This window comes from Miscanthus floridulus, chromosome 4 (genome assembly GCF_019320115.1).
Source record: "Miscanthus floridulus cultivar M001 chromosome 4, ASM1932011v1, whole genome shotgun sequence".
In the NCBI taxonomy this organism is placed as follows: Eukaryota; Viridiplantae; Streptophyta; class Magnoliopsida; order Poales; family Poaceae; genus Miscanthus; species Miscanthus floridulus.
Genome location: NC_089583.1, coordinates 11,875,524 through 11,947,021, shown reverse-complemented (window position 1 = coordinate 11,947,021; position 71,498 = coordinate 11,875,524). Strand labels below are relative to the sequence as shown.

The 71,498-nt window shown below is 47.6% G+C and overlaps 2 protein-coding genes and 1 long non-coding RNA gene across 10 annotated transcripts; 1 reads left to right on the top strand and 2 right to left on the bottom strand.

Annotated features, from left to right (window-relative positions):
* Positions 1-15,778: 15,778 nt before the first annotated feature.
* On the top strand, positions 15,779-33,666 carry LOC136549428 (probable polyribonucleotide nucleotidyltransferase 1, chloroplastic). Of its 2 annotated transcripts, none has more exons than XM_066540707.1 (24): positions 15,779-16,383; positions 16,793-16,861; positions 17,546-17,652; positions 17,764-17,806; positions 17,887-17,970; positions 19,323-19,387; positions 19,487-19,643; positions 19,967-20,023; positions 20,510-20,623; positions 21,027-21,287; positions 21,557-21,631; positions 23,358-23,471; positions 23,881-23,973; positions 24,676-24,854; positions 25,215-25,398; positions 25,509-25,556; positions 25,659-25,731; positions 26,437-26,510; positions 26,600-26,707; positions 26,776-26,870; positions 27,021-27,084; positions 32,629-32,682; positions 32,766-32,807; positions 32,974-33,666. In XM_066540707.1, exons 1-24 carry the CDS (start codon positions 16,141-16,143, stop codon positions 33,214-33,216), a joined length of 2,646 nt encoding a protein of 881 aa, XP_066396804.1. In that variant the 5' UTR covers positions 15,779-16,140; the 3' UTR covers positions 33,217-33,666. The 2 variants fall into 2 exon arrangements, with proteins under 2 accessions (XP_066396804.1, XP_066396805.1); XM_066540708.1 differs by having other exon boundaries at positions 16,313-16,383; positions 17,764-17,786.
* Positions 33,667-33,819: 153 nt separating this feature from the next.
* LOC136549427 (probable transcriptional regulator SLK3) lies at positions 33,820-40,764 on the bottom strand. Of its 7 annotated transcripts, XM_066540705.1 has the most exons (12): positions 40,593-40,764; positions 39,690-39,759; positions 39,261-39,373; positions 38,701-39,135; positions 38,480-38,608; positions 38,025-38,073; positions 36,977-37,191; positions 36,773-36,841; positions 36,236-36,336; positions 36,001-36,094; positions 35,770-35,839; positions 33,820-35,035 (listed from the first exon to the last, which is right to left on the bottom strand). In XM_066540705.1, the coding sequence occupies exons 3-12, from the start codon at positions 39,282-39,284 to the stop codon at positions 34,143-34,145; spliced, it is 2,079 nt and encodes a 692-aa protein (XP_066396802.1). In that variant the 5' UTR covers positions 39,285-39,373; positions 39,690-39,759; positions 40,593-40,764; the 3' UTR covers positions 33,820-34,142. The 7 variants fall into 7 exon arrangements, with proteins under 7 accessions (XP_066396802.1, XP_066396798.1, XP_066396796.1 ...); XM_066540701.1 differs by having other exon boundaries at positions 38,701-39,373; XM_066540699.1 differs by having other exon boundaries at positions 38,701-39,295.
* A 17,815-nt stretch (positions 40,765-58,579) lies between these two features.
* Positions 58,580-59,890, bottom strand: LOC136550939 (uncharacterized). Its single transcript, XR_010782407.1, has 3 exons — positions 59,861-59,890; positions 58,958-59,027; positions 58,580-58,639 (listed from the first exon to the last, which is right to left on the bottom strand). It is a non-coding gene; the product is annotated as an uncharacterized lncRNA (long non-coding RNA).
* Positions 59,891-71,498: the final 11,608 nt, after the last annotated feature.

The following is a 71,498-nucleotide window of genomic DNA, read 5'->3' as shown; positions in this document are numbered from 1 at the left end:
ATGACTAGCTGGGAATTGCCCTAGACATCAAGCCATCGGATACCCAACTCGATGGCCATGCATAGGCCATTGATGAGTGCCTCATACTCAGCCACATTGTTGGAGGGGAACTGGATGCGAACCATGTACCTCATGCGTACCCTAAGGGGCAAAACAAAGACCAGCCCCGTGTTGGCGCCTTTTTTCATCAGTGATCCATCGAAGTACATCGTCTAGTACTCTTGGTTGACGACTGCTGGTAGCATTTGGATCTCGGTCCACTCTACAATGAAATTAGCCAGCACTTGGGACTTGATGACCGTCCGAGGAGCATATGAAATGCCTTGACCCATCAGCTCGAGTGCCCACTTCATGATTCTTCCTATGGCATCCTAGTTTTGGATGACCTCACCGAGAGGGAAGGACATCACAACCATCACCGGATGTGACTCAAAGTAGTGACGCAACTTCCTCTTGGCAATAAGGATGGCGTATAGGAGTTCCTAGATTTGGGGGTAGCGAGTCCTGGAATTGGACAAGATCTCGCTCTACCACTAGGGCGGCACTGACCACTTCCATGGTGGCCGCAATGTAGAGCAGAAGTGGTTCCCTATCGGTTGGGGGGACCAGGATTAGGGCCTTCGACAAAAGCTGCTTGACCTTGTCAAGTGACTCCTAGGCCTCGGGCGTCCATTCAAAGCGGATGGCCTTCTTTAGAAGCCGATAGAGAGGGAGGCCTCATTCGCTGAGGCATGAGATAAAGCAGCTGAGTGCCACGAGGGACCCTGTAACTTGCTATACCCCTTTATGTTCTGAATCAGGCCCATCCTTGTGATGGGCGAGATCTTCTCCGGGTTGGTTTCGATGCCGATCTTGGAGACTATAAAACCTAGCAGCATACCCTTGGGACCCTGAAAATGCACTTCTTGGGGTTGAGTTTGATACCGTTTGCTTAGAATTTCATGAAGGTCTGCTCTAGGTCAGCTATGACCTGGTAGTCGGTTTGGATTTCACCATGATGTCATCAATGTAGGCCTCGATGGTCTGCCCGATGAGATCCCTAAAACACTTGAGCATGAAACGTTGGTACGTAGCCCCTGTGTTCTTCAGGCCAAATGGCATTGTGACATAGCAAAAAGATCCGAATGGGGTGATGAAAGATGTCATGAGCTAGTCAAACTCTTTCATCGCAATTTGATGGTACCCAGAGTACGCATCAAGGAAGCAAAGGGTTTCGCACCCTGAGGTCGAGTCGACTACTTGGTCTATGCATGGCAAAGGAAATGGATCCTTTGGACACACTTTGTTGAGACCCTTGTAGTCAATACATATTCTTTATTTTCCACTCTTTTTTCATACAAGAATGGGATTGGCTAACCACTCAGGGTGGTATACTTGCTTGATGAACCCAACCACCAAAAGCTTCGCAATCTCCTCATCGATGGCCTAGCATTTCTCCTCATCGAAGCGACATAGTAGCTGCTTTACCAGCTTGGAGCCTAGCCTAATCTTCAAGGCATGCTCAGCGACTTCTCTTAGAATGCCTAGCATGTCCAAGGGTCTCCATGCAAAGATGTCTCTATTGGCATAGAGGAAGTCAGTGAGCGTGCTTTCTTATCTGGAGGAAAGCATGGTGCCGATGCACACCACTTTGCCCTCAGAGCCACTAGGGTCTATGAGGACCTCCTTGGTGCTGTCTATAGGCTTGAAAGACCTGGCCGATCGCTTGGGGTCGGGCGCTTCTTCAACAACCTCCTTTCTGATGGCTACAAGCTCTTTGGAGGCGACAATTGCCGAGGCATGTTCACAACACTCGACCTCACACTCATAGGCGCACTGGAAGGAGGTGCCGATGGTGATGACCGCATGGACTTGGCATCTTCAACTTCAGATAGGTGTAGTTGGGGACATCCATGAACTCATGGAACATGACCACCTCAAAGGTAAGGGTCTCCATCCTATAATTGGTTGGATTCCCAAAGCTAATGGGTAGATTGATCTGCCCAAGTGGCATGGCCTGCTTTCTAGGCACAATGCCATGGAAAGGCGACTCGATCAGCCAAATGCATGATCGATCGATGCCCATGGCATCGAGCATTTTAGCATACATGATGTTGAAGTTGCTTCCTCCATCCATCAGCACCTTGGCAAGCCACTTTGTGCCAATGATCGGGTCCACCACGAGCAGGTATCTTCCTAGCTATGGGATGCTTTCTGGGTGGTTGGTCCGATCAAAGGTTATGGTGGACTCTAACCATCGGAGGAAGGAAGATGTGCTTGGCTTAGCTATATAGACCTCACGGTGCGTAAGCTTCTAGTGATGCTTGGAGTCGTAGGCTGTTGACCCTCTGAAGATCATGAGGCAACCATCCAGCATTGGAAATCCACCGTCCTTCCCCTCGGCATCGTCTGCTGCTAGCTTGGGCTCCTTCCTATGCTCCCCCTTGTTGGAGCCTCCGGACAAGAACCGCTTCATGAGGACGTAGTCCTTGTATAGGTGCTTGATGGGGAAAGCATGGTTTGGGCATGACCCTTTGAGCAGCTTCTCAAAGTGGTCCAGGGTACCCTCAGTGGGCTTTTGACCCCCCCTTGCGATTAGTAGTGGCCACAAGCGAGCCCTCATGCTGCTGCTTGTTCTTCTTCTTGTTGGGGTGGTTGGAGGTGACTTTGCTGGTTTCCTTTTCCCCCTTTGCCTTGCCCTTGGGGTGGTCAAAAATCACCCTAACTGCCTCCTTGCCTGAGGCGTGGCTGGTGGTGATGTTAAGGAGCTCATTGGTTGTTCATAGGCCCTTATGTCCTAGCGTGTGAACCAAGGACTCGCAGGTGGTCTCAGACAAGAAAGCTCCTATGATGTCGGCGTCGATGACGTCGGGCAGCTCGTTGCACTACTGGGAGAAGCACTGGATGTACCCACAAAGAGTTTCCTAGGACTTCTATTTGTAGTTTTTGAGATCCCATGTGTTCTCAGGATGCGTGTATGTGCCCTAGAAGTTTTCCACAAAGATCTCTTTTAGGTCCGCCCAACTTTGGATTTGGTTGGATGGAAGGTGTTCCAACCACGTTTGCACATAATCGGCTAGGAACAATGGAAGGTTGCGGATAATGAAATTATCACTATCCGCTGCCCTAGCTTGGCAAGCAAGTCGATAATCCTTAAGTCATAATTCGGGGTTTGTTTCCCTGAAGTATTTTGGGATGTTGGTCGGCGGTCGGTACCACGGTGGGAAGACAGCGTTGAGGATGTGTCGGCCAAAGGCCTAAGGTCCTGGCAAGTCAGGGCTTGAGCTTCGGTCCTCACCATTGTCATAGCGTCCACCACGACGAGGGTGGTAGCCGTGGCTAACCTCCCCCCTCTCATCACTGTGGGCACGCCTATGGGCATCCAGGGTGTTGTGCGCATCACGATGGAGGCCAAGACACTCATGCACTAGGGCCATGGCATGTAGCCTGCCATCTCGCTGTTAGCTCGCTCTAAGGATGCACACTGGCTGGCGTTGAGCTCATGTCATTGGGATAGCGAGCTCTTGGCCTACTGTGCCACTACACATTCAAGTAGCATGCGAATCTCGCGATGGGTCAGACGATCCTCGGGTGTCACGGGCTCTGAAATCCAACGGAGCAAGGCCACCACAGCAGCAATGTTCTGGCTTGGCCAGGTGAAGTGGGGATGGCTTCATCATCCTCGATGATCCTCAAGTTCATGTCATGGGCCACGGCGCATGCACACCTACTATCTCCATGGTGCTCAATCTCTCGCTCAAGCTCTGCGCATTCCTGCTCGAGCTAGAGTCGTGCTTCTTCAAGCTCTTGGTGCTGCGCCCTCAGCTGCTCTACTCGTAGGCGAGGTGGGGCCCCTGCATCCCCCTTAACCGCATCATTGAGGTCATCTATTGGTGTAGCCCCTACATCATGGATGCTTTCAATGTATCTCTCTAGGGTACTTGCCATGAAACATTCTCGCGAGGGGTGATGGCTCCTCCTATAGGAGTCAGAGTTAGAGGGCGACTCTGATTCTCTCGTGAGAAGGTCATGGAAAGATTCCATGATGTATTTGGTTATCCCTGGGAACTTGTCATTCATAGGGGATGGGGGCATGCACTATGCCACAAGGTGGCTAATGGTCCCTATGGTGTTGTGCAGACTGAACAGAAGCGCTGTCGGGGCGCTCCAGATGAGGTATTCTAGGGAGAGTAGCTCTCCTCTAGAAAGCTCATCATGACATTAGTGAACGAGAAGGTGAGGCGGCACAGGTTCTCCTAGGATGGTTGGGGTCCTAGGAAGGCACCAAGCTAGCGCTCTAGTCTCCCATAATCAAAGCCTAGGAGCTGGTCGCTCCTAGATGCGTGAGCCTCTGGTGCATGCAGCTGCAGCTCCTCAAGCGTCTCGGCGATCATGTCGGGAACCTATGCCAACTCTGCCTCTGTCATAATGATAAAGTCTAGGTTCCCAAAGTGCATGTGCACACCTGGGACCCGGCTAACACTGTGACTAGCCATCTGAGGCCTGATGTGGACATCGAGATGCGCAAAGAGCCCCTACCTGGCGTGCCAACTGTTAGTGTTTTTGGACCACCAACAAGTAAATTTGTATTTGCGCGTCTGGCTCAGATGGTGTGCTCAGAGGATACAAGGGTTTATACTGGTTCAGGCAGAACGTCCCTATGTATAGTTCACTATTGGTCGTGTTATCAGCACTTGGTTTGCAGTAGGGGTTACAAACAGGCAAGAGAGAGAGGACCCCAAGTCTCTAGTGGAAGGAGTGAACAGGTGCTGAGAGCTCGTTTGCTGCTCAACCATGTGCTCATGTTGTGCTCTTGTGTCCAGATCCCTCCTTTCATGGGACGCCTTACTTCCCCTTTTATAGGCGAATAGAAAATGCGGGTTATAGAGGAGGAAAAGGAGAAGAATGAGAGAGAGAAGAAGGCTTCCAGGGTTGCCGGGTCCTTCTTCTCCTTCATGTAGGTCCCACCGATCTTGTAGATGTCAACAAGGATGGCTCCATGTCATGGCCCTATTCATCACTAGCGCCATGCACAAGTGTCATCTTCTGATCATGGCATTCCACTCTGTCCCATTGGATGTCGTGATGAACTAATGCGCCTATCAGCGTTCGTACGAGGATTAGGCAGAACAGCACCGGCACGCCTAACACTGTTCTTGATGTGAATCCCTAGGTATGGCTCGTCATGGCCATGGGTCACATCGAGGCATGTCAGCCTCTTCTCTAGTATTAGAGTTTTGACCTAGACCCATACACTTGGATCTGGAGTGGTTGGTGGCGGTATGGGTCCCCGTCGGACGAGATGGAACCCATGTCCTCGAGGTCGAGCGAGACAGAGCCCGCAACCTTGGGTGAGATGGAAACCGTGTCCTTGGGGTCAGGTGAGATAGAGCCTGCACCCAAGGAGTTGAGCAAGATAGAGCCCACGGCCTCGAGGTCGGGTGAGACAGAGCCCGTGGCCTCGAGGTTGAGCAAGACGAAGCCACGACCTTAGGGTTGGGTGAGACCTTTTAATACATCTCGAGCCATCTAGGGAAGTCAGTGTGTGCACAAACTTCCTTGCTTTGGGTATCCCTAATATCAATACCCGACACATACACATACTAAACATGATGTCGGGCCTAGATGCGATCAAGTATGACAAGCTACCAATCATAGAACGGAAGAGAGTTTGATCAACCGATTTACCTCCCTCATCTAGGCCGAGATGTCCATTAGATGGCATTGGTGTCTTGATTGGCTTACATTCATCCATTTTAAACCTCTTGAGAAGATCTTTGGTATATTTTCTTGAGAGATAAAGATCCCTTCTCCCATTTGCTTGACTTGAAAACCAAGAAAGAATGTAAGCTCTCTAATCATAGACATCTTGAACTCATTCAACATCAATTCACTAAACTCTTTGCAATAGTCTTCATTTGATGAGCCAAATATGATATCATCAACATATACTTGACAAATGAAGATCTCTCCATCAAACTTCTTGGTGAAGTGTGGTATTGACCTTCCCAATGGTGAAGCCCTTCTCAATAAAGAAATCCTAAAGGCGTTGATACCAAATTCTTAGGGCATGCTTTAGCCCATATAGCGCCTTGGACAACCTATAAACATGATTAGAATATCTAGGGTCTTCAAACTCGGGAGGTTGATCAACATAGATTAGTTCATTTATGAAGCCATTTAAAAATGCACTTTTAACACCCATTTGATATAATTTCATTTCCTGATAAGATGCATATGCAAGAAGGATATGAATGGCTTCAAGGCTTGCAACTGGTGCATCGGTCTCTCCAAAATCTAGCATTCAACTTGAGAGAACCCCTTTACAACTAGTCTTGCCTTATTCCTCACAATGATGCCTTGATCATCTTGCTTGTTGAGCATCTTGTGGTCGCTCTTCAAGTGTCCAAACTTCATTGCAGGTGAAGTTGTTTAATTCTTCATGCATGGCATTTATCCAATCTAGATCTTGAAGAACTTCTTCTACATTCTTAGGCTCAATACAAGAAATAAACGAGTGATGTTAAATAAATAAAGCAAGTTTTTTAGAGCAAGTCATTACACCTTTTGAAGGACTCCCTATGATGAAATATTTGTGGATGTGCTTGTAGTAGGGGTGAATTTCTTCTATCAACCACTTGAGGAGGAGGTTGTGGAGCATCAACATCTTGGGCTTATGCCACCATTTAGTCATGGGAGATGTAAGTATCTTCATTTTCTACTCTCCTATCTTTATCATCATCTTGTGGCATATTTGATGAAGAGGGCGGATCAATCACTTGTACATCATCTTCATCATCTTTGGGCTTGATGTCTCCAACCAAAATGTTCTTCATGGCCTCCCTCAATGGTTCATCACCTACATCATCAAGGTTCTCATGTGCTCCTTGGGAGCCGTTAGATTCATCAAATTCCATATCATATGTTTCTTTAACCAAGCCGGTGGCATGATTAAATACTCGATATGCTTTGGACTTTGATGAGTAACCAACAAGAAAACCAATATCACAACATCTTTGAAACTTCCCTAGGTGTTGTCGCTTCTTGCAGATGTAGCATTTGCAACAAAAAATCTAAAATAATGAGACATCCGGCTTCTTCCCATTGAGCAACTCATAAGAGATCTTGCCAAGAAACTTTTAGAGAAATAGATGGTTGGATGCATAGCAAGCGGTGTTGATAGCTTTCGCCCATAGATCTTGAGGTGTATTGTACTCATCAAGCATTGTTCTTACAAGGGTGATTAGTGTCCGATTCTTTCTCTCTACTACTCCATTTTGTTGAGGAGTGTAGGTTGCAGAGACCTCATGCTTGATCCCAACTTCATCACAATATGCTTCAATATTTGTGTTGTCAAATTCTTTCCCATTGCCGCTTCTTATCTTCTTGAGCTTCACTTCAAATTCATTTTGTGCTCTCTTGGCAAACTTCTTGAAACATGCGGCTAGTTTGGTCTTGTCATAAAGGAAGAACACACAAGTGTATCTAGTGTAGTCATCAACTATCACAAGACAATAGAGGTTACCTCCTAAACTCTTATAAGTTGTTGGTCCAAATAGATCCATGTGGAGAAACTTTAGTACTCTCGTTGTTGACATGTAAGCTTTGGTTGGATGAGTGATTGCAACTTGTTTGTTGGCTTGACATGCACTACAAAGCTTGTCCTTCTCAAATTTCATATCCTTCAAACCTCTCATCAATTTATTCTTCATTAGCTTCTTGAGTGAGCTCATCCCAACATATGTAAGTCTTCTATGCCAAAGCCAGCCAAGTGATGTTTTAGTGAATAAGTATGTCTTTAAGTTTGCATCTTTGGAGGTGAAATCCACTACATATAGGTTGTTGTATCTAAAGCCCTTGAATATAACTTGATTATCATCTCTCTTTGACACAACCACTTCCTTCTCGGTGAACAAATATTGAAAGCCAAGATCACAAAATTGACCTATGGATAGCAAGTTAAAGCTCAATGAAGCAATATATAGAACATTTGATATTGAGTGATTATTTGATATTGCAACTTTGCCCAATCCTTGTACTTTGTCCTTTGAATTATCACCAAATGTAATCCTTTCTTGACCATCTACTTCTTCATCTAGTGAGGTGAACATACGAGGATCACCGGTTATATGTTGAGTACAATCACTATCAATAACCCAATGACTTCCACCAGTCTTGTAGTTCACCTACACACACAAAAGATCAAGCTTGTTGTTTATGGACCCAAACTTAATGAGGGCCCTTGATTTTCTCAACTAGTGACTTAGCTACCCAAATTTGCTTAGGCCTATTCTTGTTGGGTGGACCTAAGAACATGACTTTCATCTTTTTACTAGAATCTTTTCTAAGCATGTAGTGAGCATTAAAGGCAAATGGTCTAGCATGCTTGAGCAAGGGTTGTGGTGGTGGAGTTTCACACTCATGAGCAAAGTGACCTTCTTGTCCACACTCAAAGCATCTCCTTAGCTTAGGCTTTGACTTGTATTGTTGTTGATGTTGAGCTTGAGCTTTCTTCTCTTAATTTGCCAAGAACCCAATACCACTTCTATCCATCTTCATCATGGTGTTCATAAGTAGCTCACTTTGGAGATATTGGTCTCTTATGAACTTGCTCAAACCGGTTTTGAGATGTTCTTTCTCCAACTTGAGTTTCTTATTTTCTTCTCTAAGTTCATCACAATTCTTCTCCATCTCGAGTCTCTTATTCTCTTCTCTAAGCATCTCATTCTCAAGAGCCATATTATGATCATTGTTAAGATTCTCTATCATAATTGTGTTTGTGGTTGATAGTTTTTCAAGATCCTTCTTGAGCTTTTCATTTTCATTTTTGAGCTTGACATAATCATCATAGTTGTCAGACTCAACCACTTTCTTGCCTTTACTACTAGAACCTTGCTCAATGCTCTCAACAATCAAGTCATCATATGAAGTGGCTATATCAATCTTAACAACATTGTTAGTAGCATCATGTGGCTCATTTGGTAATAACTCATGAGAAAGAACAAGATTATCATGATTAACCTTGAGATTAATGTACTCTTCTTTTAGTAAGTTGTAACTAGTGGTGAGCTCATTTTGTATCCCCTCAAGTTTATCATGTTTTTCTCTAAGCTCCCTTTTAGAGGTTTTGAGTTCCTTGAGTTTGGATGGCACACTTTTGTTCTCTTCTCTAAACTCATCATTAGCTTTTTCAGCTATGTCATACTTTACTAAGAGTGAGTCATTCACAAGTTCTAGCTTCTCATTTTTAGCTCTTGTCTTTCTAATGATTTTTAGTGTATTGGTTTAACAATTTGACAAGATTATCATAAGAAGGTGATTCAAATTCTTCATCACTATCACTACCATTCTTATCATTACTAGCATTATCATCACCACCACTGTCATCATCATTTTATACCTTTTGTTCACCCTTGGCCATGAGGCATAGGTGTGTAGAAGATGACGATGCGTGATGTCGGTGAAGGTAGTGAAGAACCAATCACAAGAGCGACCACCTTCTCCTTCTCATTTTCACTTTCATCATTAGATGAACCACTTGATGATTCAATATCCATGAGCCAATCACCAACAATATAGGCCTTGCCATTCTTCTTCTTACCATCCTTCTTCTTGTATGGCTTGTTTTTCTTTTTCTCATCATCATCATCACTTGAATCCTCTTTCTTGCCCTTGTACTTCTTATACTTGTCTTTCTTGGGTTTAGAGCATTGATGAGCCAGATGACCAAGATCTCCACAATTGTAGCAATCCATTTTGGAGATGGGCTTCCTTCTACTGCTAGTGAAAATTTCTTCTTCTTGTCATCAAACTTGACACCATTCTTGTTAAGCTTCTTGAGCATCTTGGCGGTTCTTCTCACCATGAGAGCAAGGCTTGCATCATCAATCTCCTCATCACTTGAGCTATCATGATCAATTTTTGCTTTGCCCCTCTTCACTTGACTAGCCTTGAAAGCCAAATCTTTCTTCTTGGTGGAAGAAGAGCCATCTTGAGGAGTGATATGCATGTACATCTCATGTGCATTGATCTTCCTCAATATTTAAGATGGCGTAGCAGTGGAAAGATCACCTTGATGAAGCACCATCATAATATGCCCATACTTGTCAATGAGGAGGACACTCAAGATCTTTCTCACAACATCGGATGGTTGCATTTGAGTGTGTCCAAGCCCATTGACATCCTCTACAAGAACATTCAAGCATTAATACATTTCATTAGCACTTCACTAGGAAGCATTTCAAATGAATTAAGCTTCTTCATCATGAGGTGATAGTGTTCCTCACGCTCACTCTTGGTTCCCTCATGGAGCGTACAAATGTCCGACCATAGTTGATGGGCGTCTTTGTGGTTCCGCACACGGTTAAAGACATCCTTGCAAAGGCCTCTAAAAAGAGTGTTTCTAGCCTTTGCATTCCACTTCTCATAGTGAATCTCATCACCACGAAGGTTAGCGGGATCCCTAGGTGTTGGGAAACCTTGTGAGGCGGCTCTAAGCACTTCAACATCTAAAGCCTTTAGGTACGCCTCCATGCAAATTTTCTAATAAGGAAAGTCATCTTTCTTAAAGATGGGAGGGGGTCCATCCCCGTGGGATATCTTGCTCTAGACGGTTAAGCCTAATTCAAGGAGCACGAGGCTCTGATACCAATTGAAAGGATTAAGATGCCAAAGAGGTGGGTGAATTGGGTTAATTCTAAATTTCTTTTAATAATTAAGCCCTACACTTAGCCCATTTCACCCCCTTACGCCTAGAAATGTTTCTATTGTTCTATCACACAAAAGGTTTTGCACCCTAGGTTCCAATCCTACTCTAGCATGGCAATTCTAAGAACGTAAAGACATAAATTGAATTATTCAAATGTAAATGCTCAAAGTAAAGAGAGGGAAAGGAGCGTGTCAATGTTTTTCCGAGGTATCGGAGAGTCGCCATTCCCTAATAGTCCTCGTTGGAGCACCCGCGCAAGGGCATAGCTCCCCCTTGATCCGCGCAAGGATCAAGTGCTCTCTACGGGCTGATTCTTTCACACTCCATCATGGTGAATCGCCCACAACCACTCACACCATGACTTGAGTCATCCACAAGCTCCGCCGGATGATCACCAAGTTTCCAATCACTACCAAGCCATCTAGGTGATGGCGATCACCAAGAGTAACAAGTACAAACTCTCACTTGACTAAGACAAGCCTAATGAGAAGGGTGGATGCACACGTGCTACTCCTTATGCACTAATGAGGTCCTTAATCTTAGGTTAACAAATCTCAATTACCCCACTAGGCTCTTACTCTCCCTTGCACTCCAAAGGTGTTTCTTAGCTGAACAAATGGGTAAGAGAGCTAAGTTGGATGAGTGGGGGAAGTATTTATACTCCCCACTTCAAAACATACCCATTAGAGTCAAACTCAGTACATTTCGAGGTGACTGGACGCTCAGGTCAAAGTGACCGGACGTGTCCGGTCAGTAGCCAATGGCTACATAATGCTAGCACAGTCATCAGAGACTAGACTCTGACCAGCGTCCAATCTCCACTCATCTGACGCGTTCGGTCAGCAATTTCCTTCTCTAGATGCTTACTGTTGTTGTCCGGACATGGCCTCTAGTGTGTCAGGTCACAACGTCCGGTCCTTCGTGAGTGCTACTCGTTCTACAGTTGCACACACCTGCGCGTCCGATCTTGACTAGGAGCCAGCGTCCAGTCGATGAGCAAGCCCTAGCTGTGCAAGCTAAAGCTGACCAAACATGACACCTGTGCGTCCGGTCCAACGTCTAGTCATCATCCAAGTCTACATTCACCTCAAATTCTACCAACTTTGTGAATGACATCGATTTCAACTGATCAATGGGCTGTCCTTGAGCTATCTAGTGCTAAGTTTGACAAGTGTGCACCACACCTAAACCATTAGACTCACCTAGGTCGAGCTCCTAGTTCATACCCCCCTTAATAGTATGCCAAAGAAAAAACAAAGTCCTAAACTACTATGAGTGTCTCTCCAACGTCAAACGACACTTAGAACTAGTCCGTCCTTAACCTTAACGTCCATCCTTTGAAAACCAAAATGAATTCCATCGATAGGGGCATGAAAATCATAATTGTCCAATCAATCATCATTACCATGACCTAACTCAAGTTGTCTCTGCAAAAAACACATTAGTCATAGTAATCTTGTATCGTCATTAATCACCGAAACCAAACTAGGGGTCTAGATGCTTTTATACAACTAGGTCGAGGACGGCCTCGGTCGGCCAACACGCAGTAACGCACGTGCACATGGTGCGGCCAATGTGGCGACGTCATGCTCCCGAGCATGGTGACCGCACACACCTGGCCAGACAACCCAAGGTAGTGTTTGGGCACAAATTTTAAAGCGCGTATAGAAACTAATCTAACACAGTTGAGGCTCAACCACTTAAACCATGTTAAAGAGGGTACATCAGATTACTATACAGAACAAAAACATAGCACTGACCTTTAGCTAAATTTTCCAAAATTAATTCACCAACATGGCATTGTTACATTGTTTTTAAACTTGAAAATTTTTCTAAGTCTTGAGCTGGATTTGATTTCAAGTTCCATTTCTAAGCTATTAGAAATACTAGCTAGCAATATTATTTTCCAAAGACAAAAGTTGCATTGCCACCTATAAAGTTTGTACTTTAAACTTTATTTAGGTGTCACACGCATATTCTATAATATTTTTGCTCAATAAAAATTAGTTTTCAACCCTACTTGACATAACATGAGCTATTGAATCAATTTTCATTTAACATTTTTATTATTCATTTTAGGTTACAAGAAATTTATCTAAACACTCAATCACATGTATTATCACATAAACATGATGCTTATGACATGACTTAGTAGTTTGTTTAGGGCGTAATACCAAGGGTGTTTTAGCTCCTCCCCCCTTAAAGAAAATCTCATCATGAAATTTCCTGTGCGTGCCTAGTGTGGGAAGGGATAAGAAATGAATTTTTATTTCAATTTAAATAATTACCTTGATGAACTAATAAGGAGGTGAGGATAATGCTTCAGGATATAGCTCTTTTGTTCCCAAGTAGCTTCGTTCTCTGTATGATTTTGCCACTGGACTTTATAAAATTTCACCACTTTGTTCCTAGTCACTCTTTCTTTTTCATCCAAGATTTTGACAGGATGCTCAACTTAAGAAAGATCAAGTTGGAGAGGAAGTCCATCAATTTCCACCACCTCATTAGAAACTCGCAAACACTTTTTTAGCTAGGAGACATGGAAAATATTATGGACTACCAACAAGATAGCCGGGAGCTGGATACGATAAGCAACAGAACCACACCGTTCTAAAACTTTATAAGGTCCGACATAACGAGGAGCTAATTTTCCACGAACTCCAAAACGATGCACACCTCTCATCTAAGATATCTAGAGATACACATGGTCGCCAAGTTCAAACTGCAAAGGCCTTCTTCTCTTGTTTGCATAAGTTTTCTGATGGTTTTGAGCTTCTTTCAAATGACTCTGAATAACACTGACTTGCTCCTTGGCTTCTTTGATAAAATCAGGCCCGAAATAACCATGATCTCCCACTTCAATCCAGTTAAGTGGTGTTCTACATTTCTTGCCATATAGAGCCTTGAAAGGTGCCATTTGAAGGCTTTCTTGATAACTATTGTTATAAGAAAACTCAGCAAAAGACGAGCACTCATCCCACTTTTTTGGAAAAAAAAATGACACAAGCTCTCAACATATCCTCAAGTACTTGGTTGACTCTTTCTGTTTGACCATCAGTTTATGGATGATAAGCTGAACTTCTGAGAAGGCGAGTACCAAGACACTTCTGGAGTTGCTCCCAGAAGCGAGAGACAAAAACTAGCCCTCTATCCGAAACAATGATAAGAGGAACCCCATGCAAGATTACAACCCGATCAAAATAGAACTAGGGTCACTATAGGCCTAACCAGCTAATGTGCGAGCATCAGGAGCTTCCCGTGGACTCGATCGAAGTGACCGTTGGGGTAGAGGATGATGGAGGAGGGCTTGGCCGGACTCAACTCAAGGCGTGATGGGGTCGGGTAGCTAGGTGGCTTAATGGCAAGGCTGCGGACGCGTTGAATTGGATTGAGGTGATCTCTCTCTGGCTGATTTCATGGGTGCGGCTCAGACAACAGAGGCGACAGGGAGAAAAGGTAGGTCCGAGCTCTAGCTGTCCTTGCCTTGTCGGCAAGTGACCGGTGGGATCTGAGACATCACCTGTGCGCTCACTACGAGACAACATAGCCAGATAACGTGCGCGTGCAGGCAGTTGGGGAAGCACGACATGTGTGGCCGCAGCGCTAGTAAGGTGAGGCGACGACGTGAAGCAACAGGGGCTATCCCACGTGCGTGCGGTGATGAGGTGCTCATATCAGCACAACACGGTGCCACAGCGGTAGCAGCACCGCACGACAGCGGCCAAAGGCGGCAGTGGTTGCGCCCTAGCAGATCAGCAAGGCGGTGGCAGCAGCGTGGCGTCCCGCAGCGCCCAGGTCGTAGCCAGACCTCGCCCAGGCCGAGGAAGGCCTTGGCCGGCCAACACGCAGCAACGCATGTGCACGCGGTGCGGCCAACGTGGCGACGTCGCGCTCCCGAGCGTGGTGATCGCGCACACCCGGCCAGATAACCCGAGGCCGTGTTTGGGCACGAATTTTAAAGCGCATCTAGAAACTAATCTAACACAGTTAAGGCTCAACCACCTAAACCATGCTAAAGAGGGTACATCAGATTACCGCACGGAACAAAAACATAGCATTGACCTTTAACTAAATTTTCCAAAATTAATTCACCAACATGGCATTGTCATACTGTTTTCAAACTTAAAATTTTTTCTAAGATAGGATTTGATTTCAAGTTCTATTTCTAAGCTATTAGAAATACTAGCTGACAATATTATTTTCCGAAGACAAAAGTTGCATTGTCACCTACAAAGTTTATACTTTAAACTTATTTAGGTGTCACACACATGTTCTATAATATTTTTGCTTAATAAAAATTGTTTTTTAACCATACTTGACATAACATGAGCTATTGAATTAATTTTTATTTAACAATTTTATTATTTATTTTAGGTTACAAAAAAATTATCTACAAACTCTATCACATGTATTATCACATAAACATGGTGTTCATGGCATGACTTAGTAGTTTGTTTAGAGCATAACACCAAAGGTGTTACAGCCAGCCACAGATGCCATTATAAATATGTGCAACACCGAGATCTATTTTTAAAATATCTAGACGAAACATTTATAATATACGTCTGAAGACAGATGAAACACTCGAAACATGCGTCTGAAACACTTACAAAAACACTTGAAAGCCATTGTAAAACATATGCAACATCCAGATAAAACACTTACAACATATGTGCGAAACATATGCAACATTCAGATAAACACACTTGCAACATACATCTAAACAAATATATGAAACATTTGAAATAGACGCTTGTAACATACGTGTATAGCTATTGCAACATATGCAACATTCTGATCTACTTTTGCAACATCAATATAAAATATTTACAACATATCTCAAAAATATCTGAAACACTTAAAAACATATGTTTTTTTTAACCTAGGGGAGGCCGAGGCTTGTAGATTCCAGTTGTCGGTGGGAGCCGACGAGCGGTGGCGCGCTAACCCCACTAGCACCGGCACCAGCATAGGCCTTGGCTCAGTCGGGCGGGCGGCGCACGCGACGCGTCTTGCGTGGGTGGCGCACACCAGAGGGAGCAGGGCGCGGGGCCGGAGTAGGTGCGAGCGGCGCGGGCGAGACACGCGACGGGCAGGAGCGAGCGGTGCGTGGCGGGGGAAGGCGGCAGCAACTAGCGCTGAGTGGACGCACGCTGCGTGGAACAATTATCGTATTTTTTAAGTTATACAATTGCTCTGCAAAGGAGGTTAGATAGTGTATCACCTATCTATATTCGGAAATCACGAAAAACCCTGCCCTAAATTCGAACGGTGGCATCCCAAAACCGCAATAGGCAGACGGCGCAAAATCTTCACAAAAACCCACACGGCGGAAGGGGGGGCAAAAGAGAGCGAGAAAGTGATAAGGTTCGTGGGCGCGTCGCCACCCTCTCGTCTCCCGCCCCGTTCCCGTTCCGCGCCGTCGCGCCTCCTCCTCCCACATCCACCTCGAGATGCTCGCGTTCCCCGCCGTGCTCCACCTCCTCCTCCCGGCGCCGCCGCACCACCACCATGTCGCCTTCGCGCTCCCGCACCCCGCGCCGCCGCTCCACGCCTCGCTCCCGTGCTCGCGCCGCGCGCGGAGGGCGCCCAGTCCAAGGCATGGGGTCGCCAGGGCCTCCGCCGCAGTTGCGGAGGAGGCCAGCAGCTCCGGGCCGGCCAAGTTCTCCGTAAGGATCCCCGTCGGCGACCGCGAGGTGAGCCGCCGATGAGCTATCGCTTTTTTTCTCCCTTTCTCAGCTGTGAATCGTGGCGCGGCGCTCGGTTCATGCGTCGCGAATTTTGCCGCTCCGTAGCGTGGCTGCGTGAGGCGCCTCCGCGCGGGTTGCGTCGTAGCGTGTTCCTGCACAGTGCATTGTGGCGCATGCTTCGTGCTTGTGTGTGTGTTGCTAGTTACTGGATTCTCACGTGCAATTCCGAGTGTTGTTTCAATGGTGAAGAGCTCCCACTGCGCTTGGCTGTTTTGCTCACGGCATTTGCCTAAGCACATTGAAGTTATTATACTCTTCATCTGTTCGGTTTTGGTTGATTGATGTCACAGCGCCTGCATTCACAAAATGAAGTGCGTTCATAAAATGGGGGTAATGGAATGTTTTTGCATTTCAGATATTGGTGGAAACGGGTCACATTGGGAGGCAAGCGAGTGCTTCTGTAATGGTCACCGATGGCGAAACGGTAAGTTGTTAGAATCCAGTGTGCACTTAATACCTATTGTTAAGAAATTGTACATGCACGGATGATGTTCCATTTAATCTGCCAGTAGGGGTTATAAAATTCTCAGACTTTCTCCTTAGAGCACATTGGGAGAACGTGCACACGTGATGGCCCATTTGCACATTTCAGATGTTATTTGTTTTGTTTTGAGGGAATATTTACAGTTTTTATTTCGAAATTCAAACAGGTCTGGTAGACTTTTAGTTATACTGTATGTGCATTTCATTCTGTCAAAACCTCAGAATCTGCATGCTTGTTATCTTCGCACAATTTAGGCTGCAGTGATTTGCCACTGTTCTGATTTATATGCTCTTCATGTGCATGTCAATCAAATTTGATATGACTTGACCATGATTCTTCTTCTGTTCTTCCTGTTGGATACTGTAACATGAATGGCTTTCTAGAGGACAGCGTATTGCCTATTGCAAGCACAATTTTGGCCTTTTACCAAATTCAACTCAAGGCTGCGCACAATTTTGGCCTTTTACCAAATTCAATTCAAGGCTGCTGTTCGGATTTTGTTTCTGTCATCACTGTTGTCCAGTTTAATTGATGAGGATAAAAGCATCTTGAATGCAATTAATTTCGTTATTTCAATTTCAGGACCTTTTTGTGTCTAACTGTAACTTCAAAATGTGCTGGCAGATTCTCTACTGTTCTGTCTGTCTGGCGGATACTCCAAACGACCCTGCTGACTTTTTCCCTTTATCGGTTCACTATCAAGAGCGCCTTTCAGCTGCTGGAAGAACTAGGTACTGAAACCTAAAAAACTGTTGTCGCCACCTTTGTCATTGTCCATGACTCCATTCTCAATTTGATTGTGTAATTTATGAAACCTTATTCTATATTTTTACTGATTCCAGTGGTGGTTTCTTCAAACGAGAAGGCAAGACAAAAGACCATGAGGTTCACTATAGGAACTTCTACTTTTGTTCAACTATTATGTTTGTTGGGTGCTTAGATTTTCTTTCCTACGTCCTTTGCAGGTTTTGGTTTGCAGATTGATAGACAGGCCCCTACGACCTACTATGCCTAAGGGTTTCTACTATGAAACTCAAATTCTATCCTGGGTAATCTTTAGAAGTTAACTCGCATTCATGTTGCCTCTGGGAGTTTGGTCATATGTTCTAGCTTTTTCTTGCAACGTGTGTTAAAGTTATATGAGTAGCTCATCATCATTTACATATTTTTCCCCATTTTATTGTAACCCGTCCTAGTATTCTCTGAATAGCAGAGACTTACTTTAGTAATCTCATAATACTAGGGTGATATTGATGCAATTTATGTATAACATCATGTGACTTGGATTCTGGATTCATAACTTGGCAATCCCATTCATAGTTCAACCTCTAAAGCTGAGATACTTGCTATTTGACATTTGTTAGGAAAAGCAGAAAATTCAACCATAACATCAACTCAAACTGCAAGGCTAGTGTTCTTATTTTGAAACTGACATGATGTATATTGTATAATTCTTACCGCAATCTTCATAGATGGCTGCAAGATGCCCTATACAGAGCCTTTTCATAGGAAGCTATTGCCAGCAAAATTGTTTCGTTCCCTCATCTAGGCCTGTGCACGGATTATGAAACCCACCCAACCCACCCGTTCTAGACCCACCCAAACCGTGGAAAGGAATTATACATGGATTGGGTGGATATGGGTTTGATCCATGAGACCCATGGGTTGTTTCTCTATTCTCTCAAGACCATAGGATCCCGCATCCATACTGGGCACCTACGCAGAATCCGAAGAAGCTGCGACTGTGGGATCCGTGGCCCAAGGCCATGCTCAACTTCTCGCAGACGCAGGCCATGGGTAGTGGCGGTGCGCACACGTCGACGGCTGAGGGCTCCCGTTCATCTCCGGCAGGAACGGCTGTGGCGGACGGAGGCGGCGTTGCTGCCTGATGGTGCTGCAAGACGTCGGCGTTTAAGCTTCATGGCAACGATGGTTGTCTATTGAGCAGTACTGCCCATGCTAGCTGGTACAAGGCGTGTGGCCACAAAGACAAAGCGCAGGAGCGAGTCCCTTGGGAAGAGCATGGCTCTATACGTGAAAATCGGCTAATAAGCAGTTGACCCATTAATCCACCCAATCCATACCCATCTATCAACTTCTTTCATGGGTGGGTTGAAAAATCTGTGAGAACCGTGTATACGCACCCATGCACAGGGCTACCCTCATCAAGAGATTTATGTTCTGCACCTGTTAATAATTCACTTTGGCAACAAACAAAAGAAATATGAATGCCCACCTAGCAAAAAATGCCATGGTTGGCCACTTTTTCTCTCGACATCTTTGTGGCTGATGGGCCAGATTTGAAGATCATATTTTGTTATTCTACCTTTTTCTTTGGTTTTTGTTTCTTGATGACCTCCATCAATTACTCCATATGATGATATAACCTTTACTATTATAGGTCTTCAGTTATGATGGCATTCACTCCCCGGACTGCTTGGCTATCACAGCTGCTGGTATAGCCGTGTAGGTTTAATAAAAAATATTTCAATATGATGTTTTTTTTGCGAGACTACATTCTTTATCTCAAAGATACTCTTATTTATCTCAAAATTTTCACTACAGGGCCCTCTCTGAAATTCCAAATAAACAAACAATTGCTGGAGTAAGAATTGGCCTGATTAACGACCAGTTTGTTGTTAACCCAACTACTGAACAGATGGATAAATCAGAGTTAGATTTGATGATGGCTGGGACTGATAGTGCCATTTTGATGATTGAGGTTAGTGCTGAAGCTTTGCTTGCATACATGCTTGAATGCTTCACCATATTCCCAGCATTTTTTTTCAGTTGTTAAAACAAATCTGTGCATATAATTCTTGCATTCAACATATACTTAAATCCTCAATTTTTTTTAGTGGTATGTTTTAAGTTTGCTGTACATTGTTACTCTGCCTTTTATTTTATTGTAAAACAGTTATGCTTTAGGCTCATGTGCTAAACCAAGTTGCCAGTCCTTAAATTAGACTTATCTTGATTACTTTCATAGGACTCATAAATCTTATAGTTGAGGTTATCTTTTGATTCCTGACTAGTCTTTGGTAGGGCTACTGTGATTTTCTGACTGAGGAGAAGCTGCTTGAAGCTGTGGAAGCTGGGCAGGTGAGCTTATCAGATTATCAATAAGATACGCTTTTAGATAGAATATATTGCTCCATAATGTAAACATGAATGAAGTGCTTAAATATGGCAAGATGATAACACTATCGCTGTAGGCAACAATTAATTACTCAAGTCTTTGCGCAAATAATAGATTTATTTGTTTCCCCATTTTGTTTATCATTGCTTTCAGCTTTCTAGTTTCTCTTAACCATGGAGCTTTGAGTTCTTTATAATTTGTAACTTTCTGAGCTGTTATATTACCTCTCTTACTACTCACTACTCAGTACAAGTAAGCCAAAAATGTATATGTTTTTTCCCCATTTTCATTTCTGGAATCTGTAAGATTCAGAGCTTCTGTCATTTATAGACCTCCCTTTAGAAGACATATTATCTGCTTCCGTTCTTACATAAATGCTAGCTGTGTACACCTGAACTTCTGTCCTGGTCTACCCCTTTTTTGTGATTCTGACGTAATGTAGAAATCAGGTGGCAATTAGAGAAATCTGCAAAGCAATTGATGTTCTCATCCAGAGGTGTGGGAAGAAGAAAATGGTCGATGCTATCAGCCTACCGCCTCCTGAACTCTACAGGCATGTTGAAGTATGAACATAACAGCTCCCTATTTTACCAAAATACAATCTTTTAACTTAAGTTGCAAGTACAAGTACCTAATATGCTTGTTTGAAGGCTAAACAATACCTGAACTGGCTGACTAGAATGCTGTTTCCTGTCCTCCCATTTTCCTTAGTTCTTATATGCTTATCGTTTTCATTTGCTTAATATGCTTGTTCAGTAGCCACTTGGGGTAGTCACACAGTCTTGTCAATCATATATTGAATCCTGCTGGTCATTTCCTTATTTAATCATCGATTGTAACCTCTTCACTTTTGTAACTTTTAAATTGAAGATATATGCTGGTAGTTATACAATATCCTTTTCCCTTTCGAGCATGCATTTGCCTGTTGCCATCTGGTTGCTGATTTCAGCTGTTAATGTTGTTCAGGATATTTCTGGAGATGAGTTGGTGAAGGCATTACAAATAAAAGGAAAGATTCCCAGAAGAAAAGCTCTTTCAGCATTGGAGGACAAAGTTATAAGTATACTTTCTGAACAGGGTTATGTTTCCAAAGATGGCTCATCTGGAGTCACTGAAAGTTTGGCTGATATTGTTGAGGATGAGGATGAGGATGAAATTATAGTTGATGGAGAAGTAGATGAAGGTGATGTTCACATCAAGCCGGTTTCAAGGAAGCCCCCTCCTCAGGTGATGGTTATTGTATTGTAGTTGATGACGATGTGGTGATTTTTATGCTTTTATAAAACATCAGATATAGTATCTTATAGGCTTTATAGCTAGGCCTGTGCTTTTGTCTTGTAAAGTTTCTTTTCCTTCACTTTTCTAAGATTTCTTGACAAGTAGACCTCGTCCCCCCACCCCATTTTTCTGCTTTGCTTGACAGTTTTAATCTACCACCTTGCTTATTAAACAGATAACATTTTATACTGATTTCCAAGTATTTTTCTTCTATATAGCTATTTGCAGAAGTTGATGTCAAGCTAGTCTTCAAGGAAGTTTCCTCGAAATATTTACGAAGGCGCATTGTTGAGGTATTGATTGCACTTGTCACCTAAAGGTTTTTTCCCTTGCTTATGTGATCAATAGCAGGATGCTTCCTTCTTTCTATTGTTTCAACTTGCTAGTTTTTTTTCTGCTAAAAAACTGGTTAGAGATCTAGCTTTCATGCCCATGCTTGACTTCTGAATTGCACTGTTGTGGTCATTGCAGTCTTGAATTCTTGATAATATCTATCTTGAGTCATCATCGATTTTCAGTGTCTGCATTTATTCAGCATACATATTTGGTTACATCTGTGTAAAAACAATCAAAGATCATATGTACTTTCTAGTTCTTACTACAAAGGATCTGACTTTCTTCCTATATGCGCATTGTGTTTTCAAAGGTCCCTTTGAACTCTTTCTGTAGAATGTAACATTGTAGCCCAGTAACAGGAAGCCAGTGTGACAGGTATTAACTCCCACTGGTCATCCAAAAGAAGAGTGAAAACAAATATGTAGTTGCCATATTTAGGAGAAAATTCTGCTACGTCGAAACATGTTATTAATGAAACTAATAGGGATAGTTCAGAAAGGGGTCCTCTCACAATCTAGCATTGTGTTTGTGTGTCAATGCCTGCCATACATGGCCGGCAATGCCTGCCATACATGGCTTTGTTCATCAATTGTGACTCTGATTATTGAATTTCCTATTGAGCCACATCATTCTGTTTGGTAATCACAGTTCCTTGCCTAGTTGTTAAGGCGTCGCTATACCGACGCCATATCGTCGCCATATCGCTGTGGCGTTTTTCTGGCTCTCGCCACGGCGACGCCACGGCTCCGGCGTGTATGGCGTCCGCCATAGCGCCGTGGCGTCCCCGTGGCGCCGATTTGGCGTCCTGTGGCGCCTTTGTGCGCTGTGGCGGGCGCAATAGACGGTGAGGGTGAGGGTGAGGCCGAGAGGGTACCTGTATAGGCCGAGTGGCCGATTGGAGCCCTCCGAGACCGAGCCCGAGACGCTGCTTGCCGGGCTCTGGCCAAAGGGACGCCGCAGCCAGGCCGCTCGACGGCGGCGCGCTCACCCGCTGGGGAGCGCGCTCGCCGGCGAGGGGGCCGGCGACGGCGCCGAGTCGTCTGCTCGCTCTCGCTCGGGCTCCGCGCGACTGAGAGAGAGAAGGGGAGGAGTAGAATGGGAGTTAGGGTTTCGGCTCTCGGCTGACGCGGCCGGCCGGGCCGTTTTGTTCGGGCGAGACGGCCGGGCGACCGTCGGATGCGATCCGACGGCGGAGAGTGACCGGGCTGTTTCGCGGCCCAGGCGGGGGCGCGTGGCCGCGGCACTTTGCCGGCCCAGGCCCACGTTGCGGCCTGGGTGCGGCCGGGCGCCGCGCAGAGGTGTGGGCCGAGCCGAAAATCCCGGTTTTGGGCCCAGTAACAGTAAAGAATGAGCCCGGTTTGAGAGATGAGAGAGTTCTATGTCTTTTGTGCTACATTTACATTGCTATTTTGATTTGCTAATATTGTAGACTATACCTTTTTAGCTACATTTGCATTACCATTTGTCAATATAATTTCCTAATATCCTAGACTATAATGTATGTATTCGCCACGCCGATGTGTGTATGGCGTCGCCACGCCGCGCGCCATAGACGCTGTAAAGGTGTGAAGGTGGTGGGTCGCCGCGCCTCGCCACGCCGCCGTAAAAACTATGGTTCCTTGGGACTTTCATGTGGTTTAATATGGAAACTTTTGTATGGAATATCAACGGCTCAAATTTCAGGGAGGAAAGCGAAGTGATGGACGGAGTCCTTGGGAACTTCGGCCCATTAGTTCTCAATGTGGTTTACTTCCAAGAGCTCATGGTAGTGCTCTGTTCACGAGGGGAGAAACACAGGTGAGGTAATACACCTCATTTGAGAGTCTGTTGTATCTGCCATTTCTGATTGGCATAGCATGACATGTCTTTTATTTGTCATATGCTGCTGTTAGTATCTTGCTGATCTGTTCAGTACCTGATGATGTTTACAGAAATCTATGTGCACATTCTGTTTATATCCATCCCACCTTTATTTGTAAGAATCCTGCTTTATTACTTCAAACATTAACTCTTACAAAACTTAATTTGATGTATTTTGTTGTGGAGTTCATTTTTAAATAATACATAGCACAACCATTACCTGTATTTTTTAAACATTATACTTTCTGCTGGTTTATTTATAGTCTGTTTCAGCTAGAGTCAAATGCATATTAGGTTTGTTATCTTATTAATTTTTTTCACTTATTTCTTTTGTTCGGCCATGCAGTCACTAGCTGTGGTCACTTTAGGTGGCTATCAGATGGCACAACGAATTGACAACCTTGTTGATACAGAGGATTCAAAAAGCTTCTATCTTCAGGTAAGTGAAACACCTTTGCTGATTGAATGATACATCACCCTGGTAGGTCAATTCACAGTTTCCTACTTACTATGTATCTTGTGCATCATGCTTATTTAGATTGTGTTTTATTCATTGGGAAATCTTATCCTTTTTTTAGGAGTGTGTGTGTGGTGGTGGTGGTGGTGGGGGGGGGGGGGGGGGGGGGGGATCTTCAGATCCATATTTCTGAACAAACTATGTGAAAATACAATGGGTAGTACGTATTGCCCCCTTCCAAGATCTGTTATGTAAAGGGCGACATGTATGAACAGTTGACAGGATTATATCCTGCTTTATTGCTGTGATGATTTTCACTGATGGCATTGAATCTGAGCTAATTTATTGTAGATTGCAAGTGAAAATGAGTTGTCAAGACGCCATCTTATATTTAAATGTTGTGTGTGTGTGTGTGTGTGTGTGGATGTTATGTTTTGTATTTTAGTTGTGTCATTGAGATTTTATTGTTGATCAGGGTGTACATGAGTATCTATCCAACCTCTGTTCTGTCCTCTGAGGATCACTTTGTGATGTTCTTTTTGAAGGCTGTATGCTTACTATTTTCATTGCTAACCTGTGAACGGTCCAAAATAGTTTTCCGTTCTAGCTTGGAATTTTGTTATCAACACAGTTAGACTGCAAGGTTACCCTGCATTGTTAACTAATTTCTGTGACATTCTGCAGTACTCATTTCCTCCATCATGTGTTGGCGAAGTTGGTCGAATTGGAGCACCTAGCCGGAGAGAGATTGGACATGGGATGCTTGCAGAAAGGGCACTGGAGCCAATTTTACCTCCGGAAAAGGATTTTCCATACACTATTCGTGTCGAGAGTACTATCACAGAAAGTAATGGTTCGTCCAGGTAATACTATTCTTGTGCTTAACATTTTTTTTTTGCTAGCTTGTATAAGTTTGTTTGTCTTTCTTGCAATGGTTCTTTCAATTTGCTGAACTATTTGTGAGTTGACACAACCTTTTATTTTACGCTTGTTGCCTCATGGAGTTCAGTTTAGACATTCGCTAGTTGGTCAGGTGCAAAAATTAACATTCCTGCGTTTGGTGACCCAAATAAACGTCCTTAGTCCAGCGGTACCTGAACTTATACTCAGTATTTCTGATATAGTTAGCAATTGACCATTTCTCTGGGTTCGTACAGACTACAGTAGAGAATTAAGCGTTTGATTACTTAATTGCTAATACTTTTTCTGTGATTTGTCACCAGCATGGCTTCTGTTTGTGGAGGTTGTTTAGCACTTCAAGATGCTGGGGTTCCTATAAAGTTTCCTGTTGCTGGAATTGCAATGGGCCTGGTCCTTGATACACAGGAATTTGGTGGAGATGGTAGCCCACTTATACTTTCTGATATTACTGGAGCTGAAGATGCCTCTGGTGACATGGATTTGAAGGTGTGACTTGTATTTTATTCTGCATTTGGTACTTGGAACTGCATTAGCAAGGTTAGTATATGTTGTTCTGCTGAAAGCTCAGTTTTCTTATCTGTAAGCTTTTGTTGCAGATTGCTGGTAATGAAAGTGGCATATCTGCATTTCAGATGGACATTAAGGTTGTTATGACTATATAGATTTGAAGTATTTGTCATGTATTTTTGCTATTAGGAGGCTTTTGGTACAATGGTTAAATCTGTCTGGTTCTTGCATTGTGGCAGGTAGTTGGGATAACTCTACCTGTGATGGAGCAAGCGCTCCTTCAAGCTAGGGACGGGAGACAGCATATTCTGAGTAAGCCTGTGCTAACTTAGCTATTTCCATTTACATGCCAATTTCCTTACCCCAGCTATCTACAAACTTATGATATACTCCCTCCATTCCAAATTATAAGATGTTTTGGCTTTTCTAAATACATTGCGCTTACTATGTATCTAGACATTGGTATATCTAAGTGCATAGCAAAAACTACGTATCTAGAAAAAACCAAAACGTCTTATAATTTGGAATGGAGGGAGTATACCACAATCAAGCTTTAAGTTAAAATAAAAAGGAAGGAATATAAAAACATAGCAACTGCTTGAATTCTGTTTTGTGCTCATTTTCAAACCCTTTCAGCATTGTATGGAAAAAAATACTTTGACCTAATACTTGTTTGCCATGAGTAATGCAGCATCCAGTGTTTGGCATTAGTATAGAAAATGCACAAAAAGGATGTTGACTTATGCATAGCTGCTTTCTTTTGTGCTGGTAAATCATGTTTGTTCTTGCACTGATTCTTATGACATCATTTGCGAAGGTCCCTAAATATGTGGGTCCTAATGTCACCTCTGAAAGATTGTCACAGGATGGTTGGAACGTTCCTTAATATTAAAGTTCTCCTTGGATGGTTAACACTAATAATTTTCTCCTGTCTATTCTACAGAATGCTCTTATGCTGAAACTGTCATGTTTCATTTCCCCCCATCTGATCTGATGTTACATTTTGCTTCTCCTTAGATGAAATGTCGAAATCTTCACCTCCACCGTCAAAAGCACTATCTCCATATGCTCCCTTAATTCATGTTATGAAGGTTGGTACTTTGTTCATGATGTGTATATGCTATATATGTTTTCTTGCAACTATATCTTTCTGACATGTTTTATTACAATGTTCTTCAAGGTCAAACCTAACAAGGTGAATTTAATAATTGGTTCTGGTGGAAAGACAATAAAAAGTATAATTGAGGAGACTGGAGTAGATGCTATTGATACTGGAGACGATGGCACGGTACGGAGAACTTGGTGATACTTGCCATTTAGCCTTACGAAAGTACTATTGACAAATGCCTTTTGCAGGTAAAAATTACTGCAAGAGACCTATCAAGCTTAGAGAAGTCAAAAACTATAATAGCTAACCTTACCATGGTTCCAAAAGTCGGAGAAATATACAGGTATCAACTTTTATCCCCTTGGATGTTTTGTATTCTTCTCAAAGTATATTATCTCTTCTTTCTTGTTTAATTAATTACCCTGCTTGCTTTCTTGTAACCAATCTTTTGGGTTTCTAATCAATACCCTTTTCCTGGGAACTCATTTACCAGGAATTGTGAGATCAAGTCAATAGCTCCATATGGTGCTTTTGTTGAAATTGCTCCAGGGCGTGAGGTTAGCAGATATTATAATTTACTTTAGTAGTTTCACATATTCATCACCTGTATATAATTCAGAGAAGAGAAGCACTTCTTAGTGGCAAAATCGCATGGCCTTGTGTTGTGGACTCGTTTGTGGGCCGCCAGTATAGGCGTCGCCCCAAACAAGGCCTCAGCCCAGGCCGTGGCTAATAGGCTGCTGGCTGTTTAGACAAGGCAGGGAGGTGTTTTAGTAGATTGGTTTAATTATGGAAGTGCACCTGGACTATAAAGGGGCACCTTAGGAGATCGTAATAGGCATCGAAGAAGGAATAAACTCTCCCTGTATCGGGGTGGGAGTTTCCCTTCGACGGTGGCGTCGAGCGCTTTAGCCGCGACCACCGGAGAAGATCCCACCGCCGAGGTTCCCCGCTATCCTCTGCGTTCCAATTCTCAATCCAGCCTCCACTCTCCCCTCCTTTCACCACACCGCCGGCGCCGTATCAATTTGGTATCGGAGACCACCACGAGTGCATCGACAGCCATGTCCGGCACTCCCTTCGATTCTGCGACCCTGGAGGCAAAGCTGGATCGCATCTTCGGCCAACTCACCACCATCACCAACCGCCTCAACTTTCACGATTCCAGTCTCGCACACGTGGAGACGGGCAAGCCCGATTCTGGCAAGGGCGGGGAGGACACGCACAGCGGTGAGGATGTCCATCGCGACGACTGGGGTGTCCATCGTGAGGATCGCGAAGACTACGACGGGCATGCCACCGAGCGGGATCGCGCCTGGGTCGAGTTCCGCGACCGGGCTCTACGTGATCGCGAGCGCTATCTGGGTTCGCACGGGCGCTACGACAGCGACTACGAGGCCCGCTACGACCGTGACTACGAGGCCCGCCGCGACCGCAACTTCGACGCCTGCCACGACCGCGACTACGACACACGCTACGGTCGCGACTACGAAGGCCATGGGTGTCGCGACTCTGACCGCGGCCGCGATTCCGACTTCGGAGGCCGCGCCTTCGATCGTGGCGGCTGCTTCCGCGGTGAACCCGACGGCCGACGAGAGCCCTACCGGCCACCTAAGATCCCGTTTCCCACCTTCAACGGCGAATCTGACCCTTTGACTTGGCTCAACAAGTGCGACAACTACTTTCGAGGCCATCGCGTTCCAGAGGATGAGAAGGTGTGGATGGCTTCTCTACATCTGGACGGCACGGCTGCGGAGTGGTATTACCAGATGGAGCGCGACTTCGGCATGGTTTCTTTGCCGCGCTTTGTCGAATTTGTTAACCTCCGCTTTGGGCTGCCCATCCGTTCCAACTCCGTCGGGGAGATTAAGGCCCTGTTTCGCACGGGCACGGTCGAGGAGTACTCGCGGCGCTACCTCGCCTTGCCCTCTCGCTGCGACCACCTCAGTACGCGGACCAAGATCGATCTGTACACTAGTGGTTTGGGTCAGCCACTGACTTCCGACGTGGAACTGCAGCATCCCGTCGACCTGCAGCACGCTATGAGCTTGGCACGGGCTTACGAGCAGCGCCAAGTGGAGGCTTCCACCGTCAAGAGTTCGGCGGCACCCAAGTCTTCTACACGCCGCGCCACTGTTTCATCTAGTGCTGCAGGCTCTGGTGCCAGTCTGCAGGACGGCAAGACGGACGTGACGCGCTCTCGCTTTCACCGCCTCACGCAAGCTGAGATGCAAGAGAAGCGGCAGAACGGGCAGTGCTATTTCTGCCCGGAGCCTTATTCCAAGGATCACAAGTGTGCCGCGAAGGGCGTCTTCCTCATGGAGCTTGCGGAAGGCGAGGACCCGCTCGGCGAAGACGTCACCAACCTGGAGATATCCTTACATGCCCTCACCGGCCTTGGGCCTGCTAATTCCATGATGTTGCAGGTGGTGATCGGGGGTGTTCAGCTCAAAGCTTTGGTTGACACGGGCTCCACTCACAGTTTCATCCACTCTGAGGTGGCTGCTCGTTTGGGATTGGTGGTCACCGAGTGTGCTGGGCTCTCAGTGATGGTGGCCAACGGCGATCGGTTGCATAGCCCCGGCGTATGTCTCGCTACGGACGTCCTCATCCACGACTTACGCTTCTCCATCGACTGCTTTGCTCTTGATTTGGGCGGGTTTGATCTCGTCCTCGGCGTCCAGTGGCTACGAACCTTGGGGCCCATCGTCTAGGACTTTGACGCCCTTTCGATGGCCATTTGGTTCAGTGGTTGCTCCCATCACTGGAATGGCTTGGGCAGCCGTGGCATGGCTGCAAACGCCGTTGCCAATCCCCGCGCAGTGTTGGAAGAGTTGCTGCTGTCCTACAAGGGCATCTTCGACGAGCCCTATGGTCTGCCACTGGTTCGCCGCCATGACCACCGCATACACTTGTTGCCGGGAGCCCCTCCAGTGGCGGTGCGGTCGTACCGGTATCCGTAGCTGCTCAAGGATGAAATTGAGCGCCAGTGTGATGATATGCTGGTCCAGGGGATCATCCGGGAGTCGACATCGCCCTTTTCCTTCCCGGTGCTCCTGGTCCGCAAGCAGGACGACACTTGGCGTTTTTGTGTCGACTGCCGGGCGCTCAACGATTGCGCCATCAAGGACAAGTTCCCTATTCCAGTTGTTGATGAGCTTCTCGACGAACTTAAAGGTGCCCGCTTCTTCACCAAGATTGATCTCCACAGTGGGTATCATCAGGTGTGCATGCACCCCGAGGACGTCGCCAAGACCGCGTTCCGGACGCATTGCGGCCACTTCGAGTTCTTGGTCATGTCGTTCGGCTTGACCAACGCTCCAGCGACGTTTCAGGCCTTGATGAATGATGTGTTGAAGCCCTTCCTCCGGCGTTTCATACTTGTTTTCTTTGATGATATACTAATCTTCAGTCCCACGTGGGCTGAACATTTACAATATGTACGAACTGTGCTGCAGCAACTCCGTGATCACCACCTCTTCGCCAAGCGCTCCAAATGCTTCTTCGGTGAGCCGACGGTCGCGTACCTTGGCCATATCATATCGGCTGATGGAGTCTCCATGGACAGCGACAAAGTGGCTGCGGTGGAGGCCTGGCCGCGTCCCCGTTCGGATCGGGCCTTGCGCGGTTTTCTGGGGCTCACCGGCTACTACCGCAAGTTCATCGCCGGTTATGGCGGTGTGGCTGCACCATTGACAGCCCTCCTCAAGCGGGAGGCCTTCTCCTGGACCGATGAGGCGGAGGCGGCCTTCCTCCAGCTCAAGGCGGCGCTTGTGTCTGCTCCACTGCTGCAGCTACCTGACTTCAGCAAGCGTTTCTTTGTCGATTGTGATGCTTCAGGGGCTGGGTTTGGTGCAGTACTTCATCAAGGAGATGGCACAGTGGCCTTTTTCAGCCGGGCAGTGGCAGCCCATCATGCCAAGCTACCGGCTTACGAAAGGGAGCTCATTGGCTTGGTCAAAGCTGTACGTCATTGGCGGCCATATTTATGGGGTCGTGTTTTCACGGTTCTCACGGACCATTGGAGTCTCAAGTACATCCTCGACCAGTGCCTTACAACCATTCCGCAGCACACATGGGTCACCAAACTCTTTGGTTATGATCTCACGGTCGAGTATCGTGCGGGGAAGCTGAATACAGTGGCGGATGCCTTGTCCCACCGTGATTCGGAGGCGCCTGCTGTCCGGGCGGTTTCAGGCCCAACAGTCGCCCTCTACGACGACCTTCGGGTGGAGCACCAGCGTGATCCGCAGGCACAGGAGCTGTGGGCACAGTTGGCTGCTGGTACAGCGCCTGATGGCTGGGTGCTGGTGGATGACATGCTGCTGCACCGCGGGCGTCTTTTCATTCCGGACGCCTCGGCCCTTTGGCCGCGTCTACTGTTGGAGGCGCATGGCAGCCATGAAGGAGCGCAGAAGACTCTTCACCGTTTTCGGGCATCCTTTTATAATGCTCATGCACACCGACTGGTCCGTGACTTCGTTCGTGGCTGTGCTATTTGTCAACGGAATAAGACGGAGCATCTACATCCGGCTGGGTTGCAGCCTTTGCCCATTCCAGAACATGTGTGGAGTGACATCGCCATGGATTTTGTTGAGGGCTTCCCACAGTTTGGCGGGAAATCAGTGGTCCTTACTGTGGTGGATCGGTTTTCCAAGATGGTTCATTTCGTTGCTTTAAGTCATCCATATTCAGCAAGTTCAGTGGCCCGTGCCTTTTTCGATAATATTGTGCGCCTTCATGGATTTCCCTGCTCCATTGTCAGTGACCGTCAGCAGTTTTTGGGAAGAACTCTTTAAGTTGGCCAATGTCCGGTTACTGCGCAGCTCGGCATTTCGTCCCCAAACTGATGGACAGTCTGAGGTGACTAACCACATCATCGTGATGTACTTGCGGTGTTTAGCTGGTGATCAACCGCGTTCTTGGCTTCAGTGGTTACCATGGGCAGAGTTCTGTTACAATACCTCCTTCCAGTCTGCTCTTCGTGCCACCCCCTTTGAGGTCGTCTATGGCAGGCCACCGCCTCCTCTTGTGTCTTATATTCCTGGTTCGGCCAAGGTGGCCGCGGTGGATCGGCAGCTTCGTGATCGTGATGTTTTCTTGGCTGAGATCCGTGACAGGCTGCAGTTGGCTTAGGATGTGATGAAAGATCATCAAAACAAGACACGTCGGTCAGTGGAATTTACTGTGGGTGATTGGGTTTTGTTACGCCTTCATCACCGCACGGCTGTGGGCATTACTACTGCTTCGCCGTCCAAGCTTGGGCCTCACTTCTTCAGGCCATATCAGGTGCTTGAGCGCATTGGAGCAGTGGCATATCGTCTGCGCCTTCCTCCCAAGGCACGCATTCATGACGTCTTCCATGTTGCTCTCTTGAAGAAGTTCGTGGGGGAGCCACCAACTGCGTTGGTTCCATTGCCTTCAATTCTTTATGGTCGGGTGGTTCCTACTCCAGCAGCTGTGATCCGTACTCGCCTCAACCGCGGACGCTGGCAGTTTCTGGTTCATTGGGATGGCCGCACTCCTGCTGATGCTACTTGGGAAGCTGTAGAAGATTTCAAAGACCGCTATCCGGAGTTCCAGCTCGCGGACGAGTTGTTTGTCCGGTGGGAGGGAAGTGTTGTGGACTCGTTTGTGGGCCGCCAGTATAGGCGTCGCCCCAAACAAGGCCTCAGCCCAGGCTGTGGCTAATAGGCTGCTGGCTGTTTAGATAAGGCAGGGAGGAGTTTTAGTAGATTGGTTTAATTATGGAAGTGCACCTGGATTATAAAGGGGCACCTTAGGAGATTGTAATAGGCATCGAAGAAGGAATAAACTCTCCCTGTATCGGGGTGGGAGTTTCCCTTCGACGGTGGCGTCGAGCGCTTCAGCCGCGACCACCGGAGAAGATCCCACCGCCGAGGTTCCCCGCTATCCTCTGCGTTCCAATTTTCAATCCAGCCTCCTTCTCCACTCTCCCCTCCATTCACCACACCGCTGGCGCCGTATCACCTTGTTGGGCTTCTGTGCAATAGAAAAGGAAGTTCTCATGAAAAATACCTTCCAGTTTAATTTTGATATTATTTTCTGCCATAACCCATTGCTTGTAACTCAATATGCAGGGTTTATGTCATATCAGCGAATTAAGTTCGGGCTGGTTGGCCAAGGCTGAGGATGTGAGAAAATGTCATGAATTTGTTTCATTTGCTTAGATTTCTACCCCTTGTTTAAGTAATCCAATCCACTGCATTTGTTGCAGGCTTTTGAAGTCGGAGATCGCATAGACGTCAAGCTTATCGAGGTTGGTAGCTATTTTTAAGTTCAACATGTGTCTGTCCTCAAGGCGTTTATAGTGCAAAACTGCTATTTCTATAATTCACACCTCCAGAAATGCCATATGTTAAGTTATCCAACCACATGATATGATGCCTTTCTCTGAATTCTGTTTCCTTGATCGTCTGAACCAGATAAATGATAAGGGTCAACTTCGGCTAAGTTCTCGAGCTTTGCTTCCTGACGCGGATTCAGAATCCAACAGCAGTCCAACAAAAGAAAAGACGCCACAAAAAGATGATGCCATCAAGATGACATCAAGGAGACCCAGGCGCAAGAGACAGTCTGAGTCGTCTGGAGCTGAAAATGCCACAACAAAGACTCTTGAGAAAAGCGCCGCTGCTCCAGCTGGTTCAAAGGGCAGTGAAGCCGCGTAGTAGGAAGGCTACAACAACTTGGTGATCAGACGATTGACTGGCCAAGTTAGGGATACACACATGACACATCAACTGACTATATGATGGTCATAGGGCATGACAAAGAGTTCAGACATGAGGCACAACTGTCTAGACAGGATTATAATGAAGAATTGATTGATCGACCTCGATGCTAGACAGGTAGCGTGCCTGCCTGATGCGTTACAAAAGGCTTGCGCCCATCCAGCAATAACGGTGCCCAGGACTGGATCGTCGCCCTGATTAGTGGCAACGGATCGGCGTAACAACCATGGAAACTTGAGTGCAATCTTCAGGATAGTTTACGTTTGCCTTTGTGTTGTATCCTTTTGTACTACATATTCTTGCCGATCCGGCCAATACAAACTACTGCGTGACGTGATTACTCAATTATTTTACGCTTTCATTGTATCACTAGACAGTATGCTCCAATGAAACATGGCATCAAGCACCCCACCCCCCCCCCCCCCCCCCCCCCCCCCCCCCCCCGTTTTTTTTTTTTTTTTTTTGCTTCCACGCTGTTGATGTTCAGCCTGGGAATAGCCACAACATTGAACCGAGATAATTTGACAAACAGGGGAGGCATTCTATAGCAGCACAACATATTCTAGTAACTCTGGATTACTGCTCACATTTACAAGCCAAATCCAACTCCTATCTCACACATCAAATCCAACCCAAATCCAACTCCTATCTCACATCAAATCCAACTCCTATCTTACACATCAAGTTACATCAATTAACTGTCCTGAACGACAATACAAAAACTACAAAAAGAGAAACGAAACAGAAACTAGAATCCAGGGCAACTTTCCATCGCCACACACTAGTTTCCATACTAGCAGCCAAGAAGGCTGTTTCTCAACGCTTACACTGAAGTCTGAGCAGTGAGATGTCTTTGTACTCTGTCAATTGTCCCACAAGAACTCGTTTCCCACCAATTCATTAGTGAGAAGTTGCTCGAACTCATCAAATTCGTGGAAGGGCTCGGCCTTAGAAGTCGCGGCATTGCCTCCAGCAGCGGCGGCAACGGCTGGATTGCTACTTACCGACTTGAAACTGCTACTTCTGCTGGGGACAATGCTGGCTGTGCTGTTGTTGATCACATTACTAGGCCCGGTACCGACCGTAGCTGCACCCTTTGAAGCGCTATTATTGATGCGCTGCGCCTGCTCCCCGGTAGCAGCACTATTGGTGTTAGCACCTCCTGATGTGATACCACTGTTTGCATTAGGGGTGTCTGGAGGTGGTTGCTGTGGCAATGTGCGGCTGTTAGTGTTCTTAACTTCTTGAAGCAGCTGGTTTAAAACATGCTGCTGATACTGTGGGCTCACACCCAAGCCCTGGTGATTATTTTGCACTCCCAAGCCCTGGAGATTGTTGTGCTGAGGCATTGGGTGCTGGAATGATCCAGAATGTTGAAATTGTGCTAGCTGCACTTGGTTAGGTCCACGGAAGGATCTAGCTGCTTCCAGCTGCATGCCATTGTGCATTGCAGCAGGACCTTTGAAGACACTGGATGCCTCCTGCTGAAGCATACTCTGATTTGCACTGGAGCTTCTGAGTAAATTCTGGTAACTGTTTAGTGTTGCAGCATTCTGTGGAGTACTATTACCAATGGCTCCAGCAACAGAAGTTCCGTTGTTGTCGACATGAGCGCTTATTTCTTGTTTGACGCCCATAACTTTGGTGTTGTTCTGGTCATTGGGAACACCAGCAGCATCCCTTATTTGTTTTGCCTCATGCGAATTCTGTCCTGGAAGCTTCGGTACATTTGGTTTTGGATAATTCTTCAGGCCCTCTGCATAAGAATACAGTGCACGTTAAAAAGACACCAAAGGTTGATGAGGTAAGCAGGAAGTGTGGCCTATATCAGAATATTATTGCATTCTGATAATCTACTGCTTTTGCCACTGTCCATGTCATATAGTTCAATCTTTTGCTGTTCTCAGAAGGAAAAACAAATGAAGCAACACATACCATATCTGATTTCTTTATATGCCACCGAGAAAACTAATACTCCTTTATATGCCACCGATGTGTCTGACAAGTGGGACCCCATAGTCACTTGACAGTGGCATATGACAGGATTTAAGTTTTTACCCAGAGGCTTGTGAAGACTTTTTTTTTCAAATTCTTTTGATAAATCCACAGCACAAACTTTGTGTACAGACATACATTAATAATGTATGTTCATATTTTTCGAATCTATACCAAGCACTATATTCAGCTTCATTAGGTCAAAAAACAACTGACTTTGACATGTAATCACATAGGTGTCAGCTGGGTTCGTTCCTTTATGGAAAACTCCCGTTTCTAGTGCTACAAGTTTCGTTTGTACAACAAAACTTGAACTAGCAATCAACTTTCCTAAAGGAGGCATATCATTTTAATATATGTCCTACCATCTTCTTGGAAACAGTCGGAAAACATTAGTCAGAACCTACTTTAGGAAAATTTGTTGACACAGACAACTAACAATTGACAGCTAGGTGAAAACTGAAGACAGTGATAGGTAAATGTGCATGATCATACCTATAGGACCAAGATTGCTTTTGTTGGTGAAGACAATCAAGTCCTTCATGTGATTCACCACCTCTGATATCTGACAAGGACAGATAACTATCAGTGTGCTTGATGTATATGGACATATGGAAACCATAGGATGCACATGCAGATATGAAGATATAATGTAACTAAAATCTAAGCAGGATTTGTGGGGCAACATAGAAAAGTATACAATGCAACGGGAAAAGCCTGTATTACCTGCAGGCAGCGAACATATCGTTTAGAAAGACCATGTTCATTCAAGGTGTGGTGCTCCAGATTCTTCACTAGTTGCCGTGATGCAGACACAAACCTAACAGCACAAAACAAAATGATGCCTTTGCATTAGCACAATAAAAAATAAGATTGCTCTGAGATACAGGATTTTCTATTTATCATGGCAAAAGATCTCTGCATAATGGATATTACAGAACTGAAGGTGTAGTTCACTAACATGTTGCAAATGGTTTGTGCATCATTGTTTGAAACCCCAGCAGGACCACTTTCACTGGCAGCCGCTTGGTATTTCTGGGCAACCTGTAGCAAATTATTGACCTGAAAGGCAGAATCATGTGTACAGTATAAGATATCATTATCAATCATCAATGATGGTTACACTTGTAAAACATGAACACACACTTAGGGAATGCCTTAAAGAGTACAGATTTACATTAAGATGTCATGAAAATGGGTTTGATCCTCACTGGGGTATCGTGAAGCAGTTCTGACCTCCAGTACATCAATGAAGAATGAAGAAAAATCTAAATAATTGTGGAAGAAGTCTGGTCGTGACAAGAAAGAGGCATTTTCACCCATTTATAGAAGTTGTCCTAAGTAATTAGACTTATGCCGCATCATGTATAATTTATTACCTAAGACCTAGGTTGCCAAGAAATAATTGTATTACTATGTAGCTAGGCAAGGGGAAGTTACAATTAAAAATTCTGTAGCCAAATTAAAGTGGAACACTGCGCTAGTATAAGAAATCCACCTGTGGTGCCAGAACCCGGCAAGTGATATACTCTTCATGACGTCGTGAACAGAACTCCCATGACATGATCTGAGTCAATGGTAGATAAGAATTGTTATTGCCCCTTGCTTGGGACTATTTCTATGCTTACAAATGCTACACGTAACATGGACAGGCTACAAAAATTGCACTCGCATGTGCGAACTACTACACCAAGCAACTTACCTTTAATTCTGGTGTGAATATGATTCTCAAATGCCCCTCATGTGTAACATGTTGGTGCTCATAAACACTCTTTTGAACAACTTTTGTATGCTCCAGCAGCATTAGTCCATTAGGCAACCGGAATTCGTTGGGCATGTCAAGGAATAGGTATTCATCTATGACACCATGATCAAATCTAATTTGACAGAGTCTAGGAAGCACTTCATAGGTAGCCTCTGTCAGAGAGATCAGACATAAAAATGATACCTGAGTAAGAGATACTTGCATTACAAGTAACAAATCAGAAAGCTACTTGGACAAGAAACGCTAAGATGTGCATCTATATTATGGCAATAGCATTTGCATGGTGCACACTGCATAGAAACCACAGTTTAGCTAATCTTTGGTTTACCACATATTCAATGTGAAAAGGTAGACATTGATGGGATGCCACCGGGCAGACCCAGTGCCGGAGGCTCCCACATGAGTGGGGTCTGGGGAAGGGAAAAGCCGAGGCAAGCCTTCCCCCCGCAAAATCTTCGGAGAGGCTGCTTCGAACCCACGACCTGATGACTCAGTGAGACAGCTCTCACCGCTGCACCAGGGCCTGCTCTTCCATGCTGTTTAATTGTTCTTCATTTGCCGGGTCATCAGTCACTCATTTCAAATGCAGATGCAGTTGTGCACATTATGATTATTGCCACTCGGCATATATTCATGAGACAATGCATATCCATTCTTCATGCCTATGCATGCCGCATTATTACAATTTTTATTATCACATAATTCATCTTTGTTCCAGCCTCAAAATGTATCAAGTTTGTAAACTGTACTAAATTCATGTTTGTTCTGGCCTTTTGTAATTCATCTTGGTTTACCACAGATTCAATGTGAAACTTCATATAATTCATTTTTGTTAACCACAAGATATTTATAGGAAAGTAGAGTTTGTTGCTAACAACTAACACGAAATCAACAAGTTTCAAAGAGAATCTACAAAAACTAAATTTGAATATCAAAAGAAATCATCATGAATATATTTTGCCAGAGTTGACAGAAATTAGCTAACCATATCCTTTTCCACCATGTGTATTGCATATGTCACATCGCCATGTGTCCTGCAATGGATAAAATAGGACTGTATGAAGCATTATATAAATATCCATCACCTTTTGCAAATTTAAAAGACCAAGGAATATTCTCCTTCACATTTTAACTGTAAATGTGCAGAGCAAAAAGAATTGGTCTTTTCTATTTAGCTACTGCAACAAGAAAACTTTTTTTACTACAGAAAGCTATACCTATAGACTATATTCTGAAGCCACTAAAAGATACTAAATTAGATGTGGTGTTCAATGATCAAGCAGAAGTTTAAGAAGATGATAATCAATCTTATTTTGGAATCAAGACGGAAGTGATGCTGGACAGCAGAGAGTGATGTTGGACATGGAACACAAAACCAAAGAGTAGGAACAATGTAATCGCAAGTAAAATTTCCACTGTTAACGTAAACTGTTAACTAACCTGAGCTGTTTGTGGAGTAGAAACTGAAGCGTTCGCTCTCTTATCGTAAGATGACACACACCATCTTTCTCTTGCTCGTGGTGCAAAATATTCCTCAACAAGCTTCCTCCAATATGTTATGGGATTATTCTACAAGACAGTGTACCAATAAATTGTACTGCCAAAGGCTTGCATCTCGTAATCTCATGATCAATGTATACAGTGCAGAAACACAAACACACCTCTGGACGATGACGCTTGTGATATAAATACTGCATTAGCCTGCGCGAACAAAGCCCAGTATCGACAGGAATCCTAAAAGGTCCAGCTATTCCAGGCTGTGCTAGCGGTGGCCTAAGCTGAGGCTGACGAGAAACGCCAATTTGAGATGGTTGTATCTGAGCAAACGGTTGCAACAACTGCTGCTGCCTCTGCTGCAACTGTGCTAGTTTATGCTGCTGGATCAAAGCTTGAAGCTGTGGGTTCTGTTGCTCCTGGAGATGAAGGGAACTCTGACCATGGAGCAGCTGCTGAATCAGCTGTTGCTGCAGTTCATCTTGCCTAACATCAATTCTTGATTTCTTTGGAGCATGCAATGCACCACCAGCCTCAATCATCGGATGTGATGTTACACTTGAAGACCTCCGGTTTTGTACCTGGTCTTGGGGTGGACTTTGCTGCACAATAGAGCCATCAATGACTGAGGAGCCAGAGATGTTATTTGATGAAAATGATATTGGGGATGCTGGAACACGCATGAATGAATCAGTATTCATGCTTCTACTTGGTTGCAACTGAGCACCTCCGGTGAATGATGAGTTGGCATCTGTCATCACCCTGAAGAATCTCGAATAAAAGCAGGGCACATAACTGGAAATTAACAATAACGATCTTCCAATATTTTGTAGCTAGAACCTGTTATGAGAGTAAATATCAGTGAAGATTCATGAAGTCATCTAAGACACATGCAAGTTACAATGAAAGTTTATCATCAATTTTCATTCTTGAACCAATCAGCCGATGTACCAAGCGACAAAAGAATCAAATAACAGACAACAAATTATCATTGCTGACTACTTTTAACGTACAAAGAAAACACATTTGCAATTATTCAACGGATGCAAATACATTTCCCAGAAATACAGAACACGGAGACAGGAGAAGGTGCCAGGTACAAAGATGACCACAATAATGAAAATGAACTGTAGTAGTTTTGTGATAATAAAAGCACCTGAATAGCCAACTGATCGTGTTCATATCAGCAAAATGAGTAGCAAATTCAACTCATCTCAGCAATGAGCCTAGTAAAATTGAGCTAACTTAGAAACAGTAATAATAAGCACAACATGAAGATCTGATAGTCTCTTCTGCAAGAACTAAAGAATCAAATCTCCTATTCAATGAAGAAGGGAATCAATAGATGATGATTAAGAGAAGAAAACCCATCATATATCATAATCTTTTGTGGGCTAGAACTGTAAACAGGGGAAAAAAAAAGAACCGATACAACTTCAAAACAGTATGGTCCCCAAAATCCATACCTTTAGTGTATCAAAGAAAAGATACACTTTACCATCGAGATTGATCACACCCTCTTCGATGCCAAGTCAAACAAAATATGGATTATAAATTTCTAATTTTTAGTCTCCCCAATACTACCAATTTCCAATAGGCTACGAATCATGGCACCTTGGGATGGCCTGGCCGACCAAGGATGAGACATCACAGGGCCTAAGCGCCTCTGGTACAAGTAGATGGCAGTGAAGTCGAAGAGCGTGTGCAGGTATGGGAGAAGAAGACATAATGGTCGGCAAACTCACTGTCTCCAAGCAGCAAACAGGGTGGATGCTGACACCTTTGTAGGCTAAACACAGGCACACCGCACAAGATTGCCTCTTTGTTTTTCATTGCTCCATTCATCAGAGCTACAGTACTAAATAGGGGAGGACCCAGCATAGGATATGGGTGTGCATGTGCACACCGGATATTTTTTGCGAAACCGAAATTAGCAGGCATAACACATGTATTTACTAGTAATTGGGGCAGATCCGAATATAAGTAGCTTACATTAGGGTTTGGGTAATTGGGTGCTCGGTTTCGAACAGCACGAATGAAGAGAAGGGGGCAAGCATACCTGGTGGGCGCCAGTCGCCGGCGAAGGGGGCCGGACGATGACCTGGCAAAGGGCACCGTCAGTCGCCGGCGAAGGAGCTGACGAAGACCCCGCAGAGGTCGTCGCCAATCGCCGCCAGTCGTCGCCGCCAGGAAAGGAAGGCTGAAAGAGCGAGAGCGAGGTGAACGCCAGAACGGGGACAGTCTTTTCTTTTCTTTTCCTTTCCTTCCTTTCTTTTTCTTTAAAAAAAAAAGGCAAATTTTGCTATTGGACATGCCAAATGACGCGTCTTTGCTGACGGACACTGTGTTTTTCATCTTTTGCCGTGAGACACTCTGGTTTTTGGGTTGCGGTGCCCACTGGCAGTATTTCCAAAAACCAGAGTGTCTCACGGCAAAAGATGAAAAACACAGTGTCCGCCAGCGAAGACGTGTCATTTGGCACGTCCAATAGCAAAATTTGCCTTAAAAAAAACGTCCTTAGGCAACTTGCATATCATCTAGGAGTACTGTATAGGGTTAATTACATCGGTGCAATTATAATTTTACTGTTTTCAAACCACAACAATTACACTATCTAATGCTCCACTATGGGCGTCGTTTCGCGTCGATCTGTGCGAACGAGGCTAGCCCGCATATACGGTGTCTTAAAAAAAAGAGCGATATCTTATCTTTCGTATTCGCATCGGCCGCACCGCCCACGCTTTGGTCACGTATGCACGAGCTTTGCTAGCGTTCGTGTCTACATGAGCGTAGCCGCTAGCTGCGTACGCACGAGCTCCACCGGCCGCGTTGCGCCGCCCGCCTATGATGAGGGAGACTGTTGTCGCCTCCACCACGGGACTTGGACGCCTGGTCGGTGGCTAAGAAGACCTCCGCCTCCACCTGCCCAGCTTGCAGGGGCCAGGTGTGGAGCTCGTCCGCGTGCAGCTCACGGCAGCCTAGGCGGAGCTCGCCCACACACATCTCACGCCCACCTACCTAGTTTGCCGTGGCTGGGGCGAAACTCACCCACGTGCAGCCCGCGACGACCGAGATAAAACTCCACGCACCGACGAGGATCCATTCTCCCAAGCAGCAAGGAGATGTTGCGCTAAAACTATATGTTGCAAGCATCTATTTCAAGTATTTCATATGTTTTAAAGGTATGTTGCAAGTGTTTTATATCGATGTTGCAAAAGTAGATCAGGATGTTGCACATGTTGCAATGGTGTTTTCAAGTTGTCAGGTTCATAAACCCAGGGTCCCCGATGTGCCCGCTTCCCAGCAAAAACTCGGCCCAGCAGACGACATTACAACGACGCACGACTTCTGGGCCGGCCCAGATACCTAACGACAGACTGAAAGAGCGATCCAATCTCCGACCGGAAGACCTAGCCAAGGAGGGGACGACGCTCGCTTCCGACTCCAACCCGTTTTTTTGACTGGGAATACATCGAACCTCTGCTTACAGCTCTTCTCCGACCGGCGCGGTCGAAGCCGACTGAGAACAACCGACCGGGGATGCCCGCTCGGTAAGGACCCAAGAATCAGGCGGAGCAGATAAGGCAAGACGCTCAAGTCAACCGCAATACCAAAGACCATACCCTGTATACCTATATGACAGTACTGACAGGCCATGTCAGAAGGGTGCTTTGCAACCTTTCAGACATATCAGAACATAAACAGTGTTGTGGGCACCGATATTTGTCCTATAGTATGATAGGCACCGACATTTGCCATATCAGAAGAGCACGATGGAGCCTGCCACGTGCATCTGGGCATCAATAGTATTATGGGAGGCGACAAACTGTCTTGTACCCGACGACGTGGGCAACAAGACTAGGAAACACCCACACTCTCTTTCTCTCTCTCTCCTAACTTGTAAGGCCGTCGTCCCGTTCACCTATAAAAGGGGGGGTGCGCTCTCTCCTAAAAGAAGGAGGGTGATTTTGACTCTCTCTCTGCTAAGCTTTAGACATTCTGAGCACTCAAACAGCTCCACAGCTCTAGAACTCTAAGACTACACAGAGTATACATTTCGATACTTAGCGCATGTTGGAGCTCCCGTCACTTTTGGCCCTTTGGTTCAGAGTCTGACCAGACCTTTGGCACCCCCTTCTTATTCTTATTTGTTTGTAACCCCACAGTAAACTTCAAACATCTGGGCTCAGGAATAAAGTCTCTGACCCGACTGGAATTGGACGTAGGGCACGTTGTCTGAACCAGTATAAACCCTATGTCATTGAGTGCTAGGCCACATCCGATCACAACATACGACAAAACTACAAATATTTACTTACTGGTCACTTTTCGCACCAACAGTTGGCGTCGTCCGTGGGGAAGACATCGTACATTCACACTTTTGGTCATCGGATGGCCCACCTTTCCGCAATCTTTGGCATGATAGGCTCAAGCGATATGATTCGCTTCGGCTCGCTGGAGTTTCTCATGCTCCCACCTATTGGGATGTGGGCTCCTCCCGTCTTTGAGCCATTCCAACCTTCCTCTTCGGAAGCTTGGACTTCGTCGTCGATCAGCTCGGTGTGCTTCGCCTCTGTGAGGAGTCACTTGTCCCAACGCCCATCGGAGGAGGAGTGCCCTCCGTCGGATCTGGGCCACCCGATGACTTCAACGACGAGACACCTGCGCTCCGCTGTGAGCCCACGTAGGGCTCAAACCCCACTATGAGTAACGTACATATTGTTCTTTACTCTTTATTTAATATCTTTCGCCGACTCTTCGAAGGGACCCTGTTGTCCTCAACACAACCGCTGTACGACTGGTTCTCCTATGGCCTCGCGTCCCCCATGGATGCATATGCGTGGGGACTCCAAAAGATGCTGACGTCGCCCCCTCTCACATCCAAATTCGTGGGGACGGCGGGCTACGCTCCCGCCTCTTTCCACGACCTTGTGGATGACGAGGTTGAAAGCGACGGCTCCAACATCAACGATGTCATGGCACCTAGCCACCCTCTGTCCCGGGAGTGCGCTATGGCGGACGCTTTGGGATAGCCACCGGTGATAGCGGAGTCTCTACAAACTCACACCCTTCTGGACCCTCGTGCGGAGGCCCTCGTGCGTGTGTAGGAGCATGGCGAGTAGTTACGACAAAGGTAGCAGAGCCAGCCGCCACCTACGCCGACGCACTCGGCGCAGCACGCTGTGCCACGCACATAACTCGGCGAGCGGCGCCCGGGGTCACGCCCACCAGGTCCAGCGCAACATCATGGATAGACGAAACGATCCCCCATAGTTCGCTTGGGCTAGCCAGAACATCATCGCTGCAACGATGCTTCTGCGCGGCCTTCCTAAGCCTGATGACCCCTAGGAGCAGGCGATCCACCAGAACCTCCGGGCTCTGGTGGAAACCGGCGTCGTCCAATAGGCGGAGAGCTCTGCTTTGCGACACCAACTCGCAGCCTCTCTCCCCACCGAGGGAATGGGGGCGCACCAGTCAAACCGCTCCATCTGCTCACCGCTATAGTCACCGGGCGTGGAATAGGAGGCCGCAGCTGCACCACGGCCTGACCCGGTGCCCGCTCCACACCGACCACCTATACGTGAATGGCTCGAGCCAAACCAAGGTGCTCGCAGCGTCATCAACAATCAGCATCAAGCCCGACGTGATGATGACGTCCATCATGGAGCGGTGAGAGTAGGCAGCACGGGCCCCAGCCAGACCATCGAGGGGAGCGAAGAAAAGCACCCCAAGCATGGTCACCGACCAGATTATCGGAGTCCCAGGCCAGATGGCCTAGGACCATGGGTCTTTGGCTATCACATCCAGAAAGCACCGTTCCCACCGTGCTTTCGACCACCTACCAACATCACCAAATACACCAGGGAAACAAATCCCGGTATATGGCTCAAAGACTTCTGGCTCGCCTGCCGAGCCAGAGGGGTGGATGATGACCACTTCATCATTCAATACCTCCCCATCTGCATGGGGGAGCATGTTCAAGCGTGGCTCGAATTCCTCCCACCTGACAGCATCCGTGACTGGGTAGATCTCAAGAGGATCTTCATCAGGAATTTCCAGGGGACGTATGTCCGTCTTGAGAATTCCTAGACCTCAAGAGCTGCCAGCAGGAGCCTAATGAGTCCTTGAGAGATTACATCCGTAGGTTCTCAAAATGATGCAACTCCTTTCCTAATGTCGTTGGCGTGGACGTCATCAGCACGTTCCTCTCTGAGACAACCTATGAGTCCTTGATCCATAAGCTCGGCTGTTTGAAGCCCCGTACCACCCGTGACCTACTCGACGTCACCATAAACCACACCTCCGGTGAGGAGGCAATCAGAGCGGTCTTTAGCAGATGCTGGGACAAGAGCAAGGACAAGCACGAGGGACCCTCCATGCAAAGGGGCAAAAAGAACAAGAAGGATCGGTGCTAATCGGCCAACTCCACTTTGGTCACCATGGCCGATCGTGCGGGCAAGCAGCCCCAGCAGGGCCAGCCCGACCACTTCAATAAGCTCATGGAGAGTCCATGCACCAACCATGCCTACCCCATCAAGCACCTCTACAAGGACTGCAAACTCCCAAGCACTTTCTACGACAAGCCGATAGACCGAAAGAAGGAAAGGGCAAGGAGGCAACAGCTAAGAAAGGAGGCATGGTGGGCAAGGATGGGGATGGCTTTCCCAATCCTAAGGAATGCCTCATGATCTTTGGGGGATTTGATGCCATCTACTCCAAGCGCCAGCACAAAGTGCGCTACAAAGAGGCATGCATCGCTGAAACGGTTGTCCCCTCTTTCCTTAGCTGGTCAGAATCTCTGATCACTTTTGATCAGAGGGACCATCCTTCTTATGTCGCTAGACCGGGTCGCTACCCACTCATTGTCGACCCCATTGTCCACAAGAAGCGCCTCACCAAGGTACTGATGGATGGAGGTAGCGGCCTCAACATTCTCTACATCGACACCCTCGACACCATATGCATCCCCTGGTCAGAGCTTCACCTAGTGAGCTCTCCCTTCCACGATGTGATCCCGAGGACACAGGCATACCCGCTCGGGCAGATTGACCTACCCATCACATTTGGCGACCAGGCCAACTTTTGCTCGGAGGTCCACTCCTTCGAGGTGGTGGACTTCCTAGGGTCCTACCATGCCATCTTAGGGCTGCCATACTACACTAAGTTCATGGCGACCCCCAACTACACCTACCTCAAGTTGAAGATGCTAGGACTAAACAGTGTCATCACTGTGGGTAGCACATTTTTGCATGCCTAAACATGCTACCACGAGCATTACGAGCTCGCCACTGCCATCAACTCAGCCGAGCTCCCTCAGCTCGAGAATTCATCGACTCTGATAGTCCTAGACTGCAACAAGCCAACCTCTTCGACTGCCTTCCGCCCAACTAAGGAAACTAAGGCGGTGGGGATCGACCCCACTGACCCAATCAAGACGGTGTGGATCGGGGCCAAACTCTTGACCAAATAGAAATGCGAGCTCACCAACTTTCTATGCGCCAATCATGATGTCTTTGCATGAAAACCTTCTGACATGCCGGGCATACCGTGGGAGGTCTCTGAGCACGCATTACGCATCGTCCCAGGCTCAAAGCCCACCAAGCAACAACTGTGTTGCTATGATGATGAGAGGCATAGGTCCATAGGCGAGGAGATCGCCAAACTCCTAGCAGCTAGGTTCATCAAGGAGGTATACCACTCCGACTGGTTTGCTAATCCTGTTCTTGTTAAAAAGAAGACCAGAAAATGGAGAATGTGCGTTGATTATACTAGCCTCTACAAGGTGTGTTCGAAGGACCATTTTCCTTTGCCACGCATAGACCAGATAGTCGACTCCACCTCAGGATGCGAAATCCTCTCCTTTCTAGATGCCTACTCATGCTACCACCAGATCACGATGAAAGAGTCCGACTAGCTTGTAACTTCATTCATCACCCCATATGGTTCGTACTGCTATATAACCATGCCTTTCGGTCTAAAGAATGCTGGCGCCACCTATCAATGGTGCGTGCAGCAATGCTTCATCGACCAAATCGACCCGCTTGACCAGCCAGACCAAGTCGAGCGGCCAAAACCAACAATCACCATCTATGTGATGACATAGTGGTCAAAACAGCTTAAGCTTATGACCTAATCATGAACTTGGCCACAACGTTCATGAACCTCTGAAGGTTCAACATCAAATTGAATCCCAAAAAAAGTGTTTTTAGGGTTCCAAAGGGGAAGTTGCTTGGATACATCGTGTCCAAACACGGTATCGAGGCCAACCCCAAAAAAATCACAGCCATCTACAACATGGGCCCTATACGCAACGTCAAGGGTGTACAAAGGCTCACTGGTTATTTGGCCACCCTAAGCCGGTTCATCTCCTGGCTGGGCGAGCAGGGGATGTCTCTCTATAAGCTTCTCAAAAAGACAGACATGTTCGTCTGGACTGAGGAAGCATAGCAGGCTTTGGAAAGCCTCAAAACGTCACTAACGTCGGCCCCAATCCTCATCGCTCTTGAATAGGGAGAACCCCTCCTCCTCTATGTCGCGGCAAGCAACCACGTGGTGAGCGCCACCCTAGTCGTCAAAAGGGAGGAGTCGGGACACCACCTGAAGGCCCAACGACCCATATACTTTGTCAGTGCGGTACTCACCAACGCCAAGGTTCGATACCCCTAGGTGCATAAACTTCTATACGCCGTGCTGATGACGACCCAAAAGCTCCTACACTACTTCACCGACCACGAAGTCATGGTCGTCACTTCATTCCTGCTAGGAGACATCATCCGCAACTACGACGCCACGGGATGTATCTCCAAGTGGGCACTCGAACTAATGGGCCACGACATCAGGTATATCCCCTGCACCGCTATTAAGTCTTAGGCTCTCGCGGACTTTATCACCGAATGGACGGAGGTCCAGCTCCCAACCCTAGACGTCACCCATGAGTACTAGATGATATACTTCGATGGGTTGGTGATGCTACCCGGCTTAGGGGCTAGAGTGGTTCTGATCTCACTGGATGGGAGCAAGCTTCGCTACGCGACCCATCTCCACTTTTCGGCCTCAAACAACATCGCGGAATACAAGGCCCTCATCAACGGACTATGCATCGCCATCGAGCTCGGCGCTATGCGACTATACGTCCATAGCGACTCAGAGTTGGTCGTCGACCAAGTCATGAAGGAGTCCTCATGCAAAAGCCCCCTCATGGCAGCATACTGACAGGAGGTGCGCAAGCTCAAGGACAAATTCTAGGAGATCGAACTACATCAAGTCCCTAGAAAGGACAACGATGCCGCTTATTTTCTCACAAAATTGTCTGACAGGCAGGTTCTGTCTCTAGATGGGGTCTTTGTCAATGACATTCACAAACCATCTGCCTACATCCTAGAAGGTCCAATCCAGACACACTCCAACACCAATCCGGCACTTGGGGGCTCTGACCTCGGTGCCTCCATGACAACGTCGCCCGTCGACGTTGCCGTGGTAGCACTCAATCAAGCTAACTGGAGAGCACTGCTACTCACCTATCTCCTCGAGGAGATTCTCCCACCAGAAAGGACTGAAGCACGATGAATCACTTGATGCACCAAAACATTCGTCACATTCGGTAACGAACTTTACAAGCGAAGTCCGTTAGGAGTACTCATGAAATGCATCCCTACCAACCAAGGGAAATTGCTCCTCCTTGAGGTCCATGCTAGAATCTGTGAACATCACGCGGCCTTGAGGTCGCTGGTCGAAAAAGCCTTTCGCCAAGGTTTTTACTAGCCCACCGTGCTACGAGATGTAGAGGAGGTCGTCTGTAGGTGTGAGGGATGCTAGTTCTATGCTCGACAAACTCATTTGCCAGCATAGGAGCTTCAAACCATCCCCATCACCTAGCCATTCGTGGTCTGGGGCCTCAACATGGTTGAACCCCTCAAAAAGGGCCCAGGCGGCTTTGCTCACCTACTCATAGCGGTGGACAAATTCATCAAATGGATAGAGGCAAAGCCCATCACCAACATTCGCTCAGAAGAGGCAGTCAAGTTCTTCCTTAACATCATCTACTATTTTTGGTGTTCCTAACTGTATCATCACTTGACCATGAAACTAACTTCATCGGAAAGAAGTTCCTAGAGTTCTGTGATGGATACGACATTAAGATCAACGAGGCCTCGGTCGGACATCCATGTACTAATGGTTAGGTCAAGCGGGCCAATGGCATGGTCCTCCAAGGACTCAAGCCATGCATCTTCGACTGACTCAATAAGTATGCTGGGTGATGGGTTGTAGAGGTCCCAACGATCCTCTAGAGCATGAGAACGACCCCTAACCGATTCATAGGGTTCACACCTTTCTTCCTAGCTTACGGAGCTGAAGCAGTGTTGCCCTCTGACCTTGACCATGGCGCTCGAAGAGTGAAGGCTGAGCCGCGGTTGACCTACTCGAGAAGACTCATGAGATGACCATCATCCGCTCCGCTCGCTAACAACAAACTCTCCACAGGTACCATGAAAGAAAAATCAGAGGGAGGATCCTCGAGGTCGGTGATCTCATGCTCCGAAGAACCCAATAAACCAAGGAGAAACATAAACTCTCTTCACCATGGGAAGGACCCTGTATGGTGACCGAGGTGATCCGACTGGGCACCTACCGACTAAAGGACGACAACGACAATGTTCTCACCAACACATGGAACATCGAACAGTTATGTTGTTTCTTCCCCTAAAGCTTGGTCATACCATTTTCTTTCATTCAACGTTCGCTCCTACAAGCACCCTAGCCCAAGAACTCTTAGCCTAGGTTGCTCGGGGGCTCCATGATGGTGTGATACGACCTCTCTTTTTTTACTATCATATAGTAAATACTTTTCACCCAAATGAAAGGGTAGTCCATTCCTTTAATTACCCTATGTAACTTATGTTTTAAACTCCTGACCGATCACACCCCATCATGACCTATGGTTACGAGCAGCTGAGCCTCACGGGCCACGCCCGGGTTGTTAAGGTTGCAGCCTATGGGTCAAACGGGTAGGTGCAAAAAAGAAAAGATAAAAAACAAAGCTATGCTAGGGTAAAAACAAGGAACGGATGGGACAACCTTCCCCTTACGAAGTGATTCCATCACAAAACAAAATTGAAGTATTCATGAATACAAAAAAACTATTCACACAGGGGCTCCCCCATGAACTTATCTTTTATATATACTAACTGCTTCTACTCTAAATTCTATTGTGGCCACCCATGCGACATCCGTTGACGTCTCGGTCGACGAGGATAAGGGTTGTTTGCTTTCCGATGGGATGATGTTCGACTCGGTCGGAGGCGGGATGATGCTCGCTTTCGACCTAGTCTCCACTCTGTCCGCAGGCTGGATGGCATCTTCTTGGTGCACGCCTTCAGCCATGCTCGAATGGCAAGCCTCCATCACCCACTGTGCGGAGACTTGCTCGGCAACCATCTGTGCGTATGGCACCAAGCTCTCCCCATGCGCATGGATTGCATCCGCACTCCAGCCGTCAGTGTACCCTCTGTAGATGGCAGTGAAGTCTAGGTCTGTGTGGTGTGTCACCATGAGGTCAGCACCCCTGACGTCCCGTAGAACATGCCATCGGAGATGGGCACCCGAACTTCGCTCAGGACCTCCGCTAGCTAGACAGTGGGCGTGCTGGTGCTCGGCGCCGACCCAAACACCTCGAAAATAACCACCTAGGTGACGTTGTAGATCTGGTCGAGCTCCCCCATGAGAGCATGTCACTCTTCAAGGGACTTGGCTAGTGCCTCTGCACTTCGACCGATCACCTTTGGCTGTCTCCAGCTCTCGCTCCAGAGAATCAATTTTCCACCTAGTTCTAGAAAAAGGACGACAAGTTTATAAACGAAGGAAAGAAAAAACCAAGGCATCAACCAAAGGCAGAACAGATACATACCAAGGTGGGTGCTTTCAAGGATGGAGAGTCCTTCCTCTTGCTGGGTCACCTTCTTGAGCAATTGAGCGTTCGACTCCTCCACCCCAAGCACCTGCCCCCGAAGCATGAGCACTTCTTGATCAGCCTCTAACCCGACCCTCTGCTCCATCTCCAGAGCCTCCAAGGATTTCTAGAGTGCCACCTCGGTCTTTGATAGGTGGACCTTCGCTATGTTGAGTCCCCACTCGGCAGCAGTCGCTAGTTCCGTCGCAAGTAGTTCCATCGCCTGTGCTCCCGTCGCCTCGGTCGCCCGATCTTCAGACTCACAGCAGGTGGATTCTAGCTAGAGCTCAAGGTCGTCGACCCACTATGACATCGTGGCTTCTTGCTCCATCCGACTATGTTCCTCTGGAAGGAAACAGGACATGCAGATCGACATCGCCTCTAAATCCTGTAAAGCGAGAAACAAACATGCTAAAACAACCAGTGAAAGACCAAGGAGTCAAGGACAAATGATAAAAACATAGAAAGCTTACCTCTGCGATGCACAGTAGGTCAACTAAAACCGCCTGATGGATGAGCTCAATCTGCTCCAAGTCCTCCTTGAGCCTCACCTTGGTTTGGGCGAGATCAGACTCCATCGACAGTCCTCTCTCCTTAAGCAAGTGCTAGAGCCCCACCTCCTCCTCATCACGAAGGACAAACCAAGCCTTCCTCAGGTCACCAGGGTAGGGCCACAATAGCTCATGGGTCACCCCCAACCCGGTGGAAGGTCTAGCCATCGCAATATCATGCGACGACCGGACCATCGCCAACTCCTACAACAGTGGGATGGCTGACGGCTCCACCCTAGTGCCTGCCTTGCCGGAGCAGGGGATCTCCACTATCTGGACTCTATGGCTCACCGGTGGATGTTCTACCTCTGACCTGGCCATGTCTCCTCGTGACCCCTCTAGCTATGACTAAGAGGGCGAACCATGTGTTCCTCCACCGAGTGAAACAGGGAGCCTGGTCTCCCTCCTCTCTTCCACCGTAGCTATTGGGGGAGGGATCATAAGGGTCACCTCTAACCCAACCTCCACCATTGCCATGGGGATCATCGCCGCCACTGTTATCGCCATACTCGCGACCGGCCGGGAGGACGCAATCCCTAGAAGGGAAGGTCGCACCACCGCTAGTCAGCTTTCCCCGCTGCTCATCATGACTCACTGCACGCTGGGTCTCCACTCCTCCAGCACGAGAGGCAGGTGATGCCTAGTCCCATCAGTCCCTGGCCACTATCAAATAAGTACAGGTCAGTTGCGCTCAAAGAACTCAACTGTGAGATCGAAAAGGAACATGGATACATACCTAGCCGAAGGCGGCATGGCCCTAAAGCCCTGACCCGCTGGCGATGAGCCCACCGGATGAGGACCGCTCATGGGTCGCGACCCACTCCCCCTCGTATCGACCGAGGGAGGAGTCAACCTAGTCAGTTCCTGATCGGCCCATGAATGTTCACGACCGCCGGCTTGTGGCGCACCCACCGGAGCAACTAACGGGGCATCTCCCCGTTGTGGGTCACGCGCATGCGCGTGACCCCAAAGATGCGGGGGTATGAGCATGCTCCACTGATTGGCCAGTGTGCCCCACCATGCTAGGAGCAGGGGGTGCGAAGCCAATGATGCCTCCTATGACCGGCCGGCATGCCCTGCCACACTCAGAGCAGGGGGGTGTGAAGCCAACGATGCCTCCTCCGATCGGCCGGCAAGCCCCAGCATGCTTAGAGCAGGAGGGTGCGAAGCCAACGATGCCTCCAAAGGGTGCGGCGACCGCACCCACTTCACCTCTCGCTCGACGGTAGTGTCCAAGCTCATGGCACGCTTCCTTGACTTAGGAACATCGCCACACCTCTCCGTATCCCTCCCACCGCCGATGGACGCGACCACCGGCTCATGATGCTTCAACGAGGTCGCGACAACGCCCCCTCCCTTCATCCTCGGAGGCGCTCGCATCACCACCCATCTCCATGGGCTCCTCTGACTTGAGCTCCACCTCCACGTCGCTCCTACTTTCGCCCGCCCGGACCCGCTGGCCGATTTCCTTCTCCTTCTCGAACCTCCTCCAGGCCTTCTCATCTATCTTCTTCTTCTTTGGCAACCACTGCCTCCTTTAGTGTAGCTTGCTGAGCTATGCCCTCCGACCCCCTTGGAAGATGCGGCTGAGATCTGTAACCTGCGAGCCCCTATGAAATGAACGACTCGAAGTGAAAACAATAGAAAGCAAGAAGGAAAAAGGTCATGAAATAAAAAGAGTGGAGCATACCATATTGGATAGCTTCATGGCATGAAGAGGTCTGGGCTTTCCTTCAAGGGACTCTTTGTCCCTCAGTTGCAGCACCCGATCGAGTTGACTCTAGACTTCGTCCTTCAGCAACTCCTCTGGCGATGCGCGGTTGGGATCTATTAGGCTGAAGTATGCCCACATTGGCCACCTCCTCTCCGCCAGCGAGGTGACTCGATGGTGGAAGAAGGTGTGGAACACCTGCAACCCATCGAGGCCATGCAGCACCAGCTTCTAAAGCTCCACCTTGATAACCTCCAGCTTGTTCTTCCCACTGGAGGGACCCCACAACTAGCTCTCACGCCTCTCCGACCTTCTTTTGGTGAACGGCAGGAATGGCGCCTCCACTAGGTTCCTAATGTAGAACCACTCGCCATACCACCCTCGATTGGAGTTGTAGGGGGAGTATGCGGGGTAGGAGCCTGATGGCCTCGACTTCTTCTATAAGGTGAAGCCCCCAACCAACATGGTTCTATGTGGCTTCCCCTCAGACAAGGCTCGCCCGGTGAAGATCCGCCGAAAGAGGTCCACGTGTGGCTCCATCCCAAAGAAGGCCTCACAGACGGTGATAAAACCGACAACATGCAGCTCCCTAGTCAGATTGAGGTGCTGCAGCTGCAGGCCCCACTCATTGAGGAGCCCACGCAAGAACCAGTGCGTGGGATATCCTTCGGTAGGAGCAACCCCTTCTCGGCGAAGGCAGCCAGCACCGCCTCATGTACATTGGATGGCCTCTAGTTCAACATTGTGCTTTGGATTCATGAACGAATCTGTGAGTTCTCCTCTCCCTCGCTTTACCCTCTCTCTCCTAGAAACCACCACGGCGCACGAACAGGCTTGGCGAGAATGAAGAAGGAGGAGAGGCGGGTAGGTGGAGAAAGGCGAAGGAATAGGATGAAAACCCTCTCCCTTCCCCTATTTAATGTGGATAGGCATGCGGTGGGATGTGTCCTAACTGATGGGATGTGCCCTACCCAACGAAACGTCGCTCAGTTAAAATAGGACGTGGCCTAGGTTGGGCCCACCACTACCTTAACCTAGGCGTAGGAAATAAGGCGCAACTGCATGCAAACGACCCTCCGTCATCCTAGGTAGGGTTTGGAAGGGACCACCAATAGGATCTCCATCGAGGAAAGACCAACAGGCTACCTGAGTTGATCAGATGGCTTAGATGACTGCCAAGAGATAGGTAAGGAGCATGGGATGCCCCATGTAGGCTACGCCAACTTCATCACAAATGACAGACATGGATCCCATTCGGACATATCCGATAAGAGCTCCTCAAACCCACCACTCGAGTCATCAAGGTACCTTTACCAAACCTTCATACTTTATTTTATTTTTTAATGCATAATCATTCATTCATCCTTCCTCATACATCCGTTCACACATTCATCCATGCAATCATTCATTCATCCCATACATCCAAAGCATTGCATATGCAATTGATGCATCACAACGCTTCGTGTTGCGTCACGAAGCGGTAGTCGCCTCATTCTACATGAGCAACCACCGATCTGGGTTCGAAGGCTGGCTCATGAAGGACTTGAGGCCACCTCATGTCAAACAGAGCTAGGGGAGAAAATACAGATGAGCCCCAGCGGCCCTCACCCAATCTGCTCAGAAGCAGACATGGTCATCTTGACCTTCTCGTTCGATCCTAACCTCGAGCCATGCCCACAAAATTTCCATCGAGGGGAGCCCAGCGAGTGCCCTGAGTCGGTCTCCAAAATAGTTGAGGCATCTGCTGAGAGGTGGGTTAAGGAGCAGTGGAATGCCACATATGGGCTATGTCGATCCTGTTATGAATGATGGACCCGAATTCCACTTAGACATACCCATTAGAGAGCTCACCGAGCGCGTCACTCGAGCCATCGAGGTAAGCGATATTAGCTTAGCCCCTCCAGTTGTAGAAACCGTGGATAGGGTAACACACAAAACTAGACCAACCCCTCAGCCACGCCCGGCACTTAGGTCTGTGCTCCATCGCACCCGACCCCCTGGCCGCACCCAATGTATGGGTTGGCGCCGCACCCCAAAAATGATGGCTTAGAACGTTGGCAAGTCGAAAAATCCCCTAGGTGATTCTACTCGAATCGCCTAGGGGCTCAGGGGCTACACCCATCGGGTGCGCTCACACGTACCCACTGGCAAGTCTATCGACATAGAATTTCGTCCCGTGCCGAGGACACACGCAGCAAGCTGGAAGGGTCCGCTCGATGGAGCAGATCTGCCTAGTTTCAGCACAGGGGTGGTCGATCCTGCGCAATCCTCCCAAGGCATGCCAGTCAATTTGACCCTGCAATTGACAAGGAGTGAAAGTTCATCAGTAATTAAGGGCAGAACTTGCTGGTGTTGCCAGACAACTCCAAATGTACGGCTGTGAGAGCCGATATAGAAGGAAATCGGCTAAATAGCCGATCCCAGTATATTCATGAGAATAAGTCAGTTAGAGCTCATGGGGGCGTGTGAAGAAGAATCGCTATCATTCAGAATAAATATCTTTTAAGCAAACATTAATCAATGGCAATAAGATATCGATGATGGTCGGTTTATACTGAGCCAATGATTACAAGTAACCGAACTCTTGTTTATGTAAAGAAACAATTCAATATCACTTAACCATTTAATAAAGATAAATCTAATGAACATGTTAGATCTCATCTATCACCATGACTAGTGGGGCATGAGGCAGAATCATGCAGGCCGTAGAAACAACAATAGACTCGACGACCCTAACTCATTACTAATATCAGTGGGGCATGAGGCAGAATCATGCAGGCCGTAATACAATAACAAGATCATGGGCCTAACACATCTTTCAACTTATCTTTACTTCAATGATCTCGTGATGTGAACTGTTCGTGAAAGCACTCGATATCGGCTAAATAGCCGATTTAGGCATAGCGCACAGTTAAGGTCATGCCTTCTCAGGAACGGATCTATCAACTAACGATCCCCACTCCATGGTGCTAACAGTGGGGTGAGAGGCAGAATCCCACAGGCCATGATAATGGGCCATGGAACGGTTCTCGCTAACCAATAGATCTACTCAAGATCGAACATGCCTTAACCGCACACTATGCACGATTAAGATTGATATAAAACAGCCAATAAAAACATTAATCATCATTTAAGATGTATATTAGATCAATTTAAGATTAGCAAACGATGGGTTAAATAAGATATAAGGCCGATCTAGATCAATCTCAATCGGGTAGAGTGATATTGCTGTAATTAGATAAACAATGAAAGCAACAAGCAATATCGGTAACATAATGAATCTACCAAAGACTGCCATTCAAAGGTAGAGCCGATAACTTGACCTTGATCTAATTAAGGCAGTGGGGTGTGAGACAGAATCACACAGGCCATACTTGAATTAGACAAGAGTCGATAACTAGCCTATACCAGAGTCGTAGTGGGGGTTGACCGGATCGATTGCAGCCATATGAACAGAGGTATAAACCATGACGGTACTTACAAACAAGCAGTGGAGGTCGACCGGATCGATGCAGCCGTACTCGCTGAAGAACTCATCGAGATCTACTCTACTCCTAGTCCTAAGGGGTGGTCGGAGCCAAAAAAAGTAAATTGACTTGTATTTGATTGATTGGTTGTCTCTTACAATAGCTGGGGTTTGGTATTTATACCCGGAGCCTAAATATGAATCCTACTCGAGCATGATTTGTTACAGATTTTGGCATAACAATGAAAATATTCCTAATTTAAGATAACTTGGACTCTAACCTTTCCCTTTTTGTAGAGTCCAGCATGTTTTCGTCCTGGCATCGAACGTAGCCTCTGTCGTTATCTGCTGGCGCTGTCCAAAGAAAGCCGATTCCTAGATTTCACATCTGAATCAGCTGTTTCTAATCCGCCTACAACTGATCCCTTGATGATACGATTCTAGGAGCTTCTGGGTCCTTGTGACTCTCCTTCCAAATTTTGATGTAAACACATGCCCCCCAATTTTGGGATAAAAGAAATTTTGTTCCAAAATTACCATGTTCGTGCTCCTGATAGGCCCATAGTCACGGGTAAGGAATCTTGGGGTCTACTATTCATCATCATCCATATCAAACATGAGCCCATGCTTCAAAACTTTTTCAGAGCATTATTGCTTCACGAGCGTTTGGACTCATCCTTCCAAGCCGGCTATAAAATGGCTATCCGGTCCTTTTGAGACCAAATTCAACAATTCAGCCATGTTTCGCTTGTATCTGCTTCCTCGGGTGTCTCTGATCCCGTTGGATCCTCCATGGATTATCCCTTTGCTATGTAGATCTTGAGCGGTTAGGAGAATTCTTGTGCATAGGGTGATTGTGTCACTTCTATAGGAGATACATTGTATCGGCTCTTACCCCCTTGGGGCCATTTTTGTGCTAGAGGCGATACCTTTCCGACATCGGCTATTAAAAGTCATCGACCGAATCAAATCTCTTGTTAAGTATTGATCCAAACGCTAGGATAATATTTCTTCAAATATTTCCCATTGATTGCTCGGCCAAATTCTTCCTTTCCTTCAGTGTCTCCAAATTGTAAGCATTACCAGGCGCACAACGTTTTGATTCGATAAGGTCCTTCCTAGTTGGGCGACCATTTGCCGAATTTATTATATAAATATCCAGCACCTTTTGCAAATTATTTAAAAGACCAAGGAATATTCTCCTTCACATTTAACTGTAAATGTGGCAGAGCAAAAAGAATTGGTCTTTTCTATTTAGCTACTGCAACAAGAAAACTTTTTTACTACAGAAAGCTATACCTATAGACTATATTCTGAAGCACTAAAAGATACTAATTAGATGTGGTTTCAATGATCAAGCAGAGAGTTTAAGAAGATGATAATCAATCTTATTTTGGAATCAAGACGGAAGTGATGCTGGACAGCAGAGAGTGATGTTGGACATGGAACACAAAACCAAAGAGTAGGAACAATGTAATCGCAAGTAAAATTTTCCACTGTTAACGTAAAACTGTTAACCTAACACTGAGCTGATTTTGTGGAGTAGAAACTGAAGCGTTCGCTCTCTTATCGTAAGATGACACACACCATCTTTCTCTTCTTGCTCGTGGTGCAAAATATTCCTCAACAAGCTTCTCCTCCAATATGTTATGGGATTATTCTACAAAGACAGCTGTACCAATAAATTGTACTGCCAAGGCTTGCATCTCGTAATCTCATGATCAATGTATACAGGCAGAAACACAAAACACCTCTGGACGATGACGCTTGTGATATTAAATACTGCATTAGCCTGCGCGAACAAAGCCCCAGTATCGACAGAATCCTAAAAGGTCCAGCTATTCCAGGCTGTGCTAGCGGTGGCCTAAGCTGAGGCTGACGAGGAAACGCCAATTTGAGATGGTTGTATCTGAGCAAACGTTGCAACAACTGCTGCTTGCCTCTGCTGCAACCTGTTGCTAGTTTATGCTGCTGGATCAAGCTTGAAGCTGTGGGTTTCTGTTGCTCCTGGAGATGAAGGGAACTCTGACCATGGAGCAGCTGCTGAATCAGCTGTGTTGCTGCAGTTCATCTTGCCTAACATCAATTCTTGATTTCTTTGGAGCATGCAATGCACCACCAGCCTCAATCATCGGATGTGATGTTACACTTGAAGACCTCCGGTTTTGTACCTGGTCTTGGGGTGGACTTTGCTGCACAATAGAGCCATCAATGACTGAGGAGCCAGAGATGTTATTTGATGAAAATGATATTGGGGATGCTGGGAACACGCATGAATGAATCAGTATTCATGCTTCTACTTGGTTGCAACTGAGCACCTCCGGTGAATGAGAGTTGGCATCTGTCATCACCCTGAAGAATCTCGAAATAAAAGCAGGGCACATAACTGGAAATTAACAATAACGATCTTCCAATATTTTGTAGCTAGAACCTGTTATGAGAGTAAATATCAGTGAAGATTCATGAAGTCATCTAAGACACATGCAAGTTACAATGAAAGTTTATCAATCAATTTTCATTCTTGAACCAATCAGCCGATGTACCAAGCGACAAAAGAATCAAATAACAGACAACAAATTATCATTGCTGACTACTTTTAACGTACAAAGAAAACAACATTTGCAATTATTCAACGGATGCAAATACATTTCCCAGAAATACAGAACACGGAGACAGGAGAAGGTGCCAGGTACAAAGATGACCACAATAATGAAAATGAACTGTAGTAGTTTTGTGATAATAAAAGCACCTGAATAGCCAACTGATCGTGTTCATATCAGCAAAATGAGTAGCAAATTCAACTCATCTCAGCAATGAGCCTAGTAAAATTGAGCTAACTTAGAAACAGTAATAATAAGCACAACATGAAGATCTGATAGTCTCTTCTGCAAGAACTAAAGAATCAAATCTCCTATTCAATGAAGAAGGGAATCAATAGATGATGATTAAGAGAAGAAAACCCATCATATATCATAATCTTTTGTGGGCTAGAACTGTAAACAGGGGAAAAAAAAAGAACCGATACAACTTCAAAACAGTATGGTCCCCAAAATCCATACCTTTAGTGTATCAAAGAAAAGATACACTTTACCATCGAGATTGATCACACCCTCTTCGATGCCAAGTCAAACAAATATGGATTATAAATTTCTAATTTTTAGTCCTCCCCAATACTACCAATTTCCAATAGGCTACGAATCATGGCACCTTGGGATGGCCTGGCCGACCAAGGATGAGACATCACAGGGCCTAAGCGCCTCTGGTACAAGTAGATGGCAGTGAAGTCGAAGAGCGTGTGCAGGTATGGAGAAGAAGACATAATGGTCGGCAAACTCACTGTCTCCAAGCAGCAAACAGGGTGGATGCTGACACCTTTGTAGGCTAAACACAGGCCACACCGCACAAGATTGCCTCTTTGTTTTTCATTGCTCCATTCATCAGAGCTACAGTACTAAATAGGGGAGGACCCAGCATAGGATATGGGTGTGCATGTGCACACCGGATATTTTTTGCGAAACCGAAATTAGCAGGCATAACACATGTATTTACTAGTAATTGGGGCAGATCCGAATATAAGTAGCTTACATTAGGGTTTGGGTAATTGGGTGCTCGGTTTCGAACAGCACGAATGAAGAGAAGGGGGCAAGCATACCTGGTGGGCGCCAGTCGCCGGCGAAGGGGGCCCGGACGATGACCTGGCAAAAGGGCACCGTCAGTCGCCGGCGAAGGAGCTGACGAAGACCCCGCAGAGGTCGTCCGCCAATCGCCGCCAGTCGTCGCCGCCAGGAAAGGAAGGCTGAAAGAGCGAGAGCGAGGTGAACGCCAGAACGGGGACAGTCTTTTCTTTTCTTTTCCTTTCCTTCCTTTCTTTTCTTTAAAAAAAAAAGGCAAATTTTGCTATTGGACATGCCAAATGACGCGTCTTTGCTGACGGACACTGTGTTTTTCATCTTTTGCCGTGAGACACTCTGGTTTTTGGGTTGCGGTGCCCACTGGCAGTATTTCCAAAAACCAGAGTGTCTCACGGCAAAAGATGAAAAACACAGTGTCCGCCAGCGAAGACGTGTCATTTGGCACGTCCAATAGCAAAATTTGCCTTAAAAAAAACGTCCTTAGGCAACTTGCATATCATCTAGGAGTACTGTATAGGGTTAATTACATCGGTGCAATTATAATTTTACTGTTTTCAAACCACAACAATTACACTATCTAATGCTCCACTATGGGCGTCGTTTCGCGTCGATCTGTGCGAACGAGGCTAGCCCGCATATACGGTGTCTTAAAAAAAAGAGCGATATCTTATCTTTCGTATTCGCATCGGCCGCACCGCCCACGCTTTGGTCACGTATGCACGAGCTTTGCTAGCGTTCGTGTCTACATGAGCGTAGCCGCTAGCTGCGTACGCACGAGCTCCACCGGCCGCGTTGCGCCGCCCGCCTATGATGAGGGAGACTGTTGTCGCCTCCACCACGGGACTTGGACGCCTGGTCGGTGGCTAAGAAGACCTCCGCCTCCACCTGCCCAGCTTGCAGGGGCCAGGTGTGGAGCTCGTCCGCGTGCAGCTCACGGCAGCCTAGGCGGAGCTCGCCCACACACATCTCACGCCCACCTACCTAGTTTTGCCGTGGCTGGGGCGAAACTCACCCACGTGCAGCCCGCGACGACCGAGATAAAACTCCACGCACCGACGAGGATCCATTCTCCCAAGCAGCAAGGAGATGTTGCGCTAAAACTATATGTTGCAAGCATCTATTTCAAGTATTTCATATGTTTTAAAGGTATGTTGCAAGTGTTTTATATCGATTGTTGCAAAAGTAGATCAGGATGTTGCACATGTTGCAATGGTGTTTTCAAGTTGTCAGGTTTCATAAACCCAGGGTCCCCGATGTGCCCGCTTCCCAGCAAAAAACTCGGCCCAGCAGACGACATTACAACGACGCACGACTTCTGGGCCGGCCCAGATACCTAACGACAGACTGAAAGAGCGATCCAATCTCCGACCGGAAGACCTAGCCAAGGAGGGGACGACGCTCGCTTCCGACTCCAACCCGTTTTTTTGACTGGGAATACATCGAACCTCTGCTTACAGCTCTTCTCCGACCGGCTGCGGTCGAAGCCGACTGAGAACAACCGACCGGGGATGCCCGCTCGGTAAGGACCCAAGAATCAGGCGGAGCAGATAAGGCAAGACGCTCAAGTCAACCGCAATACCAAAGACCATACCCTGTATACCTATATGACAGTACTGACAGGCCATGTCAGAAGGGTGCTTTGCAACCTTTCAGACATATCAGAACATAAACAGTGTTGTGGGCACCGATATTTGTCCTATAGTATGATAGGCACCGACATTTGCCATATCAGAAGAGCACGATGGAGCCTGCCACGTGCATCTGGGCATCAATAGTATTATGGGAGGCGACAAACTGTCTTGTACCCGACGACGTGGGCAACAAGACTAGGAAACACCCACACTCTCTTTCTCTCTCTCTCCTAACTTGTAAGGCCGTCGTCCCGTTCACCTATAAAAGGGGGGGTGCGCTCTCTCCTAAAAGAAGGAGGGTGATTTTGACTCTCTCTCTGCTAAGCTTTAGACATTCTGAGCACTCAAACAGCTCCACAGCTCTAGAACTCTAAGACTACACAGAGTATACATTTCGATACTTAGCGCATGTTGGAGCTCCCGTCACTTTTGGCCCTTGGTTCAGAGTCTGACCAGACCTTTGGCACCCCCTTCTTATTCTTATTTGTTTGTAACCCCACAGTAAACTTCAAACATCTGGGCTCAGGAATAAAGTCTCTGACCCGACTGGAATTGGACGTAGGGCACGTTGTCTGAACCAGTATAAACCCTATGTCATTGAGTGCTAGGCCACATCCGATCACAACATACGACAAAACTACAAATATTTACTTACTGGTCACTTTTCGCACCAACAGTTGGCGTCGTCCGTGGGGAAGACATCGTACATTCACACTTTTGGTCATCGGATGGCCCACCTTTCCGCAATCTTTGGCATGATAGGCTCAAGCGATATGATTCGCTTCGGCTCGCTGGAGTTTCTCATGCTCCCACCTATTGGGATGTGGGCTCCTCCCGTCTTTGAGCCATTCCAACCTTCCTCTTCGGAAGCTTGGACTTCGTCGTCGATCAGCTCGGTGTGCTTCGCCTCTGTGAGGAGTCACTTGTCCCAACGCCCATCGGAGGAGGAGTGCCCTCCGTCGGATCTGGGCCACCCGATGACTTCAACGACGAGACACCTGCGCTCCGCTGTGAGCCCACGTAGGGCTCAAACCCCACTATGAGTAACGTACATATTGTTCTTTACTCTTTATTTAATATCTTTCGCCGACTCTTCGAAGGGACCCTGTTGTCCTCAACACAACCGCTGTACGACTGGTTCTCCTATGGCCTCGCGTCCCCCATGGATGCATATGCGTGGGGACTCCAAAAGATGCTGACGTCGCCCCCTCTCACATCCAAATTCGTGGGGACGGCGGGCTACGCTCCCGCCTCTTTCCACGACCTTGTGGATGACGAGGTTGAAAGCGACGCTCCAACATCAACGATGTCATGGCACCTAGCCACCCTCTGTCCCGGGAGTGCGCTATGGCGGACGCTTTGGGATAGCCACCGGTGATAGCGGAGTCTCTACAAACTCACACCCTTCTGGACCCTCGTGCGGAGGCCCTCGTGCGTGTGTAGGAGCATGGCGAGTAGTTACGACAAAGGTAGCAGAGCCAGCCGCCACCTACGCCGACGCACTCGGCGCAGCACGCTGTGCCACGCACATAACTCGGCGAGCGGCGCCCGGGGTCACGCCCACCAGGTCCAGCGCAACATCATGGATAGACGAAACGATCCCCCATAGTTCGCTTGGGCTAGCCAGAACATCATCGCTGCAACGATGCTTCTGCGCGGCCTTCCTAAGCCTGATGACCCCTAGGAGCAGGCGATCCACCAGAACCTCCGGGCTCTGGTGGAAACCGGCGTCGTCCAATAGGCGGAGAGCTCTGCTTTGCGACACCAACTCGCAGCCTCTCTCCCCACCGAGGGAATGGGGGCGCACCAGTCAAACCGCTCCATCTGCTCACCGCTATAGTCACCGGGCGTGGAATAGGAGGCCGCAGCTGCACCACGGCCTGACCCGGTGCCCGCTCCACACCGACCACCTATACGTGAATGGCTCGAGCCAAACCAAGGTGCTCGCAGCGTCATCAACAATCAGCATCAAGCCCGACGTGATGATGACGTCCATCATGGAGCGGTGAGAGTAGGCAGCACGGGCCCCAGCCAGACCATCGAGGGGAGCGAAGAAAAGCACCCCAAGCATGGTCACCGACCAGATTATCGGAGTCCCAGGCCAGATGGCCTAGGACCATGGGTCTTTGGCTATCACATCCAGAAAGCACCGTTCCCACCGTGCTTTCGACCACCTACCAACATCACCAAATACACCAGGGAAACAAATCCCGGTATATGGCTCAAAGACTTCTGGCTCGCCTGCCGAGCCAGAGGGGTGGATGATGACCACTTCATCATTCAATACCTCCCCATCTGCATGGGGGAGCATGTTCAAGCGTGGCTCGAATTCCTCCCACCTGACAGCATCCGTGACTGGGTAGATCTCAAGAGGATCTTCATCAGGAATTTCCAGGGGACGTATGTCCGTCTTGAGAATTCCTAGACCTCAAGAGCTGCCAGCAGGAGCCTAATGAGTCCTTGAGAGATTACATCCGTAGGTTCTCAAAATGATGCAACTCCTTTCCTAATGTCGTTGGCGTGGACGTCATCAGCACGTTCCTCTCTGAGACAACCTATGAGTCCTTGATCCATAAGCTCGGCTGTTTGAAGCCCCGTACCACCCGTGACCTACTCGACGTCACCATAAACCACACCTCCGGTGAGGAGGCAATCAGAGCGGTCTTTAGCAGATGCTGGGACAAGAGCAAGGACAAGCACGAGGGACCCTCCATGCAAAGGGGCAAAAAGAACAAGAAGGATCGGTGCTAATCGGCCAACTCCACTTTGGTCACCATGGCCGATCGTGCGGGCAAGCAGCCCCAGCAGGGCCAGCCCGACCACTTCAATAAGCTCATGGAGAGTCCATGCACCAACCATGCCTACCCCATCAAGCACCTCTACAAGGACTGCAAACTCCCAAGCACTTTCTACGACAAGCCGATAGACCGAAAGAAGGAAAGGGCAAGGAGGCAACAGCTAAGAAAGGAGGCATGGTGGGCAAGGATGGGGATGGCTTTCCCAATCCTAAGGAATGCCTCATGATCTTTGGGGGATTTGATGCCATCTACTCCAAGCGCCAGCACAAAGTGCGCTACAAAGAGGCATGCATCGCTGAAACGGTTGTCCCCTCTTTCCTTAGCTGGTCAGAATCTCTGATCACTTTTGATCAGAGGGACCATCCTTCTTATGTCGCTAGACCGGGTCGCTACCCACTCATTGTCGACCCCATTGTCCACAAGAAGCGCCTCACCAAGGTACTGATGGATGGAGGTAGCGGCCTCAACATTCTCTACATCGACACCCTCGACACCATATGCATCCCCTGGTCAGAGCTTCACCTAGTGAGCTCTCCCTTCCACGATGTGATCCCGAGGACACAGGCATACCCGCTCGGGCAGATTGACCTACCCATCACATTTGGCGACCAGGCCAACTTTTGCTCGGAGGTCCACTCCTTCGAGGTGGTGGACTTCCTAGGGTCCTACCATGCCATCTTAGGGCTGCCATACTACACTAAGTTCATGGCGACCCCCAACTACACCTACCTCAAGTTGAAGATGCTAGGACTAAACAGTGTCATCACTGTGGGTAGCACATTTTTGCATGCCTAAACATGCTACCACGAGCATTACGAGCTCGCCACTGCCATCAACTCAGCCGAGCTCCCTCAGCTCGAGAATTCATCGACTCTGATAGTCCTAGACTGCAACAAGCCAACCTCTTCGACTGCCTTCCGCCCAACTAAGGAAACTAAGGCGGTGGGGATCGACCCCACTGACCCAATCAAGACGGTGTGGATCGGGGCCAAACTCTTGACCAAATAGAAATGCGAGCTCACCAACTTTCTATGCGCCAATCATGATGTCTTTGCATGAAAACCTTCTGACATGCCGGGCATACCGTGGGAGGTCTCTGAGCACGCATTACGCATCGTCCCAGGCTCAAAGCCCACCAAGCAACAACTGTGTTGCTATGATGATGAGAGGCATAGGTCCATAGGCGAGGAGATCGCCAAACTCCTAGCAGCTAGGTTCATCAAGGAGGTATACCACTCCGACTGGTTTGCTAATCCTGTTCTTGTTAAAAAGAAGACCAGAAAATGGAGAATGTGCGTTGATTATACTAGCCTCTACAAGGTGTGTTCGAAGGACCATTTTCCTTTGCCACGCATAGACCAGATAGTCGACTCCACCTCAGGATGCGAAATCCTCTCCTTTCTAGATGCCTACTCATGCTACCACCAGATCACGATGAAAGAGTCCGACTAGCTTGTAACTTCATTCATCACCCCATATGGTTCGTACTGCTATATAACCATGCCTTTCGGTCTAAAGAATGCTGGCGCCACCTATCAATGGTGCGTGCAGCAATGCTTCATCGACCAAATCGACCCGCTTGACCAGCCAGACCAAGTCGAGCGGCCAAAACCAACAATCACCATCTATGTGATGACATAGTGGTCAAAACAGCTTAAGCTTATGACCTAATCATGAACTTGGCCACAACGTTCATGAACCTCTGAAGGTTCAACATCAAATTGAATCCCAAAAAAAGTGTTTTTAGGGTTCCAAAGGGGAAGTTGCTTGGATACATCGTGTCCAAACACGGTATCGAGGCCAACCCCAAAAAAATCACAGCCATCTACAACATGGGCCCTATACGCAACGTCAAGGGTGTACAAAGGCTCACTGGTTATTTGGCCACCCTAAGCCGGTTCATCTCCTGGCTGGGCGAGCAGGGGATGTCTCTCTATAAGCTTCTCAAAAAGACAGACATGTTCGTCTGGACTGAGGAAGCATAGCAGGCTTTGGAAAGCCTCAAAACGTCACTAACGTCGGCCCCAATCCTCATCGCTCTTGAATAGGGAGAACCCCTCCTCCTCTATGTCGCGGCAAGCAACCACGTGGTGAGCGCCACCCTAGTCGTCAAAAGGGAGGAGTCGGGACACCACCTGAAGGCCCAACGACCCATATACTTTGTCAGTGCGGTACTCACCAACGCCAAGGTTCGATACCCCTAGGTGCATAAACTTCTATACGCCGTGCTGATGACGACCCAAAAGCTCCTACACTACTTCACCGACCACGAAGTCATGGTCGTCACTTCATTCCTGCTAGGAGACATCATCCGCAACTACGACGCCACGGGATGTATCTCCAAGTGGGCACTCGAACTAATGGGCCACGACATCAGGTATATCCCCTGCACCGCTATTAAGTCTTAGGCTCTCGCGGACTTTATCACCGAATGGACGGAGGTCCAGCTCCCAACCCTAGACGTCACCCATGAGTACTAGATGATATACTTCGATGGGTTGGTGATGCTACCCGGCTTAGGGGCTAGAGTGGTTCTGATCTCACTGGATGGGAGCAAGCTTCGCTACGCGACCCATCTCCACTTTTCGGCCTCAAACAACATCGCGGAATACAAGGCCCTCATCAACGGACTATGCATCGCCATCGAGCTCGGCGCTATGCGACTATACGTCCATAGCGACTCAGAGTTGGTCGTCGACCAAGTCATGAAGGAGTCCTCATGCAAAAGCCCCCTCATGGCAGCATACTGACAGGAGGTGCGCAAGCTCAAGGACAAATTCTAGGAGATCGAACTACATCAAGTCCCTAGAAAGGACAACGATGCCGCTTATTTTCTCACAAAATTGTCTGACAGGCAGGTTCTGTCTCTAGATGGGGTCTTTGTCAATGACATTCACAAACCATCTGCCTACATCCTAGAAGGTCCAATCCAGACACACTCCAACACCAATCCGGCACTTGGGGGCTCTGACCTCGGTGCCTCCATGACAACGTCGCCCGTCGACGTTGCCGTGGTAGCACTCAATCAAGCTAACTGGAGAGCACTGCTACTCACCTATCTCCTCGAGGAGATTCTCCCACCAGAAAGGACTGAAGCACGATGAATCACTTGATGCACCAAAACATTCGTCACATTCGGTAACGAACTTTACAAGCGAAGTCCGTTAGGAGTACTCATGAAATGCATCCCTACCAACCAAGGGAAATTGCTCCTCCTTGAGGTCCATGCTAGAATCTGTGAACATCACGCGGCCTTGAGGTCGCTGGTCGAAAAAGCCTTTCGCCAAGGTTTTTACTAGCCCACCGTGCTACGAGATGTAGAGGAGGTCGTCTGTAGGTGTGAGGGATGCTAGTTCTATGCTCGACAAACTCATTTGCCAGCATAGGAGCTTCAAACCATCCCCATCACCTAGCCATTCGTGGTCTGGGGCCTCAACATGGTTGAACCCCTCAAAAAGGGCCCAGGCGGCTTTGCTCACCTACTCATAGCGGTGGACAAATTCATCAAATGGATAGAGGCAAAGCCCATCACCAACATTCGCTCAGAAGAGGCAGTCAAGTTCTTCCTTAACATCATCTACTATTTTTGGTGTTCCTAACTGTATCATCACTTGACCATGAAACTAACTTCATCGGAAAGAAGTTCCTAGAGTTCTGTGATGGATACGACATTAAGATCAACGAGGCCTCGGTCGGACATCCATGTACTAATGGTTAGGTCAAGCGGGCCAATGGCATGGTCCTCCAAGGACTCAAGCCATGCATCTTCGACTGACTCAATAAGTATGCTGGGTGATGGGTTGTAGAGGTCCCAACGATCCTCTAGAGCATGAGAACGACCCCTAACCGATTCATAGGGTTCACACCTTTCTTCCTAGCTTACGGAGCTGAAGCAGTGTTGCCCTCTGACCTTGACCATGGCGCTCGAAGAGTGAAGGCTGAGCCGCGGTTGACCTACTCGAGAAGACTCATGAGATGACCATCATCCGCTCCGCTCGCTAACAACAAACTCTCCACAGGTACCATGAAAGAAAAATCAGAGGGAGGATCCTCGAGGTCGGTGATCTCATGCTCCGAAGAACCCAATAAACCAAGGAGAAACATAAACTCTCTTCACCATGGGAAGGACCCTGTATGGTGACCGAGGTGATCCGACTGGGCACCTACCGACTAAAGGACGACAACGACAATGTTCTCACCAACACATGGAACATCGAACAGTTATGTTGTTTCTTCCCCTAAAGCTTGGTCATACCATTTTCTTTCATTCAACGTTCGCTCCTACAAGCACCCTAGCCCAAGAACTCTTAGCCTAGGTTGCTCGGGGGCTCCATGATGGTGTGATACGACCTCTCTTTTTTTACTATCATATAGTAAATACTTTTCACCCAAATGAAAGGGTAGTCCATTCCTTTAATTACCCTATGTAACTTATGTTTTAAACTCCTGACCGATCACACCCCATCATGACCTATGGTTACGAGCAGCTGAGCCTCACGGGCCACGCCCGGGTTGTTAAGGTTGCAGCCTATGGGTCAAACGGGTAGGTGCAAAAAAGAAAAGATAAAAAACAAAGCTATGCTAGGGTAAAAACAAGGAACGGATGGGACAACCTTCCCCTTACGAAGTGATTCCATCACAAAACAAAATTGAAGTATTCATGAATACAAAAAAACTATTCACACAGGGGCTCCCCCATGAACTTATCTTTTATATATACTAACTGCTTCTACTCTAAATTCTATTGTGGCCACCCATGCGACATCCGTTGACGTCTCGGTCGACGAGGATAAGGGTTGTTTGCTTTCCGATGGGATGATGTTCGACTCGGTCGGAGGCGGGATGATGCTCGCTTTCGACCTAGTCTCCACTCTGTCCGCAGGCTGGATGGCATCTTCTTGGTGCACGCCTTCAGCCATGCTCGAATGGCAAGCCTCCATCACCCACTGTGCGGAGACTTGCTCGGCAACCATCTGTGCGTATGGCACCAAGCTCTCCCCATGCGCATGGATTGCATCCGCACTCCAGCCGTCAGTGTACCCTCTGTAGATGGCAGTGAAGTCTAGGTCTGTGTGGTGTGTCACCATGAGGTCAGCACCCCTGACGTCCCGTAGAACATGCCATCGGAGATGGGCACCCGAACTTCGCTCAGGACCTCCGCTAGCTAGACAGTGGGCGTGCTGGTGCTCGGCGCCGACCCAAACACCTCGAAAATAACCACCTAGGTGACGTTGTAGATCTGGTCGAGCTCCCCCATGAGAGCATGTCACTCTTCAAGGGACTTGGCTAGTGCCTCTGCACTTCGACCGATCACCTTTGGCTGTCTCCAGCTCTCGCTCCAGAGAATCAATTTTCCACCTAGTTCTAGAAAAAGGACGACAAGTTTATAAACGAAGGAAAGAAAAAACCAAGGCATCAACCAAAGGCAGAACAGATACATACCAAGGTGGGTGCTTTCAAGGATGGAGAGTCCTTCCTCTTGCTGGGTCACCTTCTTGAGCAATTGAGCGTTCGACTCCTCCACCCCAAGCACCTGCCCCCGAAGCATGAGCACTTCTTGATCAGCCTCTAACCCGACCCTCTGCTCCATCTCCAGAGCCTCCAAGGATTTCTAGAGTGCCACCTCGGTCTTTGATAGGTGGACCTTCGCTATGTTGAGTCCCCACTCGGCAGCAGTCGCTAGTTCCGTCGCAAGTAGTTCCATCGCCTGTGCTCCCGTCGCCTCGGTCGCCCGATCTTCAGACTCACAGCAGGTGGATTCTAGCTAGAGCTCAAGGTCGTCGACCCACTATGACATCGTGGCTTCTTGCTCCATCCGACTATGTTCCTCTGGAAGGAAACAGGACATGCAGATCGACATCGCCTCTAAATCCTGTAAAGCGAGAAACAAACATGCTAAAACAACCAGTGAAAGACCAAGGAGTCAAGGACAAATGATAAAAACATAGAAAGCTTACCTCTGCGATGCACAGTAGGTCAACTAAAACCGCCTGATGGATGAGCTCAATCTGCTCCAAGTCCTCCTTGAGCCTCACCTTGGTTTGGGCGAGATCAGACTCCATCGACAGTCCTCTCTCCTTAAGCAAGTGCTAGAGCCCCACCTCCTCCTCATCACGAAGGACAAACCAAGCCTTCCTCAGGTCACCAGGGTAGGGCCACAATAGCTCATGGGTCACCCCCAACCCGGTGGAAGGTCTAGCCATCGCAATATCATGCGACGACCGGACCATCGCCAACTCCTACAACAGTGGGATGGCTGACGGCTCCACCCTAGTGCCTGCCTTGCCGGAGCAGGGGATCTCCACTATCTGGACTCTATGGCTCACCGGTGGATGTTCTACCTCTGACCTGGCCATGTCTCCTCGTGACCCCTCTAGCTATGACTAAGAGGGCGAACCATGTGTTCCTCCACCGAGTGAAACAGGGAGCCTGGTCTCCCTCCTCTCTTCCACCGTAGCTATTGGGGGAGGGATCATAAGGGTCACCTCTAACCCAACCTCCACCATTGCCATGGGGATCATCGCCGCCACTGTTATCGCCATACTCGCGACCGGCCGGGAGGACGCAATCCCTAGAAGGGAAGGTCGCACCACCGCTAGTCAGCTTTCCCCGCTGCTCATCATGACTCACTGCACGCTGGGTCTCCACTCCTCCAGCACGAGAGGCAGGTGATGCCTAGTCCCATCAGTCCCTGGCCACTATCAAATAAGTACAGGTCAGTTGCGCTCAAAGAACTCAACTGTGAGATCGAAAAGGAACATGGATACATACCTAGCCGAAGGCGGCATGGCCCTAAAGCCCTGACCCGCTGGCGATGAGCCCACCGGATGAGGACCGCTCATGGGTCGCGACCCACTCCCCCTCGTATCGACCGAGGGAGGAGTCAACCTAGTCAGTTCCTGATCGGCCCATGAATGTTCACGACCGCCGGCTTGTGGCGCACCCACCGGAGCAACTAACGGGGCATCTCCCCGTTGTGGGTCACGCGCATGCGCGTGACCCCAAAGATGCGGGGGTATGAGCATGCTCCACTGATTGGCCAGTGTGCCCCACCATGCTAGGAGCAGGGGGTGCGAAGCCAATGATGCCTCCTATGACCGGCCGGCATGCCCTGCCACACTCAGAGCAGGGGGGTGTGAAGCCAACGATGCCTCCTCCGATCGGCCGGCAAGCCCCAGCATGCTTAGAGCAGGAGGGTGCGAAGCCAACGATGCCTCCAAAGGGTGCGG

Coding starts and splice junctions, on each gene's coding strand:
- LOC136549428 (XM_066540707.1), top strand. CDS start 16,141: ATGCTCGCGTTCCCCGCCGTGCTCCACCTCCTCCTCCCGGCGCCGCCG. Junction 19,388..19,486: donor ACAGCTGCTGGTATAGCCGT/GTAGGTTTAATA, acceptor TTTTCACTACAG/GGCCCTCTCTGAAATTCCAA. Junction 19,644..19,966: donor GTGCCATTTTGATGATTGAG/GTTAGTGCTGAA, acceptor AGTCTTTGGTAG/GGCTACTGTGATTTTCTGAC.
- LOC136549427 (XM_066540699.1), bottom strand. CDS start 39,715: ATGAACACGATCAGTTGGCTATTCAG. Junction 38,609..38,700: donor ACAAGCGTCATCGTCCAGAG/GTGTGTTTGTGT, acceptor ACTGTCTTGTAG/AATAATCCCATAACATATTG. Junction 37,192..38,024: donor ACATGGTGGAAAAGGATATG/GTTAGCTAATTT, acceptor TCTCTCTGACAG/AGGCTACCTATGAAGTGCTT.